Raw genomic sequence first — 65,000 nt, 5'->3', positions numbered from 1 at the left:
ATTCCTAATAGAGTGCTTGGAAAGTATCTAAATTTGTATTAAAACAACGTATTAGCCTTTCAAGTATAAAGTAGTCTAATTTTGGCAATGTTCATAAGATGTAATATATGATTTTTTCATGACCTTTTTACCCCTGGAGTCTCCTACAAGTTGGACGTGCCATGAAAACCTCCAAAAGAAGGCGATACACAGTTGGAATCCTGATCAAATGCCTGAACCACCTCAACTGGCCAACCACCCTACAGACAAAGCTCATTTCAGCCACTTGTATCTGCAGTCTCATTCTTTCATCCCCACCCTTATCTCAGTTGAGGGTTGGACTGTAGATCAACTGGTAAATCGAAATCTTTGCCCTCTGGCTCAGCTCCCTCTTCACCACAACAGTCTGGAACAATGCCCGCTTTACTGCTGTCCGCCTGTCGATCTCATGCTCTATTTTACCCCTCACTTGTGAACAGCACCGCGAGATACTTGAACTCCTTCACTTTGGGCAGCAACTCCCTCCCAACCCAGAGGGAGCAATCCGCCATGGCCACAGACTTGGAGATGCTTACTCTCATCCCTGCCACTTCACACTCGACTGCAAACTGCCCCAGTGCATCTGAAGGTCACAGTCTGATGGAGCCAAACCACATCAGAGGCACATCATCTACAAAGAGCAGAGAAGCAATTCTGAGGTCCCCAAACCAGACACTCTCCTCCCCCTGGCTGCGCCTTGAGAGCCTATCCATGAAAATCACAAACATATTCTATGACAAAGGAAAACCCTGGAGGATAGGAAGACTCACTGGAAAAGTGACTTTGTGCTGAAAATACAGACACAGCTTTAGGTTTGGTTATATATAATCAATAATTATTAATATCAGAGTATAATCAATATACCGTAAAGAGAGAGTGAAGAGAGTAAACACAACTCTCGTTGACTGTATATGCGGCTTGTAACTTTGTAAAATATAGAAAAATTAGTTCCTTATGTTTCAAAGCACATATTCAGTGTCTCTAAAGGAACAGAATGATGTGAGACATAAAGGAGCACCGAGTTTGAGGTGAGGAAAATATAGAGAGCTGATGAAGCAAGATTCAACATCGTTTCTCTTTCAGAAGCCCACAGGTTCCCACTCAAGCTCTGCACTTTTTATCAGACAGGGAGATATCCCTCCATCCAAGCTGCACTGCTACACCTATTAAAGTTCCACAGAAGCAAAGTGCTGTAGAGGAAAAAAAGGAGGAGCATTAATACACACATAATTACACTATTACACAAACACATACAAAGTCATACTATTACACATTTATATCAACTGTTATCACGAACATTTATCCTACCAACAATACTATTTGCTTCAGAAACAGGCCACAGTCTCCCTGTCACTACTGCCACATTAGTCTGTAGTTTTTAACTCATTTGACCTGAACACAAGCACCTGATTTCTTTCCTTCACCTGACAGGTAAAGCATGGGGTGGCATGTGGATCTCATGTGTGTGTGTGTGTGTGTGTGTGTGTGTGTGTGTGCAGAGCGGGATCTATCAAAAAACATCTGTCATGATCATGAAATTTAATTTGAAGGATACATCCTTTCTTTTTTCAAACTGACAAATCCTTTCTGAGTTCAAAAGTCCACTTTCTAGCTTTCAGAGCTTTCAACTGCATTTCACAGTTTTCACTGAGACCTAAAGCAACAGTTAGGTAATGTGAGTAAAATACTTGGAGATTGTCTGCAGCATGTAAAGATATGTAAAAGTTACATGAGTTGAACTGGGTCAAGCTGAAAGTTTTCATGAAATGTTGGCTGCACAGTAACCCGCAAACATGCAGCGTATTCATCATTTGTTAAAGGAATCATTTCATGCCTTATCTACCTCGCCTTTGATCTCACTGTAGTACCAACTATTTGATCTTCTGTCCCTATTCAGATTAGCCGTGTGCTTGTACGGCTGTGTGTGTCTCTGCTTGCATATTTTTGTGGGTATACCTGGTGGAAATGCATATATCATGTACTGTGTCAGCAATATTGCATTCACTGTAATTCAGAGTTTCCTATAGCACATGCATTACTGTGTTCTCCACAATTCTCACATTCTCGTACAGTCCTAAACAGAAGAAAAGGTAACAAACACAAATAAAAACGAGTAAAAGCAGCATTGGAGAGATGAGGTCACATTCAAATGAATCCATCAGACCAGCCATCCATGGTCAAAAGGGGATGGAATCTGCCCCAGCATACAATGTGTGAGAGACAGGTTATGCCCTTCACAGCTCACAGGGTTAACGACAGGCAATGAGTCAATACATTCACACCTATGCGTAATTTAGAGTTTCCACTTCACTGTAACTACATGTCAAACAGAGGGAATACAAGGAGACAGAGAGAGAACATGCGAACTCCACATGTAGAGAACCCGGCCAGATGGATTGAGTCCAAATACAAGACCTTCCTGCTGGGACGCAAAGCAACATGCCATCAAGATTCAAATAAAATGCTACTAGCTATGCATCATCAAACATGCTATGAGACTGTGCATGAGCTAGCCTATACTAACTTTTCCTACTTTTCTACCTCAAATGCCTCTACAGAGACTTTTTGCAGCAGCAGCAGCAGCAGCAGCAGTGTGTGTGGGTCTCTTTCGTCCTCTGATATGAATATCAGCTCATAACATTCTGTCAAAGTCATCTCTCCACACGCACAGCTGTTCATATTCACTCTATAGTCTGTATCAAAGAACTAATGGAATTACATAAGGACAGTGGAACACCAACACTCCATTTAAGAGAGATAGAAAAACCATTCTCCACTCAAAGATTATTCATTATTTCTCGTATGCCATTCAGTCTCTAGTCTGCCAGAAAAGAATACTTTCCCCATAAAAAGAGAATCCTAAGTCAATGAACGCAAAAGGAAATGAGAGAAACAAAGAGAGACTTTTTTTTTTTGTGCCAGAGGTTTTGACAGTGCAATTTAATTGTGACTCTGATGGCACTCAAGGGGAAAATAAATGTAATTTTCAAGAAGTCTTCATCATTTTATTTTTACTTACTTCAATCTGCACAACTTTTGTTATCTCAAATGTGTCTCTCTTTCTCTCTTTCCATACAACAATACAAAGATACCTTCACAACTTAATCTCAGATTTTTCTTTCTCTTTCTCTGTGCCCAGTATTTCTCTCGTAGTAGTCATACAGACTGGCTAAAGAAGTCAAGATTTTATACAATCATGTATTTTATAATGTTCACTATATTTTCTGATTTGATTTGAACAATTCTACAGAAGTTGGAAGTATATATACAGTACATGCACAAGACTGATAGTCAACATTGTTTTTTATATTTATTATTGTAACCATCATGATGGAGGTCTGATACACCATATTGGAGCTATACATGCAGTCAGTACTGACAGTTGATGTTTTATATCTCCGAATTCCCCTTCATCTCTTTTGCCTTCTTGAAAGAGCTATTTGTAAGTTCTGCTGTTCCTGCATAACCAGCGTTAGCATTAACAGTAGCAGTTTACTAACTAGTCTAGAGGAAACGTTGCAAGTTCAGCATCAAACTTGGCAACGCCAATGTTAACTCTATGTTTATGTCTATCACGTCTTTTTTCTACTGAAGTTTGCACGCTAACCAGCTAGCCCCGGCCCGTCTCATCACTTTTTTTGATAGCAACTCACTGCAGCCTCCAATATTCCTTGAAGACATAGCGCTGCTCAGAGGGCGTATTATAACCTCTTGTATTATAAAGACAATGATGGCTGAAGCTCGTGTCAAGCGACAATCACTAGTAACTGCTTCCAGCAAGAATTTGCTGCCAGAAACGTTTACATAGTGCATATGTCTTTGGTGTTTTTTAATGTGTTTTCTTTGCAGATTGATAATGGGTGCAGCCAGATCATTCTGTTTGTTGAGTTCTGACACAGCGCTGTGGAGATGGCCATGCGCTCTGATACTGGGTAAAACCAAAATATATACTGACAGATAAAATTAAATGTAATCCAGCCAAGCCTGAGGGAGGTCAACCAGACTCACACCTGTTAGCTTATGTTGTATTAATCATGGGGGGCTGGTGGTCTGCATGTACATTAACACTGGATTCTCTGGAGGCAGACTAAGCAAAAAGGTCAGAATCAGTAAAGTATATTATATGCAATTACTATCAACAGTAGGGAGAGATAAGCATCACAATATCGTTATCATCTCCATCCCTTCTATTTTTATCCTCATCTTTACCATCATCAGTATAATCAGCTGATTTCATTATTAACACCGTTGCCAACTCTGTCACCATGGTAACTACTAGTTGCCAAGATGTAGAGATGCAGGGTGTCAGACACCATGAGATGCTTTTTCAATCACCTCATGATGTCTGTGTCACACAGTATAAGTAGTTTTTTTCCTACCTAACCTCACTAATCTTTACAGCACATAAACAATGTAATGCAGCTCAGAACAATATTTACCTTTGTGATGTACAAATCTACAATCTACAATGATCCTGTTTATACTTTATTGTTGCAGTGCACCTGGTTACATTTTGTACCATATACCAACTAAGACTCATGGATTATGTCTTACGCATGGTGTTTACATGCTGGTATCATATGTATGTGCTTTTGTGTGTAAACTTTTCAGTCTGCTTTTAAAATCCTGCATAAGCCCTTATCCCAGTTTATCACAGCCAGGATAAGTTGGTAATGCATGCAGGTGCCTCCACAACCGAATTCATATTGTAGGTCAGTGATACAAACAAAAAAAACAAGATAAACCATGTAATGATGATCTACTCACTAAAATGAAAGTGCGACTATGAAGATTTGATGGATAAATGTCATGTCTCTCTCACCTTCCATTAAGGTTATTGGTAATACGTAAGTTGGAACAGCCAAATTAAGCAGAGTGGCAAATGCAGAGGTGTTCAGACAGCCAGAAACTGATCTGCAGGTTCCCAACAGATCAACATAAAAAGTAGTTTTTCTAACTACAACACAAATCAGTGGAGAGTGGAAAATTATCTCAAGAAGAAAACCTCTATGTTAACTCTGAGAGTAGAATTAGCTGTTAGCTCCTGTGGTCTGGTCAGAGCTCTGGATTTTATGAATGTATGAATGTGGTGGTTGTTTTTAAGGTCAGACAGCTAACACTGTTACTGTGTGTTTAAGGCATTTTAATGCATATCACTAAGGCTCCGTGCTTGAAATGTGTTTAGTGCTTAAGTTAGTGAATCGGTGACAGCTGATAGAGGAGCAGACTAATGTCTTTGTGCGATTGTTACACTTATCATTTTCCAGAAAATTATAACCAAGCATACAGAGTCACTTTTCGTGATCCTGTGTGGCTGATCAGTAATACTGATTAAATCCTGCATTGACACAGTTCGTCAGGAGTGAAGCTACGTCTGTTTACACTGTCATCTCTACTATGAGTTTTTGCATGGATGTCACACATCTGGCAGATATCTAGTGTCTGATACATTTTGAGGATTTTCATACATACTAATGTTATGAATATAATAACAAGGATGAACACACCAATGACTCTTGAATTGTGCAGCAGGCAAACTTATGGCGATGTTAGTTCTTTTTTTTTTATTTGTTATGCTAAAGTTGTGCTTTCAAGTTGAACCCATGCTGTCAGTTGACGTTTATGAACACAGATCATTTCTCTCTACCTGTGTAACTTTGTATATTGCCTCATTTGGCATTATCACTCCTGCTAACTGCTGTTTCTCACCGGAATATGTGTCATGTTAGCTGCCAGAGTTGTCTATCAAAGGTGGTGTGTGATTAAAAAAAAATGTATGTGATGTAAGGATGTGTGCCGCATACAAATTCACCTATAAACAGCAATTTCACAGGTCTCCAGCAAGCTTTATTTCTAAATAGTGAAAAGGTTCATAAATAAGCTGTTATTACTTTGTGGAAACTGGTTTTCTGATAAGTAACCTGTCTATTAGAAACTGTTAAATGTTAAATGAATAAGCATTTAGATGGATATAACAGTGGTTGATGTTAGGTTAATGTTGGTTATGGCCGAGGGCAGAATAGTCAGTGCAGGTCTACACGAATCAGGACATTCATATGCAGAAACTGAATATCAAGTGTGTGTGTTTGTGCATGTGTGTGTGTTTGTAAATGTTTATGTTCACCTTTTCCCAGGGAAACGTAACCTAAACAGCTTTTTGAGCTGTCAAGGTTAGAATCAATGAGCTAAAAACCATGACAAACTCCTAACAGGAGTTTTGATAGCAGAGCAATCAATACAGCTGGTTCAAACAGAGAGAACAGGAGTATGACAGTTATATGTTTGTGTGTGTGTGTGTGTGTGTGTGTGTGTGTGTGTGTGTGTGTGTGTGTGTGTGTGTGTTCACGCAGTGAGAATCAACTGGACTCTGGATTTGTCATAGTTATTGCCTCAGTTCACTGCAGGAGCAGCAAGAAACTGAGTAGCGGAATCATTATTTTGACAGCTACAAACACCCCTCACGTACAAACTCACAAACACACACACACTCGTGCACATACACATGGGCACAAAACCCTGAATACACACAAAGTAACATAAAACACTCTTCAAAACATGCCTCACATGCCTCATGCATTCCTCACAGTCAAGTTGACATTAGATGAATTCTTTCCTGTGGAGTATGTCTACATCCTACACACACACACACGCACACACAAGCGCACAGCCACGCAATCAACAGTTGAGTTCATCACATACACACACACTCCCCCAGAGGCCAGAGTTCCTAACCTCGTCACAGTCTGCTAGAGCAGCACATCGATCACTGTCCGGCATGAAGACAATGAGGATGAGAAGTAGAGAAGAGGACAGTAGAATAATAAAGGGAGGACAAGAGAGGTTTGCAAAACAGCGGAAACCTCCATGATTAGACATTGAATTTCAGTATGACCTCTGGCTTTCTTTGAAGATTTTAGCACATGTTCTGATATAAATGATAAAACAGATAATGGAACCATTAGCTGGCTGCTTCAAAATGTTTTGACCATCCCATTTCTATCTTCAAAATGGTGTATTGTCAGACTGATTACTTTTGTAATTTTGTAAGGCATACTGTACTGTAGCACTGACATATATTTCAAGATAATATCCCTCCAGGTCATCATGGCATCATTGAGTATTTGATCAAAAGTGCAGAGTGGGGAGAAACCAAATTTTGGAAAAACCACATTAAGTGACAAAAGGAAGAAGGATGAATAGTGGAGAAAAACATAACAATGTTAGCACAAAAAAACACAGCGGACAGCAGAAAACAGCAAGAGCAGAGGAAGAAAAGGGATATATTTGAGTGAAAATGGAGCTGAATGAAGAAAATACATTTGGTTTGCTGTATTTATGTCCCAGAACTGTTAGTATTTAAGAGGAGGGCAAAAAGGAAAATGAACAGAGGGTGAAGGGGAGAACACATGGCCTTTCAAAGTGTAGGTGTTCCCAAGCCTAAAATTTGGGGACAACTAAGCTGCCACCTCCCTTTAAATGGTGTTAAAACACCTGCTAGCTTTCAGACGGTTGCTAGTTTCCAGACACGGAGTGTACAAATAGACCTATTTGTTGAAGTTTTGTGACATAGAAATTGGACTCTGAAGTGGTCACAGGGTATTGAGAAAATGGGAGACAGCACAGAAAGTTTGTGAAGAAGGGAGGGTTAAAGAACTAGAGTGAAAACAGAGGAAAAGGGAGTTGAGTAAGGAAAAGAAATCAAGTGGGTTCACAAGGTTCATTTGCTAGTAGTTGGAGAAAAGTACAAGGGAAGAGGAGAATGAATCAAACAGTGAGAGAGAACAGGTTGGTCGTAAATGCAGAGAAGTAAACTGGATGAAGAGAAGTCAAGTCTGGGTCTTTAAAGGAGTATAAGTTATGAGAGAAAACTAAACGGGAAATAGATGCAAATGTGAGGAACGGCAGTTTTAAATGTAGCAACGTGGTAAGGGAAAAAGGAGTCAAGGAGAGGAGGAAAGAAAAGAACACGTCCCTGCAGGCACAGATGAAGGCATCATCAAATTAGATTATCATTATCACACTCATTAAACTGTCGTTATTAGCATCACAAACACAGATGCCACTTTATTTGTCTCCCTTATCTTCTGGTTCTACTACATTGTCTCCTGATCACGTTATTTCTGTAGGGAACTCAATTAGATGACCTCCTAGAAGTGAAAGCCCTTGAAGCTTTGAAGCTATTAGAGGGAAATTGTCTATTTGTAGACTTCTCATCAATGGCTACTACAATAACTTTTGACAATATGACAATGACTTGCAGAAGACGGTCGCCTATGCGAGAAATTGTCAGGTAGGAGTTGTTCAGGATTTGTTTGAAGTCTAAGGTAACATAGGTAATGTGAGAGGTCTGATCAATGTGGGGGAGGGGAGACAATGAACCAAATGCCACAGCCCCTTCAACACCAAGCAACCTGGTCCCTTCAGAAACCAGAATTCTTAATGAAAGATAAACCGAAGATATTGGACAGACATACTGGACACTGAAGAAGAAGAATGACAGAGCTCAGAGCAGAAAATTAGAAAACAAGCTAGAGGAAATAGCTCTTGGCCAGAGCCCTAGCACGAGAGCCTGCCCAACCACTGAACTGACAGTAACAGGCTTGGGTGAAGAGCTGAGACTAACAGACAACTAAGAGAAATACACTCGGGTGGAAGACTGACTGAATGAGTCTTGAGTAGAAGCTGAGGAGAGAGATAAGATGGACAGGATCAGGAGAACCACTCACCAGAGTCACTTGGTACAGTCACAGAAGAAGCGAACACAGGGAAATCATATACAGAGGAATGCAACTAAAGGATGCAGTCTGGTGTGAAAGCAGGGTTTTTTGGACATGGCTGCTAAGGAAAAATGGGTCTGGACTATGAATAATCAAAAGGAGAAAGTATGGCGGGAATGCTTAGGTTGAATGTAAATCTATATGACAAGAAATTTTTCTGATTAGCAGAACATCTGACTTTGGGATTCGTCAGATATGCCAGAAGTGGACAGTTGTGGTATTGGAGGAATGGTTTGTTTGGATCCCGCCAAGAAATGGCCAGCTAAGAACCCAGAAAAGGAGACTGCCGGGATTCATGAAAATACTGTGCTGTGACTAAATGGTATTGGAGGACTTAAAGAAGGCAGTGTAGGGCATTGGGGAGACACAGGGCAGTGAAGGATCTAGACTGGACTGCACAATGGGGTCTGAGGCCATAGCTTTGCCTTAGCTGCCAGCCACTTTGATCGTCTCTCATGTGCTTTGCAGCTCTACCTCAGGGAAAGCAGGAACAATGGACTTTGGAAGAGGAGGGTCCATAGCAATGAAGGGTTATACCATTAGGCAGGCATTAGATAGGCATTGGACAGGATACCGTTAAGCAATTGACAGCCTGGAAGCAATGAGCTGCAGCTGAATGGAGAGAGCCACCTCTGACTGGGTCCCAAACCCACACCACTTGGAAATGAATGTAAATCTCTAAACAAATGTCAGATATCAAGTGTACCTTCTACATGATGACTTCCTGTCCCACCACAATTGGGCTGGATTGAGTAGAACTAGGATACTAGATCCATGGTTGCTGGATTGTACTGTAATGCTGATTCGCAAAACTTGTACCCAAAAGAACACAATGATATGTGGGCTATGTGAAAACAGGAGAGTTTAAAACCAGGCTTACACTGGTGACAGGCAGGCAGGATCTGGCAAATGCTCTAAAACTATTTAAATACTAATTGGTCAGTCTTTACAACATCCATTCAACATTCAACTTATACTGAGAAGTCAAACATTCAAACATAGAGAACATTATTTTAAATTCTAGTAGATATTGCAAACTTTCCAGTGATACCAAATGTGGTTAGGCTGAATTGGGTTTGATGTGTATAAAATGAGGCAAAACAGTATTTACATTTGGAGGAATGTTGCAGCCGCATCTTAGATTTGAATATGTCAATCAGTGTAAACATCATACAGCCTCAATGAAGAACTATAACATGTTGGTATGGAATACACTGTTTAATTTTCTCAGGCAGAAAACAATGATTTTTCCAACCTTAATGCTACTTAAAGGGACAAAAAGGAAAAACTGCTGAGAAAACTATAAAGTCCACCTATATGATTAGTTAATGATTTTGCTTGATCTTCAATGAAATTTACAGAACAGATTAGGCTGTTAACGTGGGAAATGCATTTTGTGAATGAATATAATGAATAAACCGTTTTTATACTTTAACTCATTCCAATAACATTAGGCTCAAACCCTACAGATATCACTGGTTTACTTGAGCAGTTTAGTTGGTGACTGCTACCTTTCATTGGATCTTATGCAAACCACATTGGAGAGAACAGATTGAGCAGACATGTTAGTTAAGAAAATGGTGTTCAGTATATTTCTAGATTTGCAAGGCTGTTCTAGAAGTTCTTTGTCTATCCAGTATGAATGAACCGTGAAGACATTGGACAGAGGAAAACAATCAGGGACTCCATCTGTCAGAGTGAGCAGCTTCTCCACCTCCACTTACTGTCCTCCACCAGTAGCAAACATGCTAAGTGATCATGACAGCACTTATGCCTAGAAGGAATGCACTTCCTCGTTCCACTGCTTTGACTATATTGTAGATGAGGAGTTTGAATCACTTTAGATTTTTAGGAAGGAGTCCAGGAGGAGCAGCAGTGTAAAATGATGCCTCTCTCCCCACTGGCAGTGGAAGATTAGTTCCTACCCCCAGCTTGAGCAATGGGTCCAGGTTTAGCTCACTCTGCTTTTCTAAATCAGGCTCTTACACAACAACACACAGGTTTCTTTGTCTCTCTCACAATCTTTCTGTCTTTATTCTTCCGCCTTGTATCTTCTTTGAGTGTGTGCTCCATGTGTCAGTTTAACCATCATTTCCCCCTATTCCTTCTCTTCTGTTCCCCCCTTTTTCTTTCTGGCTGCTAAACCAAAGGCCAAGGTGTAGAGGTGTGGTGCTAGTGCCATCTTTTGACTAAACAGAGGTTTTGATAATGCCAGAGTGAGACATGGGCTTTCTCCACATAACAAGAGCAGACATAAGAGGTTCATCATTCAAGAGGCTGCCTTCAACTGTATCATTCCACCCTTGTCTTTCTTCATGGATTGACTAATCTTCAGAAAAACACTTTAGGCAAACTTTCCACCCTGGTTTCCCTTTTGTTCTACAGAAAAGCTGAAGGATTAAATGATTCTAACGAATGGGTGTCCATCTTCTTCTGTGTGTAGTTTCTCTCTTTGTTTCTCTTTCTCTTTTCTCTTCCTCTCTCTTTACTTTTCCTTCTTTTTTTAATCTCATTCCTTCTGGGTTCCTGTTTGCTCTGACGTAAAAAATCTTGTTGTCTTTTGTTTTGTTGTGACATTGAATTTCTCCTCAGAAGATTCAGTGGTCTGCGCAGCTGCACATCAGGGGAGACAAGATACGTTACAAAACATTTTCCCCTTACAGCAAATCTCATTGTAAATCAAGCTTGATGCAAGAAAAGAAGAATTTTCCACAAATGTTTAATCACAAACATCCACACATAAACACATGCACACACATACACACCTACTGTATAAACAGAAAAGCAGTGGCGCCGGTGATAGTAATAGTAATAGTGCATTAAAATTGTTTGCATAAATTCTCGATTCATATTATGCCCACTAGTGCGGGTAATTGAGATTGTGTTGCGACGTATGAGGTGGAATACAACCACTGTTGTCCCTGTTTAGCTCAGTGATCTATATTCAGAGAAAATGCTGAGATAACACTCATTTGCTTTAACAAATACATACTAGCAAACTCTATCTCTCTCTCCCCCTCTCTCTCTCACACATACACACACAAAAATAAACACAAACAAATACAAATTTGTTTTACTTTGCTTATAAGGGTTTTGCATTCATTTATAGTCACTCCCAAACTGCTGAGCTAAAGCTAAATTAACATTTTAAAGCTGTACCTGTGTAATAAGTAAAGTATAAGGACAAAAATCAAGATTATGTGCATTCACACACATGTACAGACAGACAGGTCACTTGTTACAATATACTGTAGTGTTCATTCCATCACTCTGAGTTGATAGCAATATTATAGATGGTGTGTCTATGTACGTTTATTAATCTTTATTTTGGTTGATGGGTTGATTATTGACTTATGAAGGCAACTGTAGTTTTGTCTGTCGTCACGTTTTGCCGTTATACCCATGTCCTCCTTAAGATTCTTGTGATGGGACAAACCTGAAAGAAATTTCTGGGACATTATAATTTAAGTATTATTTTAATTTTCATATGTCCTTCACAGTGATTTCAGCGTGTTAGAAGAAGCCTGAATCAGATGACACCGTCTTATTCCAATCACCAGAGCGGTAGAATTCAAGGATAGTTTCAAGGATGATAAGTGACGTCTAATCTGAAAGAATGCATGTCTACTTTCAAGTGCGCTACTTTATGAATTATTTATTTACTATATATTTAGAAACAATCACTTATGATTAACAAAGACAGATTTTATCTCACAGCCACCAAGCGCATATGCTTGTCAGAGGTTGTACAACTCTAGAGCAAATAAAATGTTTCTTAAGTCACAGAGAACTTCAGTTTTAGATTCAAAATAAGACATGAAGACAGACACATTCATACGGAAATGGCACACAGTCATTCACACACAGGTTCTTAATTCACTTTTCATCTTATAGAGTATCGTTAAAGGGTCTGTGTGTACATTTTCTCTCGGACTGGTTGCTTTCCAACCATGATCAGTACAAAAGGTTATAATACACCCTCTGAGCAGTGCTACTTCTTCAGGGCAGACTACAGTGACTTCCTATCAGAAAGTGACAAGATTAGCCACCCAAGCCTGAGCTAGCTTATTAGCATGCTAATTTCAATAGAAAAAAAAAGAAATGATAGGAATAGAAGAAAAACAAGAGTTAACATTGGTTTTGCCTTCAAACACAGGAAACAGCTCTTGGCGAGTAAAGGAATTAAGTTTGATGCTGAACTCGTGTTTCTTCCAGACTGGTAACAGTTGTTAATGTTAATGTTCACTATATCAAAAACTTTTATATAGCTCCTTTAAAAGTTAACAAAAAAGAATGCATATATGGTAGTTAGACTACTTAACTTGTCTGTTCGCATACTTGAACTTTGTTCACATTGTAGCCATGTTGCCACTCCACAACACTCCAAGTGTTTGATTACTGTATGGTCCAACGTCTCTAACTGCCTCTCTGTCCACCTCTCTCCATTTAAATATCTAAAATGTATGGACCCATGCTGAGGATAAAACTTTAAAATTTACTTTTTAAACTTATGCTTTCAATTCGCCCTGAGCCATGGATGTGTCCTCCAAGACATTATAAAGAAGGACTGTTCAGACCAGCTCTACATCATATTCATAGTCACTGTCCAGTGTATCCTTGAACACTGTGTGCTTCGGGTGGCCATGTGCAGAGGAAACAAATGGGAGGAAACCACACCTCCTTGGGGCTAACCTGATGCTGCATCAATCCAAGAGCTGCATATGGCATCGCCATCACCCTTTGTCTTCTCAGTGTGATAAAGCTAGCTCTGCAGTCCGTCAGTCAACTTAGGGCACAGTTCAGTGTCTAGGATATGCTGCATTAATTTAGCACGATCCACTCGCTCGAAAGCCTTGGACACGTCAGCCAAAAAAAACGTTACCTCTTCGATTCAGTTTCCCTAGCCAGGTATGGATTGCCCTGACCGGTGCTGCTGTCATGTTGTCCAGAGGTAAATATGCATACAGATTTTTACTCTGAGTGAGGACACTGGAAATGAGCCTTGCCACTATAAATCTCTCCTGAACCTTTCCAAAACAACAAGCTAGAGAGATGGATCACCATTAACTAACTGAACCAGCATTCAGAACTTTTGGTGACACATTTTTCTGTTTCCAGATTTCAGAGGTAGCAAGTAGTATTTATCAGATGTCGAATTTATCAATAAAAAAAACAAACAAAAATTCTTTGGGATTCATTTTGCTAATGTTATTACTTTATGTCATGAATACGTTTTTGTGTGTGTTCATAGAGGAAAGACATGTTGTGGGAATACAAGGGGTCTGGCAAGGGTGAATCTGTAGCCACACTCAATATCTTCAATTTCAAGACCTTTATGTGCAAATACATGTGCACTGCTTGAGTGATTAAACTGGTCTTACTTTTGTTGCCTGAAAAGTTCCAGAAGGGCCAGAAAAAAAAGTTCCACAGCACATGTATTTGTGTATGTCAATGCCTGAATGACCGATCATAAGTTTTCCTCCGCTGATTTTTTTTTTTTTTTTTTGGCAGGTATGTGCTCATTCAGTCCCCAGCTGGTTACATCTCTGACCAGCTGGACAGAAATGGGCAGCAGGCATCAGTATTAGCTTAAATCCTGTTTCACCTTGCCTGGCAGCAAAATGTCTGGAGGCATTTCATGATGTGTTGACCCTTGAAATGTCTTTTAGCATCGTCCTTTTTGCTGCTATCCAATGCTGTCTAGGCCATTACATCTCCAATTACAAGACTAAGGTCTATGTCCTGATGCCATTAGTCATGACTCTTGGCTTTTTCAGCCAGGATTTTAATACCAACCCACACCTTGAGTTTTGGTAGTTGTGTCAACGCATGAAGGTGGATCGGCCCCCAAAAAGAAAACATAAACATAAAATCATATTGTCATTAGTGTCACTATTTCCATAGCTGCAGTGAAGACACTGTCATTATTGTCGCCAATGTGATCTTTATTTTTACTGACTACACTATATAGTCATACTCACGGTTGCATCAGTCATCTCCATCATTACCCTTTCTCTGCCTTCACATTGTTAACTTCACTAGTTTTGTTGTCGCCATTACATCATATTTGTTATGTTTTACATAACCATGATGACTAAGTTTGTGGGTGTGTTTGTGTGTGTGTGTGTGTGTGTGTGTGTGTGTGTGTGTGTGTGTGTGTGTGTGTGTGTTTAAACTTGTCTCTTCAAAACTTCTGCCTCCTTCTGCCAATGTTTTGTACAGAAACAAGACTGTGATATACACATATTCATACAGCAGGCACAATCTAGACTGAGGCTAAATCTGACAAAATGAATAAAGATTGCACTTCAAATTTTTTAAATACATTTTTGATGTTATGCAATCAGAAAACTCCTTTCAAACCATTACAGCGGAGAAAAAAGATCCTACAAGGATTTCTGTTTCCTGCAGTCAAATAGCAACTAGCCAGTTTATGTTGTTACATGCAAAACAGGCCCCTGGTTGACCCATATCTGAAGATGTTTCAGGGAAGCCAAGCCCTGATTTACAGGACATCTTGAAAACAGAATACTTTTTAGGCTACGGTGTTTAATTTTTTTTATACTTCGGTGGAATTCAGTGCATGTGAATATCCAGTAACACATACATACATTAACGGACATACATGTTGCTATCGGTGCCACCATGAACTGTAATCACACTCATGTAATCTGCATGTGTATGAGCGCTACAGCAAGTGTGTGACTGCGTAAAAAACATACAAGGACACACATCTAAAACTGTGACATGAAAGGGGGTGTTCACACAACAGCATGCCTTTATATTCAGGTTTCCCCCCACGTAGCTTAATCTATAGTTGGTTTTGCTCTACTTTAACCTATTTGAGGCTAAAGTGGGGCCCATTGTTTGAAGTGGTTTCACTATGGTCTCATGTTATATCAGGTTAACCCACAGACTCCGTGTCTTCAGTGTCACTGTCTGGTCAGTTACTGGTTGCTGCAGGATTCTTGAATTCGCTTTGAAGATTTCTCTCTTCAGTCTGTTTTCGCCTGTCCATTTTGAAATGCACAGCTCACATGCACATACAGTATTTACTCACAAACACAATTGTGCACACGCACTGATGAGCAAAACCGTGAACATGGAATTGGAACAGTTCCGGAGGGGGCAAAGTTCCCCATCTCTAAGTGTCGACAAAACAAAAACAACACATACCCCGAGAAAAACAGAACAAGCAGAGTTGACATGAAAATAGCACTCCGACAGCAAATAAGATCGGTTTCATCTGTGACACCCAGTCATCAGGACACGTTGGTGAAAAACACCCCCAGCAGACTGAGAGCTTGAGGATCTAGGCAGTGAGAAGTAACCATAGATAAACTGTGCCACTTAATTGAGAGGAAGAACAATGCATCCTCTTTTGGCCTCTTTCTGTGTTTTTGTTTTTTTTCGGCATCTCTCTGTCTTTCGTTATCGCTCTCACTTGTGGGGGTGTATGTGCAGACACAGATGCTCTGTCATGCTCATTCTCTGCGTTTGCCTCTATTTGTCTGTTTTTTGCCTCTCTCTGCCTCCGCTTCTCTCTCTCACTCCCAGTCCTGGACTCCAAGGCGGAGGCAAAGCTTTCACAACCAATATCTCCACAATACACATCTTTCTTTTTCCTGCTCACTCCTCTCTCAGAGTCATGAACCCTTGGAAAGTTTTATTTTTATTTTTTTTTTTTTTTGTGAGATTGTGTATGTTATATTTCACACAGGGCTGGATCTCGTCACTGTTTGCCTTTTAGCGTAGGTGAGGATGAAGCACATCAGGCTCAACTCACCATCGCTCATATCTTGTCTGCACATAAAGGTGAATAGTGGAGGAGGTTGAGAGTGAGCAACAAAGAGAGAAATAGCGAGGGAGCGTTTGAGTCAGTTGGATGTAAAACACAAAGAGAAAGATGAAAGAAAGCGTAAAAAAACAAAACAAAAGGTACATTTATATCTGTTTGAGTGTCTTGTTTATTAACTTGAATTTTCCAGCCTCTTCTTCATTCAGTGTCAGTCCTGGAGCTCAACAATGAGTGATGTGCCCTTCCTACTACTCTCTCTCTCACTCTCTCTCTCTATGTCTCTCTCTCTCTCACACACACACACACACACACACACACACACACACACACGTTACCGCCTGAGTCTGATTCCATTAGTGCTCTTGGACCCCAGTCATTGTCCCTTTGCTGTCCTCTGAGGCAGCAGCCAAAATCACTGGAGGAAAGCAGCCGCCGCACAACACGTCTCAGACAGATTGTTAATCAGGCGGCGCTGCATGATATTCTGTAGCCGGTTACCTCTCGCTCCCTCGACGAGTAATCACCTTAACAGTGTTATGCTGATGTTGCAGAGGGTCAGGTGAAAAGAGAGCTGTTTGTCTCTGTGAAATAGACAGAGACACAGAGAGTGAGCTGAAGAGGAAGGAAAGGAAAGGAGAGATGAGAGGGAGAGGAGAGGAGATGAAGATGAAGGGAGAATGGTATAATATGTTTTTCACCAGCCGTGACCACATGTATCACTCCTTATTAAATGTTATCATTTCACTGAATCATATTGCCTTTACTTACTTTAGGGAAGGCCCAGTTACTCATCTCTGGCTTTTACACACTTGCAGATAAGCACACGCGCACATACACACACACACACACACACACACATACACACACACCGCATATTGACATGCTCTGGTGCTTTTACTGCATCGGGCCTTGAGAGGCGAGGCGGCAGCAATTAACACCTCCCTGACATTTGCTTCTCCAGCTGTGGTGGAGGGAATAAGGGAAATGAGAGGAAAAGACATGAATGCAATCCATCCACGATCCCCACACCAAACTCGCTTCCTCTGCGTACTTATCTCCCTTTCTGAGTCTGTGTGTGTGTGTGTGTGTGCGTGTGTGTGTGTGTGTGTTTCTTAATTTTTCTCTGAGTTCTAAAATGACCTTTCATGTTTCCTCTATGTGTTACAAAAATATTGTGCTTAGCAGAGGAGATTTAAAGTTCATTGTTTCACAGTAGGAAATAACAGCATTCTTTCCCTCTCTCACATACACACACATTCGCAGCAGTCTCTGCAAATAAAGATGTTGCGCTGTTCTGTAAAGTGCAGTTGATAAATCAATCCTTATGAATTGTCGCTCCGAATTTAGACTGTCAATATGGTGCCTGTTAGTGGGTGAGCAGAGAGGCCAAGCCAGGCTGCCCAGGCATCTGCTGCTCTGTCTGTGCAGGAGCCTTCTCTGTTCTGTAAATAACACTTGAGATACACATTCAATCATACACACAAACACGTATTTTCTCATGAAGTCCACTGAAGGCAGTTCAGTAATGTGACGGCTGCTTCATCCAGCTGCTTCAACCACGGCGTCCACCGCCTATATTCGGACATCAGCCTGATTTTCAGTCTGCATTCTTGCAACTTCTTGGTTTTTTCTTTGCCAATGCAGATGGAAAAATCAATGTAGATTACTGTTGCTTGAGTTGAAAATAAGTTTAGTAATGTCTTTCATTAAAAGGATGGTTTTGCTGCCATTCTCCAGCTACGAAAAACAATTCCTCCTTTAACCTTACAAAATGTGTGCACGGCTAGATTCAATCAGCATTAAATAGACAAACAGACTCGCTTGTGTTTAAGATTCACAACTATGATAGAGCACCTCAAACCAGCCTCGAGGGACAGAATTGCTTTTTAGAGGCACTATCTGTAGAATTTTTATTTGATTTTGACATCTTCTATTTTATTTAAAGGGTGTATGTTTGTAGAGGATTGTCAAATACTGATGTACAGTTATAAAAATAAATAGTACACAATGCGATTCAGTGCAATTCTGCACCATCACCAAGGAGAAATCACAATACACATAATTACTCACATCTTACTCCATCAATTTAATATTCACAAGTCAAATAAGCACATGAAATGTTTCATAGATGCAATCAGGTCCAACAAAGACATTGAAGTAAAAGCTGTTTGTGAGTTCCACTGAGTGGAGTAACTCTCTATTGACACCAGCATGGTTAAAATGGGTCTGGTGGACATTAGGGGTTACATAACTTTACATTAGTTTGGATAAGACACAAAAAAAGGAGTTTGAGGTTAAGCAGAAACTTGGAATTTGTTTTGGCAGACCACACTGAGAATAATATTTACAAGAGGACGCAGCTCTGGGCTAATGGACCGGAGCTTCTTCCTCTGAGAGAGGGAGAGAAATAAAATATAGGGATGACAGATGCAGAGAGAGGGAAAAAAGAGAGAGAGATAGAGGTGGAATGAGGGGTGACAGAGAGAGTAGAACTGACAGACTATATGAGGCAGATAGATGGGGAAAGAGGAACTGATAGTGGTTTACTTCGCCACTACGCATTTCACTGCGTCACCTCCACTCAGTGTCATAACCCTCTCCATCCGACGAGATGCTAATGCACATGTCACCAGATTTCCACATTTCCACCTCGATCATCCCGAGCATCCGCTCTCAGTGCTCCTCATCCCTGTCATTTCCATCTCTCAGTCACCATCTCTCCAATCTCTCCCCTCCCTTCTTCAGCTGCTTCCAACATACTTATCTGTTCCTCACTCTAATCTAACTCCATCTCTTTGTCACTCATTGCCCCTCTTAAGTCTCTCTCTCTCTCTCTCTCTCTCTCTCTCTCTCTCTCTTCCTTCTTCTGTCGCCCTCTCTGTCTTTCCAGCTTGTTCGGTTGAACTGCGCCTCAGGTCATACATATATAACATACATTTCTCCATTAGCGATTCTCTCACACACAATCACGTAGAGTTTGTAGTCACCGGTTGACCGAGACAAACTAACAGTATACTCCCATCAGAGTGGCAGAAAGGCTGTTACTACTGTAATTTAAAACCTTATGCACTCTGTCTGAGCGAGTGCATTCACAGGGTCACACAGCCACATTTCCTAGACCACACACATACACACAAGAATACACTTATAGTCCAGCTCTACCTCTGTGCATTCAGTCATCTACATTTAACCCCATGCAATGTGATGTCTCCTTTTCAATTCTCCACTTTAACTATTAAGGAGGTGTTCATGTTGAAAAAATTTGCAGTTGATGATTCATGTGAAACGCCAATGTTTAGTGTCAACGTAGGAAGCGGTGTGGGAAAGTGAAAGAGAGTGGTGGAGGTCAGGTCAGGGTCATGGATGGTAACGGTGGACAATACCACAAATGTATAACTGAACAGAATCACCAATATTAGTACTCATACTTTTTATCATTAAAAACTGCTGATGCACTCATATGTAGGCAAGAGTATGTTAAAACACAAGATTGTTTTTTAATAAGAAACTACAAATATGGTGTATGAGCTCCGCTGCAGAGAAACAAAGAGTGCATGTTATAATGTTAAATTTGTTTGTTTTTGTTCTTTTTCTTCTTTTTGGTACTGACACTCTAATCAAGACTTAGTATTGGTGATATCAGTGTTTTTGGAATTGATCCACCCGTGTCTAGTGGATGGACATGTAGAGCATCTAACTGTCATGCTGCAGACTATATAATGGAATGGAAAGAGTAATAAATGTGGCGAATCCTGTGAGCTAGTAGCCGCTACACTCACATGGGAAACTCTTTTTCGCTGTAACATATATCCAATGCATCCTGATTCTGGCATTGCACTTAAGCTGCCAGTGCTCTCCTGCATGCCTCACTCCACTCACCTGGAAGCTATGCTGTCATCTGCTGCTGCCGCTGTATAGATAGCATTTCCTAAGCCCCACCTCCACCCCAGCACCCACCTGAAGACTCTGATTGTACATTTCCATAGGCGAAGGGGGGATGATTATCATCACTTCCCACTCCCTGCAGTGCTGAGCTCAGTGCTTCCTTGTGGGGAGTGATGAGGTCAGAGCCCAGACGCCCAGCCTCAGTTGCATATATTTTGTATTCATCTAATAATCCTTTCTACTTGAGTCAGTTGACTGAATAAATGTTATTTTTTTACCACCAGCATGTCCTTAACTTCAGTTATGTTGTCAGACAAATATTGTCGGGATAAATAAATTATTTTTAAAAGTGTTTTGCAAAATTTCCCATTATCAACATATTGTGTGGTGATCTCAAATACACAGTCAATTTGCATGCTTAATTCACACTCATACTTAAACACGAATAGCTCAAAGCTCATTTCCCTATACACATAACAAAAGCGAAAATATGACCTTTAGCCAAAGAAGCTAGAAGTCTGACACACACAGTGAGTGTCACAGCGGCCCTGAACACTGCACCCACCTACTGCCTCACACGTCTGACTGCTGTCATAGCAGTCACAGTACAACGGGGACCTCTACAGGCCACATGTGGAACAGACCCTCTCAGCCGACACTGCCGTTAGATTGAAGGCTGAATTCTTAAAGGCATTCCACTCAATCACTGTCACTCTCTCTGTCTCTCAGGCAGCCTCTCACTGTCTTCCGGCCTCCTGCCGACAGCCAACCAAAAACACCTACATGTATACACTGACACACACCTCTCATTGATAAACACAAACAGACAGTAAACATTTAGTACACACAACACAAATATGAATGCCTCCTCATATGGATGCATGAGTAAGTGTGGGGATCAGAGAAGAGTTGGCACATTAAATATCAAAGGTCTAACCTTGCAGAGAAGGGAAATCAATCGAGGATTGTTGTGTTTAGACAGTTTGGTGCGGTTTGTTTGTTGCACCCAAGATCAATCAATGACCTATTAATTTGAAACAGAACAGACATACTTCCACACCAAAGTCAAAGTACTTGAAAACCCCCGCTGGGCCACATGATGATCAATAGCACTTATGTCAATATTAGGCAACTTGTTTTCTCTCGCAGTAGTAGAATAAGTGGAAAAAAACAGTCAGTGTTTGACACATGCATGTTGTTTCACTTCTATAAAGGTGTTGTTTCCAACCCGGGGGTTAGGACACTCCCAGAGGTTGTGAGATGGATTTGAAGGGTGGTAAAAATGATTAATGGAATAGTAAGGGGAGGAAAAAAACTAATTCTGCCTCACAAAATGCAGTTTATGCAGTAATTTGTCTCTTCAGGTCTTTAGCTATTATTCAAATGACACAAGGTAGAAGGGAAATTACTCTTTTGGTTGAGCTTCTCACAACCAACCTGTGACAAGTTGATGCAAGTGACTTTTTTTAAGGTGTCACAAGCAAGAAAGGTTGGGAACCCACTTCCATAATGGAAGCAGTTTGCATAATAAACTCCACTGGCTTTGACAAATTATGGTGAAGATAAAGAGACTGAATTTATAACTCTGCATCACAGAAAAAGCCTGAAAAAGATGATGTTCTGTCTCTTGACTTTAAACTTAAAAGTGTGTGATAATATTTGTTTTTTTGTGCCATCAATATGAAAGTGCTTAGGTGGAGGCGTAGTAATATTAAAATAGTTGTTTGCATTTTCCAGCACTCTCCATTGTTGGATGTAATGAATGTCTCAGCTCATGGTCCACAAGCAGAGCTTTTACCCTTGTTTTAAATGTTCAATAACAGCACAAGCAAAACAGTTTCCAGGATTGCTCTAACTTTCAGAGGAGAAACTTATTCATGAGAGGTGTTTGATTAGACTACACTTGAATAAGAGACAGGGAAAAGGGCACACTTTGCTTTTTTTATTTAATGAAAAGCTCACTTTGATGTTGATAACATAATTAGAGCATGGTATTTGGATATCTTTGTGGAGTTTATTACACCACATCTCTAGCTTGAGTAGATTTTCCTAGACTGCGTGTGACATTTGCCTTCATGGTTCCTTCTCATCCGTTTTGATCTCTTCACCCCATAAACAAATATTTTAATTGGAGCTTTTAGTAAACAGACAACACTACTGCCTGATTTTTTTTTCTCCTGAGTTTGGTGTTGTGCTTTAAAACTTTGGACTATATTAGTTATTTTATTATTATATGCACCATACAGCATGACTTGTGTGACCTCTTCTTTTATGTGCATTCTGGAGGCTTTTTCATTTATTTCAAGTTTGAAAAAAAGAGAGAGAGAGAGAGAGAGAGAGAGAGATCTGATGATGATGTATGTGATCTTGTATGTATGAAATCTTCTTCTCAGCCAAGTTACAACCCAGATTGAATGTTTACATCCTTGCATCCCAACCAAACCCATCTCCCTGAAATATGGGTGCCACTTTAAGTGCGATCAGGAAAGCAGAGAGAGAGAGGCAGAGAGGCTTTTTAGTAAGGTTTTTGGATGCTCACTGCTCAGAGTGATTGTTCCTCCTGCATCCTTCAAGGTATTTTTTGTCATTTTTATGAGGCAAAGTACTAGATAGATGCAGTTATTACAACGGGGAGAAAGGACCAAATGTTGGTTTCTGAACCACACATTCAGAGCCACTGGCTCAAACTGATTTACCCGCAAAATGACGTGGAGCCTCCAGGGGATGAGTCTGCTGACACTGAGTCCCGAGCACCTGGCAACACACAGTTTGTCATCAATTATTATTGGCATCTGTGTAGAAATGGGAAAGGGACTGATTGTGACTCCTGAGGCAGTGGCAGTGTGTTTAGATGCATTGAGCTGATATTGATGCATGTCACCGGCCCATGCAAAGCTGCTGATTTGTGTAGAAATTTCCGTCTGTGAACTTTAAACGTGATGTTTTGCTGAAGATATGGACATAAATAAATAATTTAAACACGTGTGGGTTTGTATGCATGTCTATGTATGTGTGCGCACCCACGTTACAAGGCCTTGCATCAGTTTTACGCCTTTGCAGTGCTACAAAACAGAACGCTTGAATTTGACTCTCACTCCTATATTATTCCTGCCTTAAAATATCTTTCTTTTAGTTTGTGCAGCCCCTCACTGCTCTCTGTCTAAAGCACTTTCTCTTCCTCTTTTTTTCTCATCTCCCCTAGTCCCAAATGTCTCTGCTTCAGACCTTTCAAAACTTGCTTGCTCCACTGTTCTTGCATTACTTGTTTGATCAACCAACTCAATATGCTACATCATAATGCCTGAGCTCAGCTATGTGGTTCTGTTAAAACAGGCACAAATATTAAAGACGCCATTCACAGTAGCCACAAATGTGGCTCACACTCAGTTTCAAACCCAAACTACTCCTGTGTGTGCAGATTCTTGTTCTGCTTTAGTGCTTCCAACTTGTGGTTGGCAAAATTGAGCGATTGTAATCCTTCTGGTTATATTTATAATCTGAGAGATGGTGATAACTTGTATTCAAGAGGAGCTAATTTGTTAAGTTTTAGGATAAAACAGACAGCAACAGACAAATTAAAGAATCTAATTTATATTGCACATTTGCAATAAATGGGTGCATGTCTGGTAAAAATGAATCACTCTCTGAAACTGATGTAGATAATTGTGTACAGAGGCACAGGGGGGAACACCTTCTCTACAGTTATAGGCACAGATGGGAGAGCCTGGGTTCAAAGGGAAGGATACCACCACAGTAGAATCTGTTCTTTAGCAGCTGGAAATATTGCATCAGGATTGCGATTAAAGATTCCCCCCCAAAAATCCTCTGAGGACAGCGGGTGCTTCCACAACCTCTTTATATATTTTTTTTTTACTTTTTTTTTTTTTGCCCAACTGTCGTTTGGATGTAGTCATGAAATGGCCAAAGGCAGCAACATTCCTGTTAAGGTCATTTATGTACCCCTACACAAAAGGCGTAGGATAAAAAAACCTCGCCTCAGCTGAAGGTCTCATTTGTTGCTTAACGCAGCAGAGACAAACACACAGACCTCGTATTGTTAACTGCATCATCAGCCCTGATACATGGAACAATCTTGTTTCGATACTGCACCTCCTTCCTTCGTCTGGTCATACTGACACAGTGATGGGTTTTGAGACCTCACTGACCCATGGAACTGTGAATACTGGCTTCTTCCAGAGCACTGTCTCAGGTTTGTGCTCAGTTGGTCATGCTGGTATAAAACACATTAGAGAGCAGTACCCAAAGTCTCATTTGGTGCACAACAATTCACGTTTCTTATCCAACACAGATCACCAGTAACGGCAAGGTTAGATAATGCTGAGCAGTGTTTCGTTGGCTAAAAAGAAATCAATGCTCTCTTTACCTAGGCCTATTTCTTTGTCTTGGATTCGTTTTTAGCTGTGATTGTTTGTGCATTGGAGCTCTCTTCACAATAAAGTCCTCAGAGCAGAAAATTAGGTTTGTGTGAAATGCATTCATATTGTCCTGAATATACAAAAGTTTGAGTCTTTCTTTCTTCCACTGCACAAACCTTGAAAGACGTTATAAACAAACAAATGAACAGAGAAAACAGGAATTATGTGTCACCGTGAGACAGCACAATATTGAAAGGGTAATGCTGGTATGAAAGAAAACCTGAACTTCTAGGACAGACACTAAAGTACGTGGTCTATTTGCTGTAAATGCATGAAGTGTACTTGCATGCCTGTAGGGGTATGTGTGTGTCTGTACAGTCAAACAATAATGTGAGTTGTATGCACCCATAGGGCTATAATCTATAACCTCTCCTTCTTCATTGGTCTTACCACAGCAACAGTGCTTTTATTAGCTATCAATATTTCAAGGAATCAGTTTAAGCAACTCCTGCTCCATTATTCAGTCCTGTCTAAGCGTTCAGCTTTAACTCCATTTAGCACGATCAGGTATGTTCTCAAACAGCAATTGAGGTTGCATTATGCAAAACAGGAGGATCAGGGAGTCCAGGGTTGCCAATTCTATCATCATCCTTCTTTCTGGGGAATCCAATTCTGCTCTCATCCTGCCAGTAGCATGCATTATAGATCAATATGCGATACAGCATAGCCCACAACCCAGTTGGGAAGTACTGTGCTGTCATTGCTCTTATGTGTTAGCGGTGGCTGCCTGTTGAGAGTTGAGACTGTAACCAACAGGTTTCCGTTGTAAAGATTCAGCACAGAAGCATGATTTACTGACCATAAGAAATATTTGCTTCTCTTTCAAATGACTCAACAAGCAAAAGTATCGAGCTAAGCATTCAGTGATGCTTAATATGTCTCGGTCCACTGATAAAATTGTCAACATGTGCAGTCATTTCCTTTACACATGACCCTGTTGAGGTTTGTGAGTGTGGGAAGACACCAGAGCAGTTCAGTCCACTTTCTTTTGTTCATCCTCCCAGTTGGGCTCTTTGCTGTTTTCCAGGTTCCTCCTTCAAGGCTTAATTTATGGAGACCATCTTCTTGTTTTTGGCCATGGGGATTGTCTTAGTCTTTGCATGAGCAAGCTGGAAACCTGACGTTAAATGATCTGCACTTGGCTAAATACCTGAAAGATGCATGTAGTGTTTAACTATCAATACACCATTTTTTCTCCCGTACATTCACTCAGATTATAAGATAACTTTTTACATCAGCTGTCAAAGAGAAGGTCAGCACTCCTCGGAGGACTCCTCAACACTGACATGTTGTTACAGCCATTAACTCGACTTCATACCTGGTACAAACACTATAAATTGTGGCACCATAGAAGCCAGACACCTATACTTTATCAGTTTATTATTTTTGTTAGTCTCTCAATCGCCGGATGCACTTGTCAAAGTACATCAAAGTACCATCAATAGTCCTTTTCATGACCAGAAATAGCTGAATAACTGACTACTGTGTGTTAATAGTTTTGCCTTGTTCCCAAGATTGTTTTTGAGTGGAAATTCCTGTGCATGAAACGCATGTTAGAAATTTTGTGGAGGCCAGGCTTAAAAGAGAGAGATGCAGGAAGAGATGGAGGGAGAGAGAAAGAGAGAGAAGGAGAGAGAAAGGAATCGATACTTAACCTGGAGGCTGAACAGAAGGCTAGCCTGTTGTTCTTCTAAGTGAACAGCACAGATCATGATGTTACACACACATCAAACCGTCAAGGAGAGTTTTGAGCTAGTGTGCATGTGGGTGTGAGCGTGTGTGTGTGTGTGTGTGTGTGTGTGTGTGTGTGTGTGTACTACACCGTAATGCTCCTGGTGGATGGACCAGGTGGCCATCCAGGTGTGTGGGAGGAAAGGAAGCCTTGGCAGACAGATACGATGGGCACAGTTTTCAAAGAGGACACACAGACGCGCAAACACACTTAGAGTACATGCGAACAATGTTGGAGCTTATCAATGAGGATTAAAACTTCTCTAACCACAGTTTATCAGCCGAGGCTTTCAAGGGTCATCTGACCCATGCAAAAGGGGTAGTCTTACTTGTGTGACCAAGGAACCAGAGGACTGTTTAGGATGAAAAAGAACCAGATCTCAGTAGGCCTACCAGCTGTGTGAAAACCAGGACTTTCAGAAACATACGGCGCATGTCCTTGTGTTGGTGTTGGTGTGCATTTTGCTCACATGCAGTTTATTTTACAGGTTAAGCATTTTGCTTTACTGGAAGTTGAACACTTAAGCTGCTTTTTTTTTGTCTTGTTGTCCTGCACCACATGAAGAGTTCCTTCATAATAACACATTAGAAGAGACAACATGTGCTGAGCAACTTTTACACAAGAAAAATAATCATTTACAGACATGATGCCAACGTTGACATTTATAGAGATATAGTATGTGTATTTGTGAGAGGGTCTTACCATAAAATATAACTCATGTGAGTTTCAGCTCTATTTCAAATAATTTCAAATAATCAGACAGTTCATGGTCAGAGACACAGGGTAATTACTGTTGTCTCTTACAATGCAAGAGACTAAGCAAAGCACCAGGAATATTGTCTGTTTTCTCCTTTGAAATAAATGTTTCTGTCAGAAAGTAATGCAGTTATTGTTCAGTGAACGCACATGCACACACACACACACACACACACACACACACACACACACACACACAAACACACACACATTTCAAGATCTGATACGTGAGCATAATTTGAAATGTTAGAAATTAAGATTTGGTGACAGTGACTTCAACATTCACAAAGGTCAATGTAAATACACACACACAGACTTACAGCGCATGTATATTTTTTTAGGACCAATAAAAATCACAGACACATGCAGCACAGTGGGATCATGCAACTTGCTCAGAGCAACGAAAGTACACAAAACACTTTCCCTCTGTATCTCTCTCTCTCTCATGCGCTCATCTGAAAATATCTGCAGGGCTTCCTCTTCCACTATCAAACAATTGTTTGTTCTCATTATCATAACTCATTAATCCTGATCAGACTCAGTCCCACTATCTTTTTCTCTGTCTATTTTCCCCCTCTCTTTCTCGCTCTTTCACACACACACGCACACGTGCGCGCGCGCACACACACACACACACACACACACACACAGATACACACATACATTTGTTTGTTCCTCTATTCATAATTCATAGGTTTTGATCAGACAGAATGTTTGATAAGGTTTACAGTCTGGGCTTGCCCAGGCAGAGAGGGAGACAACAAAAATAAACAGTCATAAATAATACCCACTGGATGATGTAGGAGGCAAAGTTAATGTAATGATACAGTTGAGGAGAGAGACACTGAATTGCGAGTGAGTGAGACAATTGGACCGTGGATTGGGCTTTTGAAGGCCTTCAGTGTTCCATTTACAGAGTGAGATGGATTTCTAAAACTGTCAGGACTTTTTTTTTGGAAAAAAAAAAAAAAGAAAAAAAAAAAGAAAATAAAAGTGGCTGTGGATGTATGAATATTTTTTTTTCAAGTATATTTTTTTGGGCTTTTGTGCCTCTACTGGACAGGACAGCAGAGAGAGACAGGAAATGGGGAGGCAGAGAGAGGGAAAGGGAGAAAGACCGTCCGATGCGGGACCCGAACCGGGGCCAACTGCAGCGCGGACTGCAGCCCCCACACACAGGGCGCCCGCCCAGACCACCACGCCACACCACGCCCCAATATATGAATACCTAAATGAATGAAAGCTCAGACCTCCAAACAATACAAAAACAATACACTAGACTTCAGAGAAAAAAATGAGCACTTCATAATATATGATTCAAATCTGTCCTAAGATTTAAATGTCCCATCCTTCCACTAAATTCAATACGAATTGGTACTGTAATTTTTGTGTAATCCTGCTGATAAATAAACACACATGGGTGTAACCCTAACCCATGGGTGAAAATATAACCTCATACCAAAGCTCTTGAGTTACACAAAGTGGGGGCAACAAATGTATAAATATGGTCATGTGATAGACGTTGATGAGGACAGGCTGAGTGAATTATTAAATCACCGACTAACATCAGTCAGGAAGAATGACGACAGCAAAAGCGAATATCAACTCATAAAACAGAGATTAGTCCTGAAGTAGGGAAGGACAGCCCTGTTCCTACATGCACACACACACACTGACATACACATATTGTACAATTTAATGTAAAGGTAGCTTTTATCTGTCTGTTATTTGTGAATATGTGGCTCAGGGGTAGACACACACACACACACACACACAGATACACACACACAGTGAGTGCATCAGTATGAGGCAGAGTAAGACCAAGATTGATAAGAACAGTAAATCCATCCCAAAAATAAAGACTAATCCAAACTGAGTCTGATGGATAAGTTGGTAAAATGAGTAAACAAACTCATTCCTCTCTTCATAATGAGGTGCCGGGAAATATCTTGTCATACAAAATGGAATTCAAAACAAGTCAGTGTGGTTCAGATGGGGATAATGTTGGATGAATATGAGCTACACAGAGAAGGAGCAAGGAAGGAAACACAAAAAAGCAGAATGACAAGAAATCAACCCAGTAAATGATGATCCCAACTCAATTTGACAGACTTATAGACACGGTGACAACAAAAACAAACCTGAAGTGGGTTTTTTTTCACTCAAAATAATGTACTACAGAGCGCGAAATAGAGATGTGAAGAAAAGAAAATGAAGAAACACTAAAAAGAGGCAACAAAGGGCAAGAGAGAGGGAGGCCAGTCAGTAATTATTGTAAGAGAAATGTGTTATCATAAGTCTTTACCCTTGGTAGAGGAAGAGATTGGTGGCACATATGGGCCAGGAGAACAGTAAAAACTTAAAAGGATGAGTGGAATTCAGCAATCATTCCTTTCATTATTTACACATCTGCTTTTACTACCATGACTGCTGTTCAGGGGAAAAGGCCGATGGTGGATGTTGAGTGGAGCCACACGTGACCGAAATCATACAGAATAACATAGAGTGTTCATAAATGAGCGTAGCGGTAGCTATGCACTGTACACTGTATCATATGTAAGTGTGTGTATGTGTGTGTGTGTGTGTGTGCGTGTGTGCGTGTGTGTGCGTGTGTGTGCGTATTTGTGCGCACATTGTCTCTCAACTCTGAAAATGATAACCAAACCTTACTGAGTGTGGAGCATGGAAACAAACACAGACTCACTGTTTGGTTGATGTAAGTTGCTGATGTGTAATAAAGTTTGCAGTTTTTTTCTGCAGGAGTCTGTAGCTTTCATTGAAAAACAAAATTTGTTTTTTCTGTCACGCTTCCTTCAATAGAGGAAGAACAGACTAAAGTAAGAAAACACAAGTGAATGAGGAAGATAGACAATGATTTAATGTGTTTTTTCTTTTCTTTTAATTAGTTCCAGAGAAAACTTTTTTTGTTTTGTTTGATTTGCCTTTCTCCATCTTATATCGTCTCTTTCTATTTAACACTCATGCACACACACACACACACACACACACACACACACACACACACACACACACACACACACACACACACACACTATGTATGTATTTCTATCTTTGTTAGGACACTCATTGACATAATGCATTCCTTAACCCCTCACCCAAACCTTAACCTTCACATCTGAATGTCTATGCAACCCAAAACCAAGTCTTAACCCTCAAACAGCTCTTTGAAGTTTCAAATTCAAACTTGTCCTCACAAAGATAGAAGTAGAAGTGCATACACACAGACACTTTTACACACCTATACACTTGATCCAGTACGCAAACGCTCCAATAGAAAAAGTTTCATCCTTTCAGTATAAGTAAGGATCATGATATATGATATAAATATATATGTATAGATCATCTGCCATATGGAAATCCATTTCTTGAGAAAAATATGAAGCCAGAATAAATGTAAAAAAACAGGGTGCTTTTACTGTGAAGGAAAAAAGAATGGTGATGTTTCTTATTATATATTTAATTCTTTCAAGACTGTTCTTTTCCCAACTGTGCTGGCTTTTGAACACAGAAACGCATTAGCAACAGAAAGCTGAGGAAAAATCTCTTGATTTTACCCTCATTTACACTGGGTCCCTTTAAGGCGAAGCTGAAAGGGAAAGGGACATGTGGCTGTGGCAGAAAAGAACATATGGCATCTGCTCTAGTGGAAAACCTTAATACGGGTAGAGTATTGGCACCCGTCGCCTCACTAGCATTAACATGCTGTCAGAGTTGTTCTGGCAGAACAAAAAGTGGAGCACACTTGCCCAGCACTGTTCCCAAGAGTGTTGCAGTGTGTCCCTTCCCACTTGCCATCCATCTTGGACCATCTTATCAGTGCTGTTATGGAAAGGCGAGAATTCAAACATGCTGGAGGAGCTCTGTTATCAGATTTCCAGCCAAAGATCCAGTCATAAGCACTGGTCTTGTTAACTTGGTGAGACAAAATAAAGACAGAAAAAACAGAAAGCTGGTAAAAATGAGAAGACCCACTGTAAGGTACCAGAGAAGTGGAGTTATACTTACACAAGCTGCAGCAATAGTATGGATATTTGCACAGTGTAATAGCTTATTCAAAGTCTACACCAGGCTATAATTTTTGTTTTAAGTGAGCAGCAACAAAAGTTACAAGCCCAGGTTGCATTTTGAAGAAACTTGCTTTTGGCTTTGTCCACAGCAAAAGACGGACATAGTGTGGGGCTTTAACTGAACATGCAGATAGGCAACATGTTTTGAGTTAACTCATTTTCTCGCAGGCAGCATAAAAAGGTAGTGAAATGGGACACTGGAAGATTTAAAAAAGATGGAAAGTGGGACAAGTGACATGAGCGTATCTGGGACAGACCACATTATATTAAAAAGACACACATTATAGAAAGAAACAGGCGTAACAATATAGAGAAAAAAATAAAAGGTAGGTATAATAAACATAACGTTCCATAGTCATAAGATAATGGCAAAAGCTCAACATTTCTAAATGGGTAAAAACAGCAGAAGCATCAATAGGAGAGACCCTGCATCCCCTCTAGCTAAGCATTTCCCACAGTGTGGACATTTGGTCGCAGAATTAAAATTCTGGTCCATACACATTATCAGTCCCCCGCCATCAGAGGTGGAGAACACAACCTGTTCTCTTTAGAGCAAAAGTTAAGTGGGTTTTTGATCTGGGTACTATGACTCCAGAGGGAGTTCAAGAGGAATGTGATCTTTGTTGAGATTTTCATGCAAAACTATCATTTGTGGGATAGTTTTGTGGTCTGCTCTCTTGGTCTCTTATTATTCTTGTCATTATCCTCATCATTGCCATAGCACTGCTGATGTGATCTTGATCATTATTTGTGTATGAGTTACCAAATGTGCTTTTTCTTAAACACTTGAGAGAAAAAGAAATAAATGTAAAGAATGACAAAAGATTGTTTTGAGCTGAGAAAGATGGCTGGCTGTGGAACAATGAGTACTGTGAGAGGCATTTGGAAGTATGATGAAGGGTGATGAAGTGTTTCACAGAATGTTAAAAAACAGACGGAAAGTGAACGTTAGACTGCCGCTCTTTGACTATCTTTGCCTCTCATTATGCACTTCTCAGGGTTGTAACCGTGCAACTGGGTGACTCCAAGAACAGAGCACTTTTTTTTAATTATCGTCTGACCGGTGTGTGTGTGTGCGTGTGTGTGAGTGTTTGTGTTTCTGAGCATTTGTGTGTTTATGACCACACCTTTCAGCATCAGTGTATATGCTTTCATCAATGTGTGCACATCTACCCGTACATTTGTATGTATCTAAAATGTGTGTTTATGTGCATGTACGCACATCTTTCAATATTCATCAGACTTGACTTTAGGCTGTAATTAACAAAGTCATCCAGCCAAAGTAAACCAAAAGTCATCATTATCCAGATGATTAAGCCTTCTTCTTCTACTTTCATGTTAGGGGCAGAAAGCAACAGAAGGACATAAGCAAGAGAGAGTTTACTACAAAAAGTAGATCGTAACAAATGTTGCCTATTCCAAGGCTGCATTCACACCTCTACTTATTGAAGGTCTGATGTTCATTGTATATTCATTTGGTTCATTTAACAAGCCATGCAGATAATTGACATTGCCATCCTTGGTAGTTTTTAACACACTAGTTTCTGTCACACTAGTGCCTCCTCAGGGCTGCAATGTTCCGCCGGGAAGTAGCATATTCAACCATTTATTTGAGAAGTGGTCATTTCTTTGAATATAACAGAGTTGTTTAGGCTGTAGGAATGGTCTATGGACACCTTTATATGGTATATTTTGACACATCTATTCTCTTTCATGACCCTGGGTCACCATTTCAATCCATTGTAGCTGCTCTGAATCCACACTGACTAAAGCTATCAGTTTTCCGCGCCCCCTTTCAAACATGCAATGAATATTTGATATTCAAAGGTGAAGTAGCCCTTTAAGTAAAGCCAGATTTGAACAGTCAGCAGCAGTATGAATGATGGACTGGTCAAAATGGAGGAGCGAAGGGGGAGACTGACATCCAGAGCAGAGATAAGTGATATTGCTGGGGTGTAATATCTATGGTGATGTCAGTGTGATTGGCTGTAAATATAAAATGCTTTAACAGATTGCTGATGTTGCTTTGCTGTGGGACCTTTTAACCCCCCCTCACAACGGCTGAATGACGCGGCTCAGTAGGAAACAAATTGCATCTCTGCTTGTCATTATCACATTAACTCTGCATCAGCTGTCAACAAAGGGCCGCAGCGTACGCATGCTTATTCGCATACACACAAACACACACACACACACACTCATCATCTTTCTTCTCCTTGACTAATCTCCAAACAAAGCTGGGAATGTTAGCCTCTAAAATCCTTTTACTTTGAATTTTGTTGAAAAAAAGAAATCCCTGGAGAAGAATAAAGAAGGACGACGCGGGCAAAGAAAGAGATGAAGAGACGAGCGCTGGCCAACTCCTGCTGAGACCTCTTTGATAGATGCAGTTTTTTGAAAAGGGAGTTTGGTTCATTTGCAAATCTCTCTGCTTGGGCTGTGGGCATTTTGTGTGTCTATTTGTATGTGACTCTATGTGTATGAGTCTGTTTTTTCAGTCACTGTGTATATACTGTATACACACACCAGGCCACTGCAGAGCTTTCTTGTGTTCCTACGCACATTTTTCTAGGGGATAACAGTTTTGTTCTTTCTTTTATTTGCTTATTTTGGGTAGCCCTCATTATCTGAATGCTGGACTCCTCATTGTGTAATCTGTCTTGTATCCTTTAAAGAGCCATTAGATTACCTTGATGTTTTACAATACTGCAAATTAGGCTTACTGGAATCCCAACACTAATAAGATTAAGCCTTCCTTTTCACTGTTAAAAAAGTCTACAAAATGTGAGATTGTACAGTTCCTCTGCTAAACTCTCAAAGCTGGGGAGTCCTGGTTTTACCCGCTCTGCATGAGAGAGAAGTAATTAGATCCCTCTACTTTGCTGCCAGATTTAAACGAATGGAGCACAAACGGTGACCTGCATATTTGATTAGAGCCGCTACTATCCCGTGCTTGAAGAGAAGAGAAGAGAAGGGAAGGGAAGGGAAGGGAAGAGAAGAGAAGCTGTTAATAAGAGAGGGATACAGCCATAAGAGAAGTTATCAAACAGGAAGGAACAGGAAGAATGAAAGTAGCTACTGGGATTTCATGTGAGATTTTAGATACTTGTTCTGCCACTGTCAGACTCAGACATGGTTTGGTGTAAGGATTTCCTTGGTTTCATATTGTACATGGTGTGGGAAGATATTATCATCCCTCCGCTTTGTTTCCACACCTGCGCGGGATCTGATGATAGCCTCAGTGTAATCCGTAGTGCTTTCCTTACATATTTTACAGTAAATTACTGTTTTCACAGATATGTTACTAAATCAATATTGAAATCTCAGGCAGAATACCTTAGATTAGCTCCTATTACTGACTTAAAGATATCACACACAATGACTTTTTTTTTATTTTTTTTATTGCAATGCAGACTCTTGTTGAACCAATTAAAACATTTAGAGTCTCATGTGACCAAACACCAGATGCCAATACTTTGCTTTCCTGTCGAGTTACCCCATTTCCTAAACAAATCCCACTTGTTTAACAAGGTTTAGTTCTTTAAATCTGTCACAGACTGAAAGTCACAGGCGTTTAAGCCTAGTGATGTCTCAGCACATAACACAGACCTGATATGAATAAAAAGCCAGGATTATGTGGGTTTACTGTAAGGACATAGGCTACATAAATTATAAGTAGTGTGACGAGCCCAGGTCTGATCACAAGTATGTGAAGTACTTAAATAAAACTGACGAGACACAGGAAGGTCATGGTCACAACAAAACCTGCAACAAAATGACATAAAAATCATGCAAAGTACAATGATTAGAATTTGATTTTATTTGCTACTTAACTTAAAAAAACCTGTTATAACTAAACTGTTAAATGGCTAAAAAGTTATTCTTCTGGTGCTTTGGGTAACAGTTACCAAACTGTTTCAGGTGCCTTACAGCTCTGTAGTGCTAGATTGGAATAGGGTTTAAGATTTGAATCTAAGGAAATGTGAGGCAGAAGCAATCAGATTTGAGTCCTGGGTAGCAGAGATACATGTCATGTGGCTGAATGTAAACAAAATTCAAAGAGTAAAAACTGGAAAGTCAGATTGTTTTCCAGAATTGTGGATGGGAATCTGGAGATTTTGGTGGAAAAAACAAAACATAAATGAGAATTACCACAATAACTACAATAGGAAATCATGACATTGTAACTGAGTTCTTCACAATCTTAGCGTGAGTTAGCTAAATTAGCATGAGCCAAGATGCCTCCCTCTCCTCTCTGTCTCTTAGCTCAGTCTTTGGCTATACCGATGGCTGAGTAGACCACCATGGCCTGTGTGTGTGTGTGTGTGTGTGTGTGTGTGTGTGTGTGTGTGTGTGTGTGTGTGTGTGTATGTGTGTGTGTTTATCAATATGCTGTGTTGATGCGGTCATATTGCATAATTGTATTGTACCTTTGTGTCTTGGATTTATAGCTGTGTGTTATGTTACAGCCAGGGGTATGGAGTTGCTGTGTCACTGCAGGCCCTCTACACAGACAGAATAATCACCATAAACTGGTCCCACTGGGCCCATGAATAAATTAAGACTTTGTGGTGGTGTTTTATTTCACTTAAAAGGCCTCTGCAGCCACGCCCAGGCAGGACGCTGCCACAGCTCAGCAGTTAACCGCAATTTGAACTCAGGGAGACGCAAAGTCAATAAATCAGCGGCATCTTCTGTGACGGAGAGTGTCAGCTGTACTTCTTGTCACCTTGACAGATGAATGACACGTCTCCTTGTTATCCCATTGAAGATCTATACTTTTATCATTTCTCTACCTCTGTCTTATCCCCTTTACCTCTGTTCTCATTTGTCTTTATTTCTGTCTCTTGCACCGTGTCTCACTTGTACACTTGGCTCTAATGAATTCTTTCTTCCTGTACTTTTTGTAACTTTTGTCTATTCAACTGTCTTTTCTTTTAGCTTACTTTCACGTCCTTCCTCCTTCCTATTTTTCTTTGTCTCTTGCTTTTCTTCTTGGTGTTTTGTCTTCAAATCCTTCTGGTTATCTGAGGACATGGCACAGCATCATGTCTCAGGCCACTGGAGGACTTTTAGAAGTCAACAAGAGAGACGCTGTCATGGTCTCCCGGGTTCCTGCACACGCACACACACACACACACACATACGCATGCACACACACACACACACACACACACACACACACACACACACACACACACACACACACACACACACCAGTGTTAAGTTCTCCAATTCCCCTCAAAGAGCTTCACTCCCACAAGGCAAGATGCCACAGAGAGAAAAACAAAGAGATGGAATATTTTCTCCCTATCCTCCCCTTTCCTTATATTTCTCTCCTCCTCTCGCTGTAGTCTTCAGCACTTCTCTGCAGTGCAGTACAAACATGAGTGATCAAAGAGTCTGGGGTGTCAGAAGCGAGGGACAAGACGGACGTGTGTGGAAGACATGATGAGAAAGGGAGGCAGGAGAACAGAGCTGTCAATCAAACTTCCTATCAAACTCAGTGGAGCTTGTGTCCCAGTGGCACGTCAGCGGACTTCTGAGCTTACTTGGAGGACCATCAGTGTACTATCATACCTGCACCTTTGTTGTCACTCCTGGGCTTCCGTACGTCTATATTCAGGGGACTGACAGAAATGTGTGGAAATAATCTTTGTGCAAGATTTCTGTATGTCTGTATGTCTGTGTTTTGTCCAGAAAAAATATACACTTTAAATAAAAAAAATTATACTTTTGATCAAAATTCTGATTGAAAAAAAACCCGTCATATTAATAATTGATGATGATAATAATAATTAATAATGTTAAAGGAAAAGTTCCTCAATTTTCTCCTTTTCTCACTGGATAATAGTATGGAGAACTGAAACAATGACATACACCAGGTCTCCTCAAATAGCCTACAGTTGACTTTCCACATCTATTTGTGTTTGTTATCACGAGAAAATGCCTTTAAGTCTCCTCTAATGTGACCAGTTTAAAGTGAAATGAAAAGTACATTCATTAGGGAAAACTACCCCAGACCAAATTTAATTCCATCATTAACTAACTCACTGTGTAAAAAGAGCATTTTATCTTTGGCTTGAATGCTGATGCTGATGCTTAATAAGCTGAGGAAAACTTGTAGGGTAAGTTTGTTCAGAAAGAAGTCAAATTAATAATGTTTAAATTATATTATGACAGTTTTATTCCAAAGCATGGCTGTGTGAACCATGGAGTCACAGCACCCTCTTCTGGATCCAGTGAGAAAAACATCTACAGTTGTACTTTTCAGGCTGTTTTATGTTCTCTGTGTGTTTTCTGCATTTTTGCGGATATTCACCTACATATATACAAAGGAATCATGAAGGAACCGTGTTTTATTTACCTTTACTGAAGATTAAATGTATTGTAATCACCATGTCAGATTTTTAAATAATTAAGACCAACATACTCATGGTTAAACTATCATAGCTCATTTTACTTGTGTTGCATACAAGGTACAAAATAAATAAAAAGTACTTGATTTAATGCTAATCTAAACTATGTACTTTTCTGTCTATCTATAATATAGTCAACCAACTATCCATGACTTTCTCACTCTTCGGCATTGCTCTTCTTTCTCATCCTCTCAACTCCTCAGGCCGCAGAGAAGAAAGCTCTGTGGGATTAGTGATGAAATCTCAACATCTGTGAGTGAGCAGTCCCAAAATTTTATCTGCCCTGATTCAGGGTGTAACTGAACAGGAAAATCTTCAGCACGACGATTGCATGTGACTGCGTGCTGTCCTAATAACACTGACTACACAAGGGCAGAAAAAAAAGAATAATTATTACAAAGCACTTTGAAACTAGCAATGGATTATAGCTGTGTCTTTTATTTAATGTGCAGAGAGGTGGGTTTTGAGTTAAAAGAACAGACAGTGTGCCATGGCTTACCTCTCATATACTTACTACAGACAAAATCAGGTCCTGGATTGGCTGCAGAACATCGTCCATGATTGGTCCAGTGGAGATGGAGGCCAGAATGACCCTTCTCATTTTCCCCAGATTAGATTGTCTAGCTCCACAAAGACCAAAATTAATAGCAATTTAGGTGCTTCTGTGTGAACTTGTAAAATCAAACTTTTCCAGTTTTAAGTTTTTTAAACTGTAAATAATATTGGTGATAAACTAGGGCTAGGTTTTGTGATACTTTTATACTATTAATTGTGATTTTTCAAAAAGACATGATGGGGTACTGGCAATTAGTGTTCAAGGTTAACATCACAATAAATATACCCATGTACATTTTATCTGTACAGCCCTGCAGGCAGACTACTAACAGGAGTAAAAAGGGGCAGCTGTGCCTGGCTTCCATTATTTATACTATGGAGTGGGTTTTTCTCCAGTGTAGTTCAGATAATACATTTATTATTGACAATTGAACCACCCCAACTCATATGTATATCTGGAGAATTTTACGAACTGACATGGATTAACTGAAACCTTCATTACAGTAAAAAGTTATAAAATATGTAATACAGACGGCTGCAAAGAACCAGTGTGTAAGATTTAGGGGGATCTATTGGCAGAAATTGAATAGAATATTAGCATAATATGAACTCACTTGAAAATAGTTTAAATGAGCCCTTCATATTTACACCTGGAGCAGGTCCTCTTCCATGGAGACTACCATGTTGAACCGTCATTTTTTTTACAGTAGCCCAGAATGGACAAACTAAATACTGACTCTAGGGAAGGGCTTGTCTTTTTATGTCACTGTCAAGGCCACTGTACGTTCTCCTACACACTTGGAAAGGGAGGGGTCAGGGGACGGGTATTCAGTTGGTTGTAATCTGTAAACTCACCACTAAAGCCTACAGACTGGCCCTTTAAATTTGCTAATCAGTGGATTTACCTGATTGGAAATGGTTGATTGACTATGATGGAATGCTGATGTGAATATTTCTGGCATATGCCATTATCACAGGTTTAAAGTGTTATGCAATTTATTATCCTGGCTCATACAGTAGTGGCTGTCAGAGATAACTGTCTTAAGGAGTCAGCTCACCAAAATCATAAATATATATTTTTTCTCATATATCTTTAGAAGATAAAAACCTCAAACCACTACAATAAAAAATCTGCTGATGAATCTAAATAATTTCTGAATCCTGGAAAGGAGACAAACTATTGGTATACCAATTAAAACTATTTGCAAAATAAAACACTGACCTAAAGTGTTTTCAATGAGATATTGAATTATGATTTTAAATTGTGCTCTAACTTGTGCTGTTTTTTACAGGCAGAGCCTGTTTGCCCACCACTATATCTGAGACCTTAAGAGTCTATTATCTTAACAGACCTCTTACCTCTGATTGTCTGTATAAAATCAGCAACAGTCAGCAGGATGCATTCTTATACAATATCCCTGCTGCCTAGCAACAAAGGAGCACTCTTTATAGTACATTTCTTCTCACTGCAGAAAGACAGGGGAGACAGAGACAGAGAGAAAGAGAACAATTATTGTGTTATTTTATTGATTTGCTTTACTCTAATAGCCAAAAGTTAGTTGTATTTTTATTTCTCATGTCAGTGGTTCAATTTTCAATTTCATTGGTTAGGTTGGTGTTGTAGAATAAGTGCTGGCAAAGGCTCTCTACACTGAGTGGTGAAATTCATCACCATGGAGAGTGACACAGTCATAAGATACATTCAACACCATGGACAGTGACAGTGGCAGCCCTGCCAACCAGGCTAAAAGAAACATTTGTTTTTCCACAGCGTGGTACCAACTCTACTCCACTCTCCTTGCTTTGGGTACCAGCTAATTCTTTTTCTACCGCAGATAGTACCCCCTCAATGCAGCGTCGTTACTATAGTGATGATGCACAAAGTTACTGTGACATCATCATTTGCCCAACGGTAAACCAAAAAAGGCAAGTAGAGTTGGGTCGAGTTGAGCCAGTACCAGACAGTGGAAAAAAATTTACTATTATTTTACAAAACAGTGCCATCCAACACTTATAACCATATACCATAAACACTCTGCTCACAGTAGAGTTTCATACAGACTTAAAATAAGAGGATTGATATGAGATTTTTGCCGATAATGTAGACACAGTAACTGTTGTAAGAAGTTTTTATTGTTTCTACTCTACCAGATTTATCCTTAACATTTCAAATTATATTAAAAAAGACTAAATAAGCCACTACTAGAAGCTCCAAAAGATTATTACAAACCACCACACAAAATGATTTGAAGAAAGAATGCATGCAAAATTTACTTTATGACCTGAGGCACTGTCCAAAATGAAAAGGATTCACTGACTAGGGAACCTGAATGTGTGCATTTCATGGCAATAATATGTTACTATTTTTGTGCAGCATTACACAGAACTCGATACCATTTGTTGCAGGGTCATTGGATTAGAGTAGGTATTTTTGTTCTTGTGTCCACCCTCTGTCTAAATGCATGTTTAAGCTAGTGGATGACCTGCCAGTAGATGGTCTACAACACTGCTGTGACAGTAATTTGAAAGCTCTTTCTCACTGTGGTCAGCAATGTTGTTATGCTAACCACATGGCTGGCAACCAGCCCACCCTCCCCCTCCACTTCCTCTCTGCTCTAAATGACTTAATGTTTTCAAACCACTCTCCATCCCAAGTCCCTCTTGCCTCTTACATTTCCTCTCTTCCTGTCTTGGCATTTTCTCTAATTCTCCTCTCCTCATTCCATTATCCTTACATCACCCACTTTTCTGAAAGCTGAGATTACCAGTCTGCTCAGAGGAATTATTGAGTCTTCTCCTCTGCCTCTATCCTCTACCCTCTTTGCCTCCACTAAGTAACAAGTGAAAAGGGGGATGAAAAGGTAATACATGTGACAACCAGTTAGTGTTTGCCTCTTTTATTTCCCAGTATCCTCTTCTCCTTCCTCCCTCCCAGGAAGGATGGATGGGGGAATGGATTAAAGGAGGGAGTTTGGGATGGTCTGTTTAATTTTTTGTTTGGCTGCATGGCAGTCTGGTTTCTCCAAGTAAGGTCTCCTCACCCATACACGTGTTGTACTTACCCAAAACGTATGCTTACTTTGGTGTTGTTACTTTTTATTTTTAATCAGAAAGGTAAATCCTATTTGGTTTTGATTCATGAAAATTCCGACATACAACAGTTATTGCTCACACGGGATCCTTTATTGATATGAATATGCCTGTCATCTTGATTTACGTGTATTTAAACAAGAGTGACACATTAAAGTAAAAACGACTATTAAATGCTTTTGTTTGGTCACCACAAGTCTCCAGAAAAGCATCAGTAGTCTTTGGCATTGACTCAATAGTGCTCTGGAGCTCTAATGGAAGGAAGGACATGTAGGGTATCTGAAGTACTGTATATTCTGTCATTTAGTGCTGTGATGATAGTAGCGGAGAATGCTGTGTAACACATCTCTCCAAAATTTTACATAGATGTTCAGTTTGCTTAAGATTTGTCATGGTCACAGTCACCTCCATGACACACAGAGATAAACTCATAAATCAGCTGTGGCAATGTATTTTAGCTTATTGCTGATATCAGTATCAATGTATATATTAACCAATAATAAAAAGAAATTGCAGTGCAGAACTGTAAAACTAGGTTTAAAGTAATTTATAAACTGAATGACATCCACCAGAGCATTGTGATCCTCGTAGCCTATTTTGTATGGAAGATAACAGTAGACTACATTTGATGTTTTTCCATTCAACTTTTCACTTTTACACCCATTTTATCTATTCCTGTTTTAATCTTATTCATTGCTCTTTAGTATACTTTAGTATACTCATTTACTATCCCTATAAGTCATTTGTTTACACCTTATCTGTGAGGGAGACATCCTCCCTCTTATTGGAGTGCCCCCCCCCCCTGCCCTCCCTTCTCAATCGCAAACAAAACCGACAACCACAAGATCAACCGCCATAAGGCTAAAGACACTGCCAGCCATGTCCTGCCTCTAAAACAAAAATACAGGGTTTTATTAGCATTTTAACGCATTCACTAAGAGCAGACCTGCTTCTCTTTTTCTATATATATTTTTTTTTTCTAGAGATAACAAGAAAAAAAACAGAAGGAGAGAAAATGTCTTCCCCCGCGCAGGAGAGGAGCTGTGGCGTTCAGCTGCTGAGCGCGGTGCTGCTGCTGCTCTCGCTCTCCGGTAAGAAACAAAAACAGTCATCGAAGCGATGATGCTCTGTTACATTGATACGCGGATCAACAGCTCGATTGGATGATAGCCCTCGCACACTGCTCCACTCTTAGGCATTCTCCTGTCATTTATGAGACTCGATATATATATATATATATATATGTGTGTGTGTGTGTGTGTGTGTGTGTGTGTGTGTGTGTGTGACAGAGAGGAAGAGAGAGGAGGCGGTAATGGGTGTAATGTGAGATGATTTCGGTTAATTGTTAGTAGGCTGTTCCCGCATTTAGCCAATTTGATCAGACCGTGCATTAAAACAAGACGGTTGTGGCCGTCTTCCAAGACTTTTAGCAAAGCTGATTTGTGATCAGTTGTGTTAGTTCTGTAAGGTCTTATTTTCCTCATACGTCTCTGTTTAGCTTGTGTTGACAGCTAAATGAGCGCCCTGTTGTATCACAACCTTTAAACAGCGTTATGATGCACTACATAAAAATAAATATTGGCTTCGGCTGCACACAGAACCATAGTGTACTCTGGGGCTCTGTGACTCCGTGTTGTGAGAGATGGATAGAAATAGGCCGGTAATAAGGTGCTAACAATGTGCTGCAGATATTTATAGGCCATGTATTCAGTAACAGGCTTATAAACCTACATATGTGGTCACCTGTAATAGGTCTATGGATTTCTACATGAACGCATGAAACAGAGAGCAGATGTGAACAGGTTGATATCCAGCCCACACTGGTTCATGATAATTCACAGATCAAAACACGCTTCCACAGTGTGACCCACATCTGATCAAACCCACAGCATCATTGCACAAATTCAGATGGGCCTTACTATAAAACCAGTGCTCTCCAGCCGATTTACAAACAAAGGCCAACCAGCAGTGTGCATAATTGAATAATAAATAATTAAATGCTACAGTAAAGCCACTTCCTGTCAATTTCAAAACTGTAACATGTATGTGCAACAAAAAACTCATAAAACTCAACAAGAATGAAATCTTCCTGGTATTTTGATAAGGGAAATTAGTAAGTGATCATTTCTTGTGCAGAGACCGACACCACCGCCTGATGCCAACTTACTGACGAAATAATAGTAGCACACTAGTTTGGGAAACTGAGTTTAATGAAGGTAAGTCGTCAAATTAACTTAACGATTTTATTGTGGGGTTTTGTCCTTCTTCACTGGGCGTCATATCCCAGCCAAGGTGAGATTATCAGCCTGAGCAGGAAAGATAATGTTGGCTAGAGTCATCATGCTGGGAGAGAGATCATTCAGTGGTTGAACCAGAGGGTTAGTAGTTAGGGAGTGAAAGGTATGGCAGGGGCAGAGGAGTGGGATCATTTCATTATCTTTGATGGTTTTAGCATCTGAATTTTTATTTACAGTTATTATGTAATTTACACCACAAGGCGATCATTGAAGACTACATTTTCAAGCATGTAAAAATAAAGGAGAAAAAATATCAGGCATATTTTGGGAGATTTAATTTTCATCCAATTTCATTGTCCCTTCAAAGCCATAGCTTACTGAATTTTGGGTTGAGTGAGACTGTGAGGAAATACTTGGCCCAGCTTGATACCACGCAAGCTAATGGAGTTGGGGAAATAGTTGAAATTTGTCTCCAATTGGTCCTTTTGTCTTCTTGTCTCATTGAATGTTGCAGTTCATTGGTTGGGTAATTATATAGGAGTGCTCACACAAGTGTATTTTTAGATGATGTCAGCACCCTTGGCTTCTTCACCTATGCCAACTGAAAATAGATACCCAAAAGTTTACTGTTGCTGGGAAGATGGTTGCCCCTTTCTTTCTCTTTTCAACACAATGTAGCCTTTGCTAAATTAAAAATTAAAGATTACTACATTCCTCTTCAATTCGTATTTGTTAGCTGCGTTATTATCCAAATTAAAGAATATTACATAAAATACATTTAAAAAAAAATACATCTTTCATAGGCATCATCACTTTGAGGTATCAAAAACAAAATCTTGTTACATTCTCAAATATCTGGACCCATTAGTCGACTGTAACTTTCTTTAATTTTAAATGTATATATATTCATATGTATTAAAAGTTTAGACTGTTATATGCCCCTATGCTTCATGTCTGGACAAAAGATGTGGATCCAGACCCTGAGCTCTAAGGTCAACTAACTAAGGTCAGTAAAAGCAGCACTGCACACGTGGGAGCAAGGACAAAAGTTTCTGCCACTCTCAAGGCAGCATTTTATAGACTCATTTCCATTAAACACACACAAACTAACACTCCTTTCTGGGCATTTAAATCAGAGGAGAAAGCACTCAGTCACTCAGTTATGCAGTTTGATAGTAATTATGGTTACATTTTTTCTGTTGTTGTGGGTTGTCTATCAGAAGAGCACTAACTGTAGCAAAGTGTGGCAGGGTAGTATTCCAATGGACTATGTGGTTATATTCCTTCTGCCCATTAGTATTATAACTTTCCTTTGCAACCACACGGTTGCAGTTACCACAGAGAGGCACTAGAGGGCAGCAGCACACTTAGAAGAGAGGGCATGTAAGCCCAGTGCTAAATGCACTGGCATGGACCTCAAACAAGCCAAAGTGCAAACTTTGCATGTGCGCACTGCATTGCCACAGTTCAGTCAAAACTTTAATGTAACAACTACATTTGTTTTTTCTAATGTTCCAAACAGTTGACTTTGGACTCTAGCCAGCAGAAAGATATATCTGTGAAGTGGGAGCCAACCACCGGCGCTGTGGCTTAGTTGGTTAAAGCGCCTGTCTAGTAAACAGGAGATCCTGGGTTCGAATCCCAGCAGTGCCTTTTCTCCATAGAAGAACAGGAAGTACACTTCCCACAGTGTCAACATGCCATTCAGAAGAAGTGTAGTTTTATCTTGAAAACATTAATCCTAGCCTATGATTTAATACTCCTTTAATAAGAGTAACATTCTTAAGATACCCTCCTCAACAGTTGAGAAACTAGCATTGTAAGACATATAGTTTAAAGAAATGTAGCAAATCCTTGGTTGTTAATAAAAGAAGTAAGTTACAGTTAATTTCATGCCAATTCCAAATGTAAAAAGGTTTATATGGGTATATATAAAGCTATATATTATCTAACAATAAACCTTTTAAATTAAATTTTCTTTTGCACTTTTCACCTGCATTCCTGTATTGAACTATCACTATTTCACTTTTTTCCCCCTGCAGTCCCACTATATTATAGTATATTCACCTCTCTAGTACAGAATTATAAACTTCAGTAATTTTTCTAATGTGTTAAAAACTGAATTTGTGAAACAAATCACTTAATAGAGAAAATGAGCAAAAAAGGAAAGCTGCTGATGTTTCCTTGTTTTTTAGATGTCAATGGAACCAGGTTTTCTCTTCAGATTCCCATTCAGGAGACATAAATTGAAGTGAAATTTGGTGAACAATGAATTGAAACTTAACTGATGTTCATTGACATTGAGTTTACTCTGCTGATAATGTTTAACACTACCACCATCAAAACTAGAGGCCTTAGTGTACCTTTATGTCCATCTGTGTATGTCTGATTCCAGATGTAGATTCAACTCAAACGCTGTAGGTGCTTCTTGAAGGTTTAAAATGTACTGTATGTTAAAGCAGCCAGACTTTGTGACTCTGCTATAAGTAGACCAACTGTCGATAATGCATAAGAGTGAAAGACTGGAGGGGAGAGGAGGACAGGGAACACAAAGTTCCTTTCAACTCTAACTCAGTCTGGTCAATACTTTCCTTGTTTGGTATTTTCAGTATTGATCATAAATGAGATTTTAAAAGGAGTACGGGCTTGTGCAGTTATTATGCCTGTAACATAGCATGGTGAAATAAGGTCAGTATGCTGGATAATGCATCCCTGTCTCCCACATGTAGCGGTGTTCACTCAACACTAATATTGCAGTAACATATCGATAACAAACAAAGATTCTGCAGGCTCACATAGTACTGTTTGTGTTTATAACTTTATCCCTATCCCAGTCTAGTCATTACATAATCAGAGAAAAGCTTTTTCCATCCCACAGGATTCCTGCAACTCCTCCATGAATCCCTGACAGATGTTATATTTTTGTAGGGAGCTGTATTGATTTCTGACTGCCCCCGCTTCTGGCACCTGAGGGTAGCGTGGTGCAGTGTGCAGAATGCAGTGCTACTTTTTCCAAAGCAGGGGGCAGTAGAGCTGAGCCCAACAGAACACAACTGAATCACAACTAAACAATTCCAGAACTGCAAGAATTTAAAAGACAGCATACAGGGGTCAACATATCAGCCACAAAAAAATAGATTTGTGCGGTAAAGCTGCAAATATAAAACTAATGATTCACGTTTGCGCCAGTCTTCTTCTGGTGTTAAGAGGCAAAAGCAAAAACAATGCTCTGTGCTGCTTGAGCAATACTTCTTGCTCTCTTTCCTCCCATTTGCATTCGAATTTGTGGAGAGCTGCCAAAATACCAAATGGACAATTGGAATTTGTCAGCTGTTATACTTGGCATCACAGCGGTGAAGTTGAAGCGAAGTGAGTTACAAACAATGCGTTGTCCCTCTCTAAACTAACAAACCTCCAACACACATCATTTTTTTACCTGTGGCATAGAAAACCAAACATCCAGCTCTTCTTCATCAGACTCTGTCCCCCTGACTGCAGCCTGGCACTTAAAAAAATTCAACAAGCAATCTGAGAGCACATCTGGTGTTATGGCCTAACTCCTTGTGGTGCAATCATCATTAAGCTAACGACTCTGGGGACACATATGACATTTACAAGTGCTCCCAGTTAGAGTGGGTTGTACTGTAGAGGCAGGTTCTGAAGGAGGTAAAGCAGCAGCCACCATTTAGTGTTGCTCAGCACTCTATAGACAGGACAAAAAAACAAACTTATCAAGCAGGAGGTTACCCATTTGATAACCCTGAACTGTCAACCCACTCAAGACCAGCATTTATGCCATCAAACCACTCAGGACCTGTAACTATCATACCTTAAATACAGTAAGAATCATCTTCATCACCAGAACATGCAAGTGGTGGTGCTTTTAGGGCTTGTATTCAGTCCTAGTAAATTATCGTTTTGGAACCTCCTCTAAATACTTGGCTGCAGCCCTTTGTGCCCTTAAAGCAGCTTTAAATCACTTTCAGAAGAAACCTTCAAAGAATGCTGTCAGTGATTTTGTCAAATTGGTCTTCAGGTCTCTGACTCAGGTATCCATATACTGTTTATTGCCTCCCTTTTTTTTTTTTTAAATACAAATTGGAACATTATATTTTTTTACCTCATAGTTGTAATGATTGGCAGTACCATCTGGTACCAGTGAGGCAGGCAAATAGGCTTTACCCTTGTTACACCAGCTCTTTTAAATTAAAACTGATAGGATTACATGTATATGTAAAGCCTAATGAAAATGTGGTCATGCGGAGTAGGAAAAGAGGAATGGGGAGGGCAGGGAAGGATGATGTAACAGACCTACCTACGTTTTGCCTTTTTTTTCTGCATTGACCTTGTGAGAGAAGCGAACAATGGAGGAAAAAAGAAGGACGTAAGAGAGAATTGCATGGAGTGCTGAAAAGCGTAGATGGGGAGAGACAGAAAAACTGTAATATAGAGGGTAGTAGAGGGGTCAGACAGAAGAGGTACTAGGAAAGAGGCGTGAGAGGTAGCAAGAGAGGTGGACAAAGATGGGAGAGGAAAGAGGGAGGGGCAGAGAGAGGGAGGAGTCGCATGAGGCTGCTTCACTGCAGTATTTCATCTGTTAGCAAGTCTCTGTCTCTCTCCGTCTCTGCATCTGCCTCTCTTTCTCACCATCCACAGGACTGCTGAGTCAGCAGGACCTGTATCAAACTGTTTTTCACATCGTATATCTCTGTACGACTTACAGAAGCAAAGGCACATATGTGTATAGAGCGTGTGTGTGTTTGTGGCTGGGACAGTGGTGTCAGCTTGAAAGTGTCAGTGTTAGCTATATGTACAGATAGGTCAGTATGCAGGGATGACATTGACATAGCACAGCTAGCATGCTTAGCTCACTGCTGACAGTACACACCTTGTGGGATTACATGTATGAATTTGCATGTGTGTGTTTATTTGAGAGTGAGAGAGCAAGAAACAGGTGCTTCGCTGCATCACAAGACACCTGCCTGTGGTGAACTGTGTGCATGGAAAATTTGGTGCGTTTGTGTGTGTGTGTGTGTGTGTGTGTGTGTGTGTGTTTGTGTGTGTGTGGTGCAGAGAGGCAGGCCTGTGGAGTGGTGCAGCAGCAGTGGGAAGGGAGCCAGAAACACCCGACTGCAGAGGAGAGAATGGTGCAGAGTCCCATCACACACATACACACACACACACACACACACAAACACACACACACACACACACACACACACACACACACACACACACTGAGAGAGAGGAAGAGATTCTGTCTGGGGAGTGTAAACCCATGCGGAGACATAATGCTAGAGGGGAGGAGGAAACTAAACAATACTTTTATTTAATTTCAAGTTATATCAAGACGTATGCTTTTGACTTTCATTTTGGAATGTTAAACTCAAGATGTTTCCTAAAGTGGCTTAGTGGAGAGGTCTATGCACTTTTCTAACAGAGTCTCTAGGTACTATTGTACAAAACCTATCATGATGATGAGATTCTCTTTCAGTGTTCCAGATATACTATCCTGCCATGCTGACAACTTAATCAACTGCAGAGATTGTAATTACTTTGAATACACTTTACACAATAAGTTAAACATATTCCTTCAATTGATAAAAACATGCTTTTAAAAATCACATTCCCACAACACATAAGTGACACTCACTAACTGCACTTAATTCAACTGCTTCCGGGCCAAATTTCATTCATGCCAGATCACAGCGCCAAAAATCATCATGCCCCAGTTTCATCAAAGTTTCATCAAAATCATATCCATGATAACTGAAATGTTACATTTGACTGCCATCAGTCTGTTATATTTAACTGTTTTTTAGGACACAGTTTTGATGATTTAAGCAACACATACACAAAAATACTACAATGAAAATATGGCATCAATTTCATCTGAGTCTGAGAGTTTAAGGATCTCTTCTTCTAAGTTTTTGCTGTTGCTTAGCCAACATTAGCATTAACAGCTGTTTTCTTTCCAGTCTAGCAGAAATGTTGCAAGTTCAGCTTCAAACTTCATTCCTTTACCCAACAAGAGCTGTCTCCAGTGGGGGAAATAAACCCTCTGGTTTTGCTTCTATTTCTATCACTGTTTTTCTTCTACTGAAGTTAGCATGCTAACAAGCTAGCTCTGGCCCAGTTGGCCTGTCTCATCACTTTCCGATACTGAGTCACTGTAGAGTTTAAGCCTTTGCGCTGCTTAGAGGGTGTATTATAACCTCTTGTCTTCTAGATGCAACGATGGCCAAAGCTCCTGCAAATAAACAGTTGTAAACAGCTGTTAATGCTAACGTTGGCTATGTAGCAATAGTAAAACTTACAAATAGCTCCATTAAACCTGCTTACAATGATACAGTGAAAAACAATGAATCATGGCCACCACTACACTGATTATCCATATTATTCCATACATGGGCTTTGACATATTTTTGACATATCCTTAATTTATATAATTCATGCCACATACATAATTTGGCATAATTACAACATAACCTTATTCAAGGTGAAAAATACAATTCAATCGCTACCTGCTACATTTCAATGTAAAAAAAAAAACAACTTTAAAACTGAAATCCCTGTGTTGGATGTCACATTTTCAAGCAGCATCACATAACTAGACAGAAATTATGTTTAAGCTCCCAGCCAAAATAGTGTTGTTCTTGTGAAAACTTGTGTAAAAGCCTGTTCTTTCTCTTGACATAGCCATTGCTTGGAAAATGCAATATGCAAATCCATTTATGAAATATAGGCTCTTGCTGTAGATTTTAATAGATTAAACAAACAACACTACTTTCTGCTTGCTATGTTTTGAACAGACAGTACACGGCAGGAATGTTGCTTGATCTACAGCCACCTTGCAGGACTTGCCACATTTAAATGTGTTCTGTGAGTTGAAGAATTCACATCAAATGACTGTCAGCCTAAAAGACAGCACTCTCCAGATGTGTGGAGAGTGCAGAAGAACAGTCAGCAGTTTCATGGAGAAACACATCCCCATTAGAGTACGTATTGGCAAGTTTAAACTGCTGAGGAACTGCACATTTTACTTCTTTTCTTAACGTTGTTTTGCAGTATGTGCAGTTAAACACAAAGCTCTAAAATATCCTAGTTTTGGGTATTTAATCAGAAACCTATAGATGAAGCTAAATGAGGTACTACACTATACAACACATCGGCGGTGTGAACTTCATTTGCTCTACACAACTTTGACTACAGTCACAAATCGAACGTCCCTGGACTCACACTGACTAATTCAAAAGACAATTTCTACTTTCCATTGACTTTACCTAGAGACTAGTGATTTTACTTTTGGCATGGAGCATCTCCCCATACCTAAACTTGTGCAAGGAATTTCCTTTTCGGTATTTAGATTTATCTTCTTTTATATGTCTTAAACAATTACAATAATAAACACAATCTACCAATCTGTTATTGAGATCCATCATTTTCTGATGTAAAAATACGCATCAGTAATGGTCTTAGTCATGGCAAATATTTTGTCAAATTTGTTTCAGTCTTTACCACTGAGATATTTTATTGTTGTTGCTGCTTATTACCATTGTTGTTGTTTTTATTTATAGGTTGTTCAAGCATGGATGTGATCGTGGTCAATTCCATTAATGCACTGAATGGAACAACTGTCAAAATCCCCTGCACATTCACTTCCTGCTACAGGATGGATACTACCAAATTTTCCATGAACTGGACCTACCAAGAATCAATCAACGATACAGAGGAGATGGTAAAATGACTAGTCTTTGCATAATTAAAAACCCCAAAAACTTGGGGCACCTACATTTTAAATCTCGAAGCCAGTTATAAACTCTCTCTCTCTCTCTCTCTCTCTCTCTCTCTTTCTCACTCCATAGTTTATGACATACTATAAGAAAAAAGGGATGGTGCCTCTGCGTTCAGACCGGTTTGGAGAGCGTGTCATGTTTGCTGGGAACCTGGATAAGAATGATCTGTCAATCACCCTATCAGACGTCCAGGTGGAGGATGTGGGAATTTACAACTGCTATGTGAGAAACCCCCCAGACCGCATCCAAGGACATGGCGTCATACAGCTCAATGTTGTCACTGAACGTAAGATACTAACCCTAACTTCTGAAGATACAAAACTGTAATAGTCTATAAATCCTAACCCTTTCCTTAAAGATACACTTACTGTTTTAATTGGGCAACTCAACACTAATCCAGACATGCATTTTTGAGGTAGAGTGCTAGTGAGAAATATGTAGCATTGGATGTCTAGTCTTGGGTGAATATTGACTCACTGTGTCACTTATTTTATTCCCTCTTTCACAGACTTTATTTATGTGATGACCTTTTGAGCAGAACATTCATTGGCTGTTACATTAAGCATCTTCTGGGTCTAAATCAAGCATTTATAATATTTGTGGCTCATGAATAATTTCCAAACTTGCACCAACATATCGCTAAAAGACAAATTGTTAGGCAAGATTAGCTGTTTATGCTGCAGTATAAGTCGATAGAAGCTACAAATGGACAAAATGAATAACATAACATTTAAAGACTGAAAAGAACTGAACCCAAAATATGGACTTATTAAAGACATTTACTCTAAATATGACATACTGTATGAGCTGTCAACAGGGACGTGAAAATTAGCATCATTTGATTGTGTTTTGGAGTGCACCGATCTCTCTTGGCCACCGTACATTAAGGATAAATGCTATACAATAATTCTAACATACTCTGTGTGTTTCCTGAAGCACGATGACCTCGTGGTGATGAGTCAGCTCTTTACTTATTAATGACCAACAAGAGGTAGAACTTAGTCCCTCAGCATCTCTCTCTCCAACGCATGCACACAGTCACATACACACACTCACGCATATGACACAGGCTAACTCAGCAGCACTTTCTTTCTTTCCACCCTGTTTAATCAGCCCAGTAGAGCTTTCAGCCAGCATTGCACTTGTCTCCATCCTTTGTCTAAAAAATATTTAACCCGCTCCTCTCCTCAGTTCCCCCTCCGAGGGATTCAACTATAGCAGTTGCGATTGGGGCATCAGTGGGCGGAGCATTGGCACTGCTGATCCTTTCCATGGTGGTAGTGAAATGTCTTCGTCGACACCGGAAACAGGAGCTGATTTCGGAAGAGAAGATGGAGGAGGAGGGAAAACTGGAGGCTGAGGGTGTTGCAGAGGAGGGAACCAAGTAAGAAATCTCACCATAAAATCTTTAATCAATCAATCAGTACTCAATCAGAAATCGTCAGTAGGACCAGGGTCAATAAGTAGCAATTGATATGCAACTTTTGTTTCAGTGGCACAAGCAAATTATCAATGGTACACCCAATTAGTATGCAGCTGCTGGTCTAGTGGCATATGCCATTTATAAGCAAAATGTCATTTTAGTTCTGGCAGATACCACTAGTGTATACTGATTTTTACTGCCATATTCCACTGGTGATTATGATATGCCATCACTGTGTTGCAGTTACAAACAAATCTTACTAACATATGCCACTGCTGATTTAATTTAAGCCTATCTGCTGCATGCCACTCAAACAACATGTCAGTGATGGCCCACTGACAGATACTACTTCTACATTAAACAATTTAAAGAAAAAGATGTGTTATAGTGCAAGTTTTATTGACTAAAGTCCTGCTATATACAACAGTTTCTGTCCACAATATTATTTGCACAAAAGAAAAACCACACAGCTCAGACATTACTATGACTGAAGCACCTTCCTTCTCTTCTATAATTGAATTACAAAACTACGCAAAACTTCTCTCTATTGACTGAAAGCTAACCTGTTGTCATGATGTTGGGCATCTCTTCTTGTATATTTATAGACAACCATAGCTGGGAATTGTGATTGATCCAGGAGAATGTGGAGCTCTCACCCCCAACACCTCCTCTGGTAAATACATGCTCATGTCTACCAGTCTTGACTGTTGTTGTTGACTGCCATGAACACCATGTCTATCATAGAGCTTAGCAAAGTACCAGTCGAAGTCAAACATAAAGGACAGGAAATTGGTGTATTTGCAAGTTGCATGTTACACTAGGAATAGCAGAAAAATGGTAATCTTCTCTCTGTATGTATGCCAAATGTGCGTGCATGGGTGCAGAAGGGCATCTATCAAGCATTTTACTAGTTTCTCTGTTTTCTTTCAGACGTGTACCCCCCTCCCGAAGATCTATCGTAAACACTGCTTGAATCATTGTCCACTGATACTTCCATCTCCTCTGCATGTGTGTGTGTGCCGTAGCACACAAGTGTGCTGCTTCGTGTGTATGTGTGTGTAGCGTGCGTACTGAATGTGTCTATGTGTGCGTGCCTAATTCCGTATGTCTGTGTGAGATCTTGTGTGTCTCTTTCCATGAAATAAAGCAGGGAACACTTTCTGCAGCTTAACCACTAACCGCATATTAGTTTTTCATAGCTACAAGTCAATATCAAGCATAAGCATTAGAGGTCTCATGATAAGCGATGGCATTTTCATAGCACACTATAGGCTAGGGCTGGGCGGTATGATCTTAAACATATACCATGGTATATTTTGAATATGGAATGGCAACAATACCACAGCATGCCAACCTCTAATTTTAGCTCTCAAACTTTAATAGCAATTCAGTCCAGGGCTTTGGGACTGTTTATTGCCTCAAGTCCATTATTAACCGACTATTTAAACTTAACAGTGGTTATAGAGGCAGAGCTTCATAGCTGATAGAAGTTAAAAGCCTATCACACTGCAGAGCAGATGTTGTTGTTGTGTGTATCTGTTGTGTGATGGGATGCCGTCTGCTCCACTGTCTCACAACAGCTGCAGTCCAGCTTTGGGATTTTGTTTTGGGTGAAGTGTTTTGGTTTAACATACTGTGAATCCATTGCCTTAATGCCATGTTTCCCTGGGTACCATGTCTTAACATAGCTGCAGACATAATGCATGTGTGGTGTCCTTCCACATGTGCTTTTGCGAAATTATGTCTACATGTCTAAATGGTGTCAACTTCAAACATTCCTTAAAGGCATGGAGGTTTTTATAGCAAAAACAGTTGCCCTGCATAATGACTTGTTACAATAGGAAAAGCACAGATACTGCTAATCACATAAATGCTGGCTCTGTTTTATTCAAGTGTCCCATTAAGTCAATGACACTAGCTGTGTCCGAAATCACTGCCTATTTAGTATATAGTGCACTATATTCAGCCTTCACCATTTTCTTTGTATGTGTAAAATGTAGTCACTATATAGTGCCCCCAAAAAAATCCCACAATGGTACAAAAAAGTAGTGACAATACATTGTCTTATTTTGAAAAAGTGAAATTTATAGTCCAATAACATTAGTTTTTGGAAACACAAAATTTATTTTCATTCAAGTTTCTTAAATTTCTAAGTGTAGAATGAACAATTATATGAATGAATGAGAGAGCCGGTGTGACATTGAGTCAGCATGCACAATACCAGGACCCTGAACTTGAAGCAGCTAAATGGAGTTCAGCCATTAATCATTTTATTATTTACACCTGTGCTTTTTCTTCTGTGATAAGTCAGAAAGTCTTCTGTGCAAAGGGCAGCTGATGTTATCCAATTATCTCTTGGTCTTGCCTGTGTCTTTTATTTGTTTTTTTTTATTCATTCACTTTTAGTTAACAATCAAAAGTGTTTTTTTAGTGTAAAAGTTGTATGCTTGCTCTCACAAATAAGGGCAACTGCATTGGTTATAATGTGGTGAGTTGTAGAGATGCTTTCAGAGCACTTCATGTGACCTTATATTTATTTAATTCAGAACAAACAGCATAGCCAAATATATATACATATATATATATATATATATATATATATATATATATGTATTGTTGTCATTATAGGTTATACCATCCACCCCTATACTGGGTACTTGATCATCCAGCCTGGCCTTGTACATAGGTTTGACATGTTAGTGAACCTGATACAGAGGTTGCAGTAGCAGGCACAGATTTCAGTTCAGTCTAGCAAGGGTTACAATTAGTCTTCATTCTTTAAGAGCATACAATACTTGCAATATTTGTAACTGCAATACATCGTACTACCATTTGCACATACTGCATAGGAAAAACAGTGACAGTGTTGAGCTTTCCTCTCAGAATATTTCCCTACAATACAAATAAAGCGGGAACTGGAGGACTATGAGGTTCAAGATAAAATGAGGTGAATTATTGTTGACTACATGAGTCAAAAACATATCAAAGACAATTTAAAGTGAAAATCTCACATTGCACCCACAATCATATAAGTCATGTTCATGTTAGCCTGTATTTATAATTATAGAGATAGAATTAAATAAAGGCTGCCTAAACAGAGACCTACACAGACAACAGTAGCACAACAACAACAGTAACCTTTACCATGACCCATATCACACACAGATAAGAGCCAAGTCCCACTAAAGACTAATTTAGGAAGTAATACTAAACAATGATCATAATTAAAATATAAGATGTTTATATTTATGACTGACAGAGAAGAGCTTATTGATGAATGTTTGGTTTGGTTAGTGTCTCCCTATAAATTGTAGTTGTTGTATCCACCTAACAAGTAGAATATGTTATTTTGGTTAAATGATGCCTGTACAATGTAATATAGTGCCATGAATTCATGTCAAACAATGCATATCAAAAAGAAAAATGTAATTAAAGAAAGTGAGAAAAATCTGTTCTGTTAGTTTTCCCAAAAAACCACAGTAATGTCAGTCAGCATGTTTAAGATGGTGTCATTTTTTATTAAATATTATGATACCTGATTTTCATTTTTAATTTAATTTTGATACATGCATATATATATATTTTGCTTGTGTATATCATTTATAGCGTGTCAGAGGTATTTGGTTGCAATTTGATATAATTAATTTGTCTCTTGTTAACTATCAATAAACAACTAAATCTTATATATTTCATATCATGAAAAAACATCCATACAAGCTCTTAAAATCTAAATCTTTTTACTCGTATTTCAACCAGAGTCCAGTTGGAACCAGAGATTTTTATGCATTTTAAAGCCATGGCACCTAGATACAATACACTTTTTTGTGTCTATTTTAAAGCAGATTAACATGTTAAACGTTGTAAGGATACAGGTTTTAAACCTTATATCCTAGCTCTTTCTCCAAAGTAATGCCTTTACCTCAACAGTGGTGTTTATAACTGTAGATATTGTTTTGCACATTAACACATTGACACCTAAATATAATCATAATGGAGAGCATGTAAATATAAAGGAAATGGAGAACACATATAAAGCTAACCTTATCAAGATGGTATATTGGAATGTGTGGCTGTCTTAACAGAAATATGTCATGGGATTGTATGGTTAAATGGGAAATGTATCAGTAGTGTACTTATTTGATCATTTATTTGGTTGGAGCACCTTGAATGTTACAAAATATATATATTCTCTTTAAAAAAACACTGAATCACTATTTAATGTCACTTTTACATGTTATAGCATGTGAGCTTTGTTAATCTCTGAATGTCCTATGATGTTTTAACTACAACAGGCCAGCTGTGTCTGTGCTACCTGTGATGTGTCATGCTGGTTAGCTGTGTCATCAAGCTATTGGAGGGTGGATAGTGCTTCCATATCTGGTGGCTGGGGCATTGCTGATTTTTGACATCATTATAAAAAAAAACTGTGTACAGGTCTGTGTTTAGGCCTTTTAATGGTTTTTGTCATTTATGATTTTATAATCTATGTTTTCCAAAACTAAATGTGATGTATTGTGTGATTTCCTGACATATCAAAAGTGCATCTTTTGCATCAAAATAATATAAAATTCACAATTACGTGTTGCTCTGTAATGATCGATAAAGCTAGTGGTAATTTAAAGGAGCTATTTGTTAGTTTTGCTGTTGCTACATAACTAACGTTAGCATTACCAGCTGTTTACTTCCCAGGTTTGCCGAGAGGTTCAGACATCATTGCATTTACAATACAAGAGGTTATAGTATGCCCTCTGAGCACTACTTCTTCAGGGCAGCCGTGACATTACGGTGATTTGGTTTCGAAACATTAAGACCGGGCCTAGATGGTTAGCATGGTATATTCAATAGAAGAAAGGATGTGATAGAATAGAAGCAAAAAAAAGGATTGCTTTTCACTGCTGGAGACAACGCTTAGTGTGTTAAGGAAAGAAATTTGATGCAGAACTTGCAATGTTTCTTCTAGCCTGATAAGTAAACAGCTGTTAATGCTAACGTTAGCTATGTAACAATAGCAAAACTTACAAATACTCCTTTGAAACTATCATGCTGTGAAGAACAAAAATAAAGTGGCAGTTTATTGACATTTACAGAGTTGTTTGGTTGGGAGAGCCTTAATTCTGTCACATTTCCTGAGACACTGCTGTCTGTGTGTGATCATGCATGTTTAAGTTGCAGGGTTTGGGTGATAGACCCATAAGGTGATGACACGTAAACATTTGGGACAAATTTGCTTTGCAGTTTTTACCAGGAAGGTTTTGTTGTTAACACGAAGTCATACACACTACTGTATATATTATCTAGTCTGTTTGTCATTCAGAGGCAATTAAACAAAGAAAAACATTAATATCATGTTCTAGACAGATTTATCGGTGTACATCACTGTTTCCCACCTCTGGCTATGAAATTTGCCCTGAATAGTTGCTCTTGTATCACTTTAAATGTTAGTGGACACCAAACTAATGCTTGCACTGTGCTGCCTCTGAAAAAGCAGCTGCCATTACATTATGTATTTTAAATAAAGATGATTTAGGAAAATATCTGTTTGTCTGTACTTTCTTTTTTTTTTTATCAAACCATCAAGGGGCTGGAGCCATTCCCAGATCAGATTGGTCACAAAGCAGGGAACACCACTGCACACCACCAGTCTATCACTGGACTGACAAATATTGGAAAGGCAGTTTGGAGTTCTCACTTTACCTATTGTAATGCCTTTGCACTGTAAGAGAAAACTGACAAAGAGATGGATAGATGTGCAAACTCAAGACCCGAGCAATTCCCTAATGGGCCCAGTCAGCATGTGGATTCGAACTCTTCACACCACAACCTCTTGTGAGGTGACCCTGCTAACAACTACACCACTGTGCCTCCTTACTTTATTATAGCTTCCTCATATCTTTCACCTCCTATGGCGTTTAATTTAGTTTAACAAAATGTCCTCTGGTGCATCATGTAAGACCAACCATTGCGTCTCCTCAGTGGCAGTACCACATATTTTGCTTTACTCTAACAGAATGTCATATTGCCAACATAGTGTATCATAGAGTATCAGAATTTTGGCTGTACATGTGCTTTATCTTTGACTACAACAAGTCAAGTATTGCATGTATGTGAGCAGTAAGCAGTCTCAAACCCATTAAGCCTGGTTGCTGATCTCATCAGGGAGGACAACCTGGAGCTGCTCCACTGAGAATCAGTCAGAGGTGACTTTGGGAATGTAGAGTATGTATATTCAGCTTTTGCAGCCAAACAGGATTCATTTTGGTTCTGAACTATAGCCCAGACCAAAAACAACCCTGCATTAAAACAATGCAATGGCTGTGATGGTGGGGGTGAATTGTTTTAATAATAATGAGATAATGCAATACAACCCAGAGGGGTCAGTTTGAGTAATTAATCCACGAGTTTCATAATTCTGTTAAATAGGATTTTAGAACTCTACAAGAGTTGTAAATAGCTGAAAATAATTTTAGCTTTTATTGCAACAATTGCAAGGTCAACAGTAGGAAAACAATGTTCACATTACAAACCAGTCTTTCACGTGCTTGCACATGTTTGACCGCCAGTGGTGCACCGATCCAGATGACAGTGCAATGTGTTGCAGTTACAGTTGAGTCTGGTTCAACTTTTTTCCAGATGGCCCTGCATTTTTTTTCCCAGAGCCCAGTGGCCTTATTCAAATATATGTGTTTTCTTTTTTTTTTTTACGCAATGCTGTTGTCTAAATATGGCATAAGAAATTTTGATTGATAATCACTCTAGCTTATAACCAATGTATATTGCTTAAAACAACATAGGTACTACAGGAAAATAGGCCACTGCACAGAATGTCAATGAGGCACAAAGTGAGAAAATAAATGTTATCCATCTATTTTTTTTGGCAAAACTGTTTCAAGTAAATAAATAGTGGGAATTAGGCATCTTTAAAAATTAAAATTGTAGCCCGAGATTTCATAGTTTTCATTGCATATTCAAGGAACAATTATGGAAGTAATTATTTAACATCCATTTTCAAAAATCACAATAAAAACACTTAACAATTAAATTGCAAAGTGTGCAGTTAATGATGGAAGTAGTATGACATATTTCATTCACTTAAATACATAATATTGTATCAGATTAAAAGATTAAATTAACGTTTCTTGTGAATATATAAGCCAGTGAAACACATAGTAAAACAATACTTAGAAGAAGAAGAAGAAGAAGAAGAAGCAGAAGAAGAAGAAAGACATTGTAACATTGTGTCTGTGCACACACTCACACACCCCACAGACCTTGCAGTCTTTTTTAACATTTTAGTTAGTTAAACCATTTCCACACCCAGCCAACGTCTTCCCAAAGTTATGCCAACATCATGCAAAACATCGCCAATTTTAAAACACTCTCCTAACACCCAACTTCAAATCTGCACAACAATGCAAAATATGAAGCTGCAAGCATCCAAATCTCACCACCACCAAGAGAGCATGTTCTGCACTGGTTTCATTACATATCAGCACTGGAGTCTGGTACTTACAACTCTAACTTCCAAAGCGTGTGTGTGTGTGTGTGTGTGTGTGTGTGTGTGTGTGTGTGTGTGTGTGTGTGTGTGTGTGTGTGTGTATCGGTATGTACTGCAGACCAGCTCTTAACTTTAGACAGGACTCACCTTTTGATGGTCACTGTTCCCCACTGACAGATGGATGGACGGACAGACATTAAAACAACAGGAGCACAAACCGCAGGGACAAAATAGATTGGAAGGACGCAAGGACAAGAAGAACAAGAACAGAACAGAAGAACAACAAGCACATGCATGCAACATTTAAAAGCAACAAAAAGAAGGTAAAATGAAAATGGGTACTGGAGAAACTAGTAAAGACAGATTGACCCGCCCAGATGAAGAAAAAGAGGAAGGCGAGATGAAAAGAGAGGTAGGCAGAGGCCCACCCCACTTGTCCTCCTTCACTCAGGATGCTTTCTGAAATCTGCTCACTCACCGGCTGGTGCAAAGAGAGAGAGAGAGAGAGAGAGAGAGAGCGGGAAGGGACGGGGGAGGGGGGGATAGAGCAGGTCCAAGTGTAGGGTGAGAGGAAGGTTAATCAGCGTGGAAGGTGATGGGTGGTGGGTGGTGGGTGGGAGACGATGAAGGAAGGGGCCGAGAGCTCAGATTCTCTGAGTAGCTGTGTTCGGACCGGCTCAGCTATGTAGCTTCACTGCAGCATTTCACTGCCTTGGCCGTCCCAAAAACGGATCCACCACTCCCTCCCTCCGCCTCTCATCTCACCTCCCTCCTTTGCCTCCTGTCATATCTCCTCCTCTCGCTCCCGTCGCCCCCCCACCTTCTCTCCTTCTCCTCTGTCAACTTTAGTCTCCTATACCTATCCTTTCATCTCCTTGAACTTCTCTGTTCCTCTCACCCCTCCTTATCCCTAACATTCTCCTTTCCTTTCCTTTCCTCTCCTCTCCTCTCCTCTTCTCTCATCAGTGTAATGTCCTCTTTTGCTCCGCCTTCCTTCTATACACAGCATCCAAGGTCACCCTGTCCAGAGGCAGGTGTGTGTGCTTGTGCTCACATGAGACTATGTATTGGTGTGCATATGCAAAGATGCATGTGCGTACATATCCCTGTATGTTTGCATCTCATTCTCGCAATCTTTATATACTGTATATCTGTATCTGTGTATTTATTTCTAGTATCTATCTTCATTTTTATCTTATATGAGTTTGGGGGAGGTCAAGCATCCACCATCATGTCACTATGGATAGACAGGGGAATAGTTTAAAAAAAAAAAAAAAAGAACTGGAAAATGGTAATAAAACATCATAGTATAATAAGGAATAGAAGCGTCATAGTGTAATAACAAATAACAACGTCATATTCTAGTAAGGTAGAAAACATTATAGTATGTAATGAATAAAAAGGCCATATTCTAGTAATGTAATAGTATATTAAGACAAAAAATCTTATAAACATGATAAAAAGTTATAAAATGTCATAGTATAGTAAGGCAAAAAATGTGATAAAACACAATAATAAGGTTTAAAATGTCATAGTATAGTAAGGCATAAAAACATCGTACTATAGTAAGGCTTAAAATACATTGTATAGCAAAGCATAAAAAGGTCATAGTATATTAAGTCTTGGATTGTGATAATATAATAAGGTATAAAAAGTCGTAAAAACATCATATTAGAATAGGACATGAAATGTCAGAAGATTGTCATAGTATACTAAGGCATACAAATGCATAAAAACAACAAAGTACAGTAAACTGTAAAAAGTTAGAAAACTGACATGGTATAGTATGGCATAAAAAGTCATAAAATTGTCATAGTATAATAAGGCATAGAAAGTCATAAAATTGTCATGGTATTACGAGGCATTAAAACAAATAGTATAGTAAGGCATAAAAATGCATAAAAACTGTATAGTGTAATTAGGCATAAAAACGACATAGTATAGTATGGCATAAAAAGTCAAGAAAATGTCATAGTATAAATAGGCATAAAAAGTCATAAAATTGTCATAGTATGGTAAGGCATGAAAACAAATAGTATAGTAAGGCATGAAAAGTAATAAAACAGCATATTGTAAAAAGGTTGAAAAACGACATAGTATAGTATGGCATAAAAAGTAAAAAATGTCATTTTATAATGAGGCATAAAAAGTCATAAAATTGTCATGGTATGATAAGGCATTAAAACAAATAGTATAGTAAGACATAAAAATGCATAAAAACAACATAGTGTAATAAGGCATAAAAACGACATAGTATACTATGGCATAAAAAGTCAAAAAAATGTCATAGTATGAAAAGGCATAAAAAGTCATAAAATTGTCAGGGTATGATAAGGCATTAAACAAATAGTATAGTAAGGCATAAAAATGTATAAAAACTGAATAGTGTAATTAGGCATAAAAACGACATAGTATAGTATGGCATAAAAAGTCAAAAAAATGTCATAGTATAATCAGGCATAAAAAGTCATAAAATAGTCATGGTATGGTAAGGCATAGAAACAAATAGTATAGTAATGCATAAAAATGCATAAAAACAACATAGTGTAATAAGGCATAAAAACGACATAGTATAGTATGGCATAAAAAGTCATAAAATTGTCATAGTATGGTAAGGCATGAAAAAAAATAGTATAGTAAGGCATAAAAAGTAATAAAACAGCATATTGTAAAAAGGTTGAAAAATGACATAGTATAGTATGGCATAAAAAGTCAAAAAAATGTCATAGTATGAAAAGGCATAAAAAGTCATAAAATTGTCAGGGTATGATAAGGCATTAAAACAAATAGTATAGTAAGACATAAAAATGCATAAAAACAACATAGTGTAATAAGGCATAAAAACGACATAGTATAGTATGGCATAAAAAGTCAAAAAAATGTCATAGTATGAAAAGGCATAAAGTCATAAAATTGTCAGGGTATGATAAGGCATTAAAACAAATAGTATAGTAAGGCATTAAAACGACATAGTATAGTATGGCATAAAAAGTAAAAAAAATGTTATAGAATAAAAGGGAATAAAAAGTCATAAAATTGTCATAGGATGGTAAGGCATTAAAACAAATAGTATAGTAAGGCATAAAAATGCATAAAAACTGTATAGTGTAATTAGGCATAAAAACGACATAGTATAGTATGGCATAAAAAGTCAAAAAAATGTCATAGTATAAAAAGTCAAAAAAATGTCATTGTATAATGAGGCATAAAAAGTCATAAAATTCTCATGGTACGATAAGGCATGAAAAAAAATAGTATAGTAAGGCATCAAAAGTAATAAAACAGCATATTGTTAAAAGGTTGAAAAACGACATAGTATAGTATGGCATAAAAAGTCAAAAAAATGTCATTTTATAATGAGGCATAAAAAGTCATAAAATTGTCATGGTATGATAAGGCATTAAAACAAATAGTATAGTAAGGCATAAAAATGCATAAAAACTGCATAGTGTAATTAGGCATAAAAACAACATAGTATAGTATGGCATAAAAAGTCAAAAAAATGTCATAGTATAAAAAGGCATAAAAAGTCATAAAATTGTCATAGTATGGTAAGGCATGAAAAAAAATAATATAGTAAGGCATAAAAAGTCATAAAACAACATATTGTAAAAAGGTTGAAAAACGACATAGTATAGTATGGCATAAAAAGTCAAAAACAATGTCACAGTATAATAAGGCATAAAAACTCATAAAATAGTCATAGTATAGTAAGGCATAAAAACGACATAGCATAGTATGGCATAAAAAGTCAAAAAATGTCATAGTATGGTAAGGCTTAAAAACAAATAGTATAGTAAGGCTTAAAAATGCATAAAAACAACATTGTGTAATAAGGCATAAAAACGACATAGTATAGTATGGCATAAAAAGTAAAAAAAATGTTATAGAATAAAAGGGAATAAAAAGTCATAAAATTGTCATAGGATGGTAAGGCATAAAAACAAATAGTATAGTAAGGCATAAAAATCCATAAAATCGACATAGTATAGTAAGGCATTAAAACAAATAGTATAGTAAGGCATAAAAAGTCATAAAACAGCATAGTATAGTAAGGCATAAAAACGACATAGTATAGTATGGCATAAAAACTCAAAAAAGTGTCATAGTATAATAAGGCATAAAAAGTCATAAAATTGTCATAGTATGGTAAGGCATAAAATAAAATGTATAGTAAGGCATAAAAAGTCATAAAACAGCATAGTGTAATATGGCAGAAAAACGACATAGTATAGTATGGCATAAAAGTAAAAAAAAATGTCATAGTACAATAATGCATAAAAAGTCATAAAATAGTCATAGTAAAGTAAGGCATAAAAACGGCATGGTACAGTTAAGCATAAATACGACATAGTATATCAAGGCATAAAATCTCATTAAACAACATAGTATAGTAAGGCATAAAAAGTCATAGTATAGTAAGACATAAAAAGTCATAAAAAAGTCATAATATAGTAAGGCTTAAAAAGTCATAAAAACAACATAGTTAAGTAAG

At 39.0% G+C, this 65,000-nt stretch overlaps 1 protein-coding gene and 1 non-coding gene across 2 annotated transcripts; both read left to right on the top strand.

The window, feature by feature from the left end:
- Positions 1 to 42,410: 42,410 nt before the first annotated feature.
- Positions 42,411 to 58,544, top strand: scn2b (sodium channel, voltage-gated, type II, beta). Its single transcript, XM_023402986.2, has 6 exons — positions 42,411 to 42,645; positions 51,369 to 51,529; positions 51,657 to 51,873; positions 52,779 to 52,971; positions 53,616 to 53,683; positions 53,941 to 58,544. Exons 1-5 carry the CDS (start codon positions 42,570 to 42,572, stop codon positions 53,623 to 53,625), a joined length of 657 nt encoding a protein of 218 aa, XP_023258754.1. The 5' UTR covers positions 42,411 to 42,569; the 3' UTR covers positions 53,626 to 53,683; positions 53,941 to 58,544.
- On the top strand, positions 45,371 to 45,444 carry trnat-agu (transfer RNA threonine (anticodon AGU)). Its single transcript has one exon. It is a non-coding gene; the product is annotated as a tRNA-Thr (tRNA).
- Positions 58,545 to 65,000: the final 6,456 nt, after the last annotated feature.

The sequence above is a fragment of the Seriola lalandi genome, unplaced genomic scaffold (genome assembly GCF_002814215.2).
Source record: "Seriola lalandi dorsalis isolate HSWRI2012SDOR001 ecotype SW California unplaced genomic scaffold, Sedor1 jcf7180002054048, whole genome shotgun sequence".
NCBI lineage: Eukaryota > Metazoa > Chordata > Actinopteri > Carangiformes > Carangidae > Seriola > Seriola lalandi.
This window is presented reverse-complemented; position numbering and strand designations above follow the sequence as displayed.

Excerpts from the sequence above, each read along its gene's own strand:
- scn2b (XM_023402986.2), top strand. The coding sequence starts at position 42,570 with ATGTCTTCCCCCGCGCAGGAGAGGAGCTGTGGCGTTCAGCTGCTGAGC. Across the intron at positions 42,646-51,368 it reads GCTGCTGCTCTCGCTCTCCG|GTTGTTCAAGCATGGATGTG; the intron begins GTAAGAAACAAA and ends TTTTATTTATAG. Across the intron at positions 51,874-52,778 it reads GCTCAATGTTGTCACTGAAC|TTCCCCCTCCGAGGGATTCA; the intron begins GTAAGATACTAA and ends TCCTCTCCTCAG.